Source organism: Mytilus galloprovincialis, chromosome 6 (assembly GCF_965363235.1).
Source record: "Mytilus galloprovincialis chromosome 6, xbMytGall1.hap1.1, whole genome shotgun sequence".
NCBI lineage: Eukaryota > Metazoa > Mollusca > Bivalvia > Mytilida > Mytilidae > Mytilus > Mytilus galloprovincialis.
The window spans coordinates 79,983,259-80,040,752 of record NC_134843.1 but is presented as its reverse complement, the minus strand read 5'-3'; the positions used below and the strand labels follow the sequence as shown (position 1 = coordinate 80,040,752).

Sequence of the window (57,494 nt, the reverse complement as noted above, 5' to 3'; positions counted from 1 at the left end):
ATTTAAAGTTAAAATAAAACTTATTTCAGTAAAAGAATTATGAAGCGAAATTAAAGAATTGAAATGATACCCTGTATTCCAAATATTTTTACTTTAAACTGATTTCTTAATAATTGTAATAAAAATGGTGAAAAAAATTGCATTTGATTACAAAATGAAAAAATTCTCAAAAGATCACAATGCAAAGTTACAGTTTCGATTTTTGTCTTCATCTGCGAATACTAAAACATTTTTTTTTTATATTCGTCTGATATGATATTTTTAGGCATCAGCTTACATCGAATATTCCTCTCAGCTATCATTTAGTTACAATTCGTTCATAAAAGGTTAATTGATTATGCAAAATATTCAAAAGAAAATGATTATTGTGATTTTGATTCGTATATGAAATAATCAAATTATCCTAGATTTTTTTTTAAATATTTCGATAAACTTCTTAAAAAAATACTATTATGAAGAAAATATAATATTTATCTAAAAGCCATGAAGTTAAAAAGTAATAAAGGTCTTACTTACTTTTGGATATCAATCTGTCGACTGTGATGGGATTATTATAATTGTTGAAATATATACGAGAAATATAAGAGCTTTATCCAATAGAATTTAAGCATCCTATGGCTTAGGGCATATCACGATTTTTATTATTAAGTATATGCAAAATAACAAGCCTTAAAAAGAAGAAGAGTGCTTAAATGAATTGATATACATAAATTATAAATATCCATTGAATGAAGCGTAACAAAAAATTAATTATTTTTTATGTGTTGAAATTCACGATTTTATTTTTGAAATTGCACATGACCGTGTCTTTCTATGGCATTGCTTGCAGGTGTAATCTGATATAGTAATATTGTTAAATAGATTATATGAAGGACAACTAACGTCAATACGATGTCAGATTAGCTGTTTATGAACTCTGATTGCTTTAGATATTTGTGAACATTTCACTTCTTATGTTCCCAATTTTTTAACAGATAAGTGCGTCTTGTTCTGGTGTTATTGTGCGTTCTTTTATTAAACCACAATTACAGTCTATTTTCTCCCGAATAAGACCTATGGAATTGGAGTTATCATCGGCTTTATACTTACACGAGCAAAACGACGTTTTTTCGCAAAAAACGGAGATTACTCCCAATTCATTGTTCGGGGCTGAGGGTCCTGTTTATCAATCGTTTGTATTTAGCTTTTTGTATTATTAATTTGTTTTCTTTTCGTGAATTTTCTATTTTTCGACTTGCTATAATCATCTTAATAATGTGTTATTGAATTCTTTTATTTGTTTTTGTGAATAATACTTTTACTGTTCACTCCTTTTGGTATCCATATCATGTGGCTCGGTACTTATACATCCCTTCATTCTGTTATTATATTATGGTTAATTTTTGTATTCTTGTTTTTCATGTTTGGAAATGTGGTTTGTTTATATGCCTTTTTGTTTTTCTTTTAACATATTTGTTTATTTTTATTGAGATTTAGATTTTAACACAATTTTAACCTGTGTACCCTTATTTTTTGACATGTTTATATTTTTTTTATTTGTTCAGACATCGTTGTAATTGAATTGTATGCGACTGTCACACAAATGGTGAAGTTGAAATCATCCCTTCATAAATTTTACGGACGCCATCACGAGTTGGTTGACCGTTATTGAATAACCGTTTCACAAATGATATCGGTTATGTTCCTTATGTCGTAACTACAATCCCCTTCCCTTTCAAGAATGTGACCTACCGAATTAGACTATTTACAGGAATGATTTGTTATCTCATCAGCAACACGACGGGTGCCACATGTGGAGCAGGATCTGCTTACCCTTCCGGAGCACCTGAGATCACACCTAGTTTTTGGTGGGGTTCGTGTTGTTTATTCTTTAATTTTCTATGTTGTGTCATGCGTACTATTGTTTGTCTGTTTGTCTTTTTCATTTTTAGCCATGGCGTTGTCAGTTTATTTACGATTTATGAGTTTGACTGTCCCTTTGGTGTCTTTCGTCCCTCTTTCACACAGGTGAAATGTGTGGCTAGCTATAAAACCAGGTTTGATCCACCAGTTAATACCTAAGAAAATGTCTGTACCAAGTCAGAAATATGAGAGTTGTTATACATATGTTTGAAGGTTTTGAGCTTTTGATTAATCCAATTTGAATAAGAAATTTCCGTTTTGAATTTTCCTCGTAGTTTTTTTTTTTTTTTTTTTTTTTTTTGTTATTTTACATTTTTGGAATTTCATTTTGGTAGTATACAGGTTTAATGGTCATGATAAACAGGTGATGGTCTAAAATCCAAGGACTTAGTTGAAAGACTTCACTTTGAATGATCTAAAAATCTAAATCTCCTGATTGCTCTAATTCATCATCCTGACTGTACAGTTATACTTTTTTTTATCGTTGCGAAAATGCACCTACAGAAAAGAGCAGACAAACAAAAAGACCTTACGTAAAGAATAACCTAAGCCTAATAGAGATACATAACTTAATTTCGTTTATTACGAATCGCCATGATTCTATAAATATTTGACAGTATTTCAGTGTCACCTAGAATATTTTATTGCGATTTAATTATCTGCCAAAATTAGAACCGCCTAAAATGTTTCGTTTACATTGTTGTCCTAAAGATTTGACAACCGCAAAAAATAAATCCGTTATACGATATTTTTGATGCTACATTACTTAGTTTTCTCGTAAAATTATATTCTAAATAAAGGAGAATCTTAGATATCTGTCATGCAAAAAAAATCCGTTAAGAATATTTACACTGATTCAAACAAAAGGTACACTAAAAAAGACATGACTTTTAGATCGATAACATATTTGTTGAGCTTTATCGGTTGATATTTCAACAGCCTTTTGTATTCTTATGTGCACAAATACTGTCACATACTGAACGACCGTTGAAGTCATGTGAGGTATAACTCCCGCACAACTTTCTCAGTAACAAAACGAAAAAAGCATTCGCAAAGTTCATTAATTTCATTTTAAGATATATGTGACCAGCCACGACATATCCAGGCTTATGGAGGTAGAACGTCATTGTGAGAAAAACGCCGTTAACTATATGTGACTAGCCACTTCTAGACTAAGGAGGGTACATTGTCTAAAATTTGCTTTTTGTATAATTATCTAGAATATTCCGAAACAAAACTCTCTGTCATGTTATTATGACATATTATATATATATGACACCCAGTGACAAAAATGACTACACAAATATTTTAATGTACCGCTTTATAAATCATGAATCAATGAATCAACGAAATATAACTATTAAATAATTAAAATTGCCTTAAAACATTAAAAATTTCAAATATGACACAAGACAACGACTGACCAGATCTTTACTTGGAACGAGTATTTTTCACATACAGGGGACTAAAACAAAAGGCAACAGTTATTTATCGATGTTCAAATTTAATTTCATGATTATGTGTTTATAATTCGACCTCATGGAATCGATATTCATGTGAACAAAAATTAAGGAAAATTTAAAGGCGAATTTATGGTTTGAAAAAAGGGGGGGGCATATTATTTTTTTAAATTGGTCTAAAATTTTTACCTTAAACAATTGGCATTTAAAATTCACGATTTTATACCCTCTTTTATTTCACCAACCCTGGTTATGACCCTTGAATGTGATTATAAGTCCTGAATTTTTTTATTTTTTTTTAGATATTCAGTTCATTTATTCCAACCTTTCCAATTACACACATGAGATTTTTTGTATGTTCAACAGTTGATGACTTTACAGAGTTGGTCTAATTAGAATTCACTCTAATTATTGATCTAACTTCCTTTTCTAAGCAAACCACCTACAACCTCCTATGAAAATAACCTAAATTTTAATTATTTGCTTTATTTCAACTATGGTCAAGTATCTTTAATTCAAAATCTGTTGACTTGCATGGTATTTGCTGGAAGTTTCTGAATCAGTTTTGTTGCGAAATTTTACACTATTGTTCGTTCAAGACCAGTAGGGTTAAGCTTTATAACAAATTACCCCTCGTCTCACACATTAGTTAAGTGCCTGTCCCAAGTCGGGAGCATATGATTCAATGGTAGTCATTTGGTTGGGTTGTTGTCTCTTTTACATGTACCCCATTTTCATTCTCAATTTTATTTTTATTGGTTCCTGTTTGTCAAAATTATTTCTTAGTTTGTGGTTTAAGCCTAAATCGTGCATGGGTTTTCTAATCTATTTGTTTTAAATATGTGTTCATGCTGCTGGCTTTTATCATTGTTGACAGCTTGCTATAGAGTATGGGGATTGCTCAAGGGAGAAGGTTGTAAAAAGACCAATAGTAGATACATCATTTTTTGTACTTTGTGTATATTTGTCTCATTGGCAATTATACCACAACTCCTTATTTGAGTTCATCTGACACAAAAAAACTATCATTTTCCTAAATCTTCTCTCATTTTATAATTGAAATATACCCATGGAAGAAATATACCTTAAAATTAAACTGCATTAATGTATCTATTGTATTAGTATGAAGGTGGGTACGAGGGTCCTGATCCCGAGTCCCGGGCTTAAAAACAAGGCATACTGAGGTCCCAAATTTAAATTAATTTAAATCCGGACATCCCGAAATTCGAAAAAAGAATTCCCGGATCCTGAAATGGTCAATCCCGGAATCATGAGCTTAAATAGTTATCAAAAGTACCAGGATTATAATTTTATACGCCAGACGCGCGTTTCGTCCACACAAGACCCACCAGTGACGCTCAAATCAAAATAGTTAAAAAGCCAAACAAATACAAAGTTGAAGAGCATTGAGGACCCAAAATTCCAAAAAGTTTTGCCAAATACGGCTAAGGTAATCTACTCCTGGGGTAAGAAAATCCTTAGTTTTTTGAAAAATTCAAAAGTTTTGTAAACAGAAAATTTATAAAAATCATATAATTGATATTCATGTCAACACCGAAGTGCTGACTACTGGGCTGGTGATACCCTCGGGGACGAAACGTCCACCAGCAGTGGCATCGACCTAGTGGTGTAAATAGTTATCAAAAGTACCAGGATAATAATTTTATACGCCAGACGCGCGTTTCGTCCACACAAGACCCACCAGTGACGCTCAAATCAAAATAGTTTAAAAGCCAACACACCCGATCCAGGAGTGACGATAAGGGCCCTATCCACCCTCTATAAACAATTGTTTTCTTATTTTCCCCTATCAGGGACGGTTTTGAATACAAATAGTGTTGGGTAAAATTTGTTCCAATATCATACATGCTTTTCTATACATGTGATGTCCCTTATTTGTGATTAAAATATGTTGCGAAGAATACAAACTTTTCATTGCAGCTGTATCCCTTTTCATCAATGCTAAAAGAGGGACGAAAGATACCAAAGGGACAGTCAAACTCATAAATCTGTTGTGTCGTGTGTGCTGTTGTTTGTTTTTCTTTTTCATTTTTAGCCATGGCGTTGTCAGTTTGTTTTAGATTTATGAGTTTGACTGTCCCTTTGGTATCTTTCGTCCCTCTTTTTTTCACCATTTGGAACTCTTGGTTTAATAGCTTCTTTGTGAGCAGCAACCCTCTATCAAGAAAAGTCATGATAGGAAATGCAAGCACGGGAATATCGTATCAATTGGGAGATATATACCCCGTATGCAGGTGCTGCTGGAATGTTGCTACTTAGAAATGGAAAGTTCACAATTGGAAAGCTGAAATCATCCCTTTTGTCGTAAAGTTTTGTTTTCAACCGACCCTCATTGTCAATTTCTAGATGTAAGTCAAGATATGCTAATTTGGAAGAACATTGATCAATTTGCCGGGAAAAGGTGATGCAGAGATTAATCGCTAAATAAATTGCAAACATGAAGAGATTTTCAAACATTTATGGAGTCCCTTAAGTGCCATGTAAATAAAATAGATATTGTCATTTGCCGGAAATTTAATGTCATGCGGATCAGTTTGAAAAATCGTGCGCACAATTTATGCTTGTGCACAACTTGAAATAAAATGATTCGCCTTAGCGCAGCCTAATACGAAAAATTTGAAATGGGCAAAACCCCGCTATCATGTTTAAACACGTCACATTGTGTATGTAGGTGCCTGGAGACCATTAGTTTTCTCTTTTGAATTGTTTTACATTGTCATTTTGTGGCCTTTTATAGCTGACTATACGGTATGGGCATTGTTCATTGTCGAAGGCCGTACAGTGACCTATAGGTTTTAATTTCTGTGCCATTTTGGTCTCTTCTGGAGAGTTGTCTCATTGGCAATCTGAAAAATATACAACAACAAATATGCAATATTACAATGACAAACAGGACAGAACGGAATAATAGTACATCCAATTGCTATGTTCTTTTGTAAATACATTAGAGTACAACTGACTTATTTTATCATGTTAACGTAAACAAAAACATACTAATGCTGAAATTCAAACATGTTTCTTTTGTACAAGTTTCAACTATTTTTATTTTAGTCACGAAATCCATTTGTCAAATTGATGAAAATTTGATAAAAGCGTTATCTGTCTCAAAAATAAAAATTCCTTGACATCATTATTGACTTTAGTATCCTTTTTTATTTGATCTTACCACATCTTATTATTTTAGTATGTAAATGTTAAATCGCATGGATACCAATGGCTCCGAATCTCAATAAAAAGTTATTAAAGGTAACAGGATTATAATTTAGTACGTTAGACGCGCGTTTCGTCTACATAAGACTCATCAGTAACACTCATATTTATAAAGCTAAACATGTACAAAGTTGAAGAGCATTGAGGATCCAAAATTCCAAAATAGTTGTGCCAAAAACGCATGACCCACCATTCATTTTGATAAATGTTTCTTTCAACAAAATCGGGTGTATGTCTTAAAATAACAAAACTTGTCTTCGGTTCATTGACTAAAGGGGTTTCTGTGGTCGAGTAGTCTAAGAAGTTGAACTACTTTATTTCTAGCCTTTTTCGTCCATGTGACAACACACTGAAACAAAAACATATGTTGGTTCAATCCAAAATTGTTCCATGTATACAAAGATACGAAGATGTTGCACGATTGCCAAATAGACAAAATTCCACCAGAGACCATATAACGCAGACATTAACAACTAAACCATGTCTCAATGAGGACTTCTTCAATGAGCAAAGCCTATATTGAAATCACAAATGTAAAACATTTCAAACGAGCTTACTGCCTCAGTATGTGTGTGTGCGGTAAAGGGTGAGGGTAAAACCGCCATAGAAGTGTTTATTTTTAGATGCAAATGAGCCATTATTGATATTTTGTTCAACCGACGTATTATAAAAAGTAAAATCATAAAAATACTGAACTCCGAGGAAAATTCATAAAGGAAAGTCCCTAATCAAATGGCAAAATCGAAAGCTCAAACATATCATACGAACGGATAACAACTATCATATCCCATACTTGGTACATGCATTTTCTTATGTACCAAATGGTTGATTGAACCTGGTTTTATAGCTAGCTAAACCTCTCACTTGTATGACAGTCGCATCAAATTACCTTTTTCAAGCTTATTTTCACCATCGTATTGTTTTCTTCTTTTCACATGGGAACTGTAAAGTTCGAATGGGAACTATAAAATTCCCGTGGGAAAAGTACTTTTATCGGTGGGAACATTTTTCCAGGGGAACTTCTAATATGTCCATGGGAAATGTACTTTCAATCAGCTGTGGTGACAACAGTAACATGTTTGGACACATGGGGGAAAATTATTTTTTTTGTGTGATCAATTACTTGGCCTAAAAATATTTGTGTTATCTTGTAAATCGACAAAGTCAGATTTGCCAATTCTGGAATGGCAAATTTGTCCCGCACTGTGTTAATTTATGACATGAATATAAAAGGCATTTTACCGGTCAGTTCGATATCTAGAAGTGATGTTTGCTCCATAGAATCTGTCATCAATGTATAGGGTTTATAATCGCTACCTGAGTTACAACAAACAATACGTTAGATGCTGAATAAGGCGTGTCCTTCTTTCCCATGAAAAGTTAAGTTAACGTTGGCGAGATAACACTTCATAGAACCATTTATTTCCACCGAAATGTTGATAAAAACCAATCAATCACAGCCTCCTGACCTTAATTTAGCCATTTGTTTAGCCATATATTTTAAGTAGGAGAATCCAATTTAAGAATTGTTGCCAGCATTGACCAGGGTTTCAGATAGATTATTTTCATGGTAGGTTGTCAAATAAAATTAAGAGCATTTTGGTGTATTTCAACAATGTGCAAATATGCGTAAAGATATCTATGCAGTTTCAAATACAAATTCAATCGTTGACAAATATTGTGAGTCACGGTATTTACGTTGGTGCTACAAGACCGATATATCACACACCCTATCACACATCAATACGAAGACGATCAACGTATAACCAATTTGTTGGAAAAAACAGAAGGATTAGATTATTATATTCTGTGTCGACTATAGAAATTTAAGCTCATGTACTATCATAGATGCGGATCCTTAGTCGATGACTTTGTGGAGGTTTCTTCCAGGAAGAAGGCATCTTCAGCTCAGTAGTTAGCATGTCTATACTGACATGAGTTATTTTTTATTTTGTCATAATTTTAAATTAACTATTAACTATAGTTGTTAATGTCTGTGTCATTTTGGTCTCTTGTGGACAGTTGTCTCATTGGCAATCATACCACATCTTTTTTTATATTAACAAAACTTAATTTTTTTCTGAAATACTATGGATATTTTACCCAAGGAAAAGATAACCTTAGCTGTTGATGACAAAACCTTTCGAAATGTTGGGTCCTGCGTGCTCTTCTACTTCATAGTTCATTTTGCCTTTTTAACTTTTTTAATTTGAGCTTCATTGATGACTTTTTCGTAGACTTAAGATAGTTCAGGGGTATAGAAAAAAATGACAGATTTTTCTTTATACTTTTCCAAAATGAAGATTTTACTATGCTTGTTTAAAAGTATGGTTCACCGCGCTATTTTTCAAGGTACGAGTCGTTCAAAATTGTTAACATTTGCTTAGATTTTCCATGAAAAAAAACACATTTTTGTGCATAAAAAGAAATCTATGAGACTGAATTTTGAAATAAAGTATGAGAAGATAGGTTTTATAATATTTTTTAATAAAATGAGACAATCCGTTGTTTTACAAAGAGGCAGTCGTCGGAACGACTGTTAAAGAGCGTTAGCACACCAATGAAGGTTACAAAAAACCTGCAACCGCAGGCAGTTCGAAGTTACTTTGTAGCTGTTTCCTCTTCAATTACGACGCCAGTACTTTTCGCAACCAGCGTGGTACACATCAGAGTGGCGTCGTCAGTAGGAGCTGGCATCTTTCGTCAGCCGACGTATGGTTTATTTGATTCTTCAAGGAGACAAAATATGACACAAAGACCCCCACAATCATGTAAATAACCTCAGATATGGTGGATCATCACCGTGTTAAAAGGACTGTCCGATTATGGTATCAAGCACCGAATTGTCAACTTTTAGAATACAATATAAATGCTATGGATTTTCTATAAAATTTCCACATGATTAGTATTGAAACAAATAAAGAAACAATTACAAGAATTATCAAGGTATAAATTCTAAAAATATAATTGCATACAATTAACCCTAAACTAGTACATAAAAGATCGTCATATAACACTCTTATATTAAGGGTATGGGAGGGCGGGTTAATACTTTTCTCTTAAATCTATCGAAATCGTTGATCGACGCTTCAACTCGAAAATAGATACATCTTATATATAAAAGAACTAAGTGTTTACCGTGTAAAAACCAATCTTGAAGTGAAAATTGCAGGTATGTAATTTAACATAAATTACATTTATGTTTCAGAATTATCCCTAATTTTTATTGGATAACAACGCTTGTGCGTCATACTAAAATTCACCTTCATATCCAAATGAAGTTTAAAATTCATGATGACACGTGCTAAAACCAAAAAGTGCAGAGGTTATTTAAAAATATAAATGATACAAATCAATTTTTCATTATCATAGCACAAACAAATGTAATTATAAGCATTGAACGCTTCTTAAAGGAATTTCATAGGGTTGTAAAAGCGTTGACTGTGCTCACATTTTTAAAATGAAGCGTTTGCGCGCTTCATACAAAATGTACTTCGGTCAACGCTTTTACATCCCACAATAAATTTACAAAAAGAAACATTCAATTCTTAAATGTATCAAAGAAACACAAAAAAAATCACACGGACAAATTAAAGCAAATATGAAAGATAATACAAACAACACACTGACGGGATGCATAAGTACAGAGCCACATCTAATGGATATCACCAAAAACAGACCAAATAGTAAAAGTAATATTAATAAAGACAAATAAAAAGACCGTATAACATCATAGATAGATATACTTTTTAAGAAGATGTGGTATGAGTGCCAATGAGACAACTCTCCATCCAAGTCATAATTTTTAAGAGAAGACCATTATAGGTCAAAGTACGATCTTCAACACGGATCCTTAGCTCACACCGAACAGAAAGCTATAAAGAGTGCGAAAAACTACTAGTGTAAAACCATTCAAACGAGAAAACCAATCTATATAAAAACGCGAAACAATAAACACTTATGAACCACATCAACAAACGACAACCACTGAACATCAGGGTCGTGACATAGAACAGGTGCAAACAAATGCAGCGGGTTGAAACGTTTAAGGTGGCTGGGGCGTCCTAATCAAAATTGATAGAACTTTTTGATAACTTGTCAAAATGAAGTTTATATCATGCTTTTTCAAAACTGTATTAAAGTGAATGGGTCACCGGACTTTTTTTCACGCTACAGGTTGTGCAAAATTATCAGATATTGTATAGATTATACATGGAAAATCAAATTTTGTGTGATAAAAAGAAAACGTACTATTAGAACTTTAAGATAAAATGTGAGAAGATTGCTCTTATAACATGCATTCAGATAAGAAAAAGAAAAAATGGGGTCACCGAATTTGTTTTCTTGCTACATATAAAAAATAGGTAAATTCCTAACACTTTTTATTATAAAAATTTCTTTATCTAAGTTATCTGCCCTTATTTGGCAAAGTTGAAAAAATATAATCAACCACAAGCAATGTGTTTTTGAGAAATTACAACTGTAATTATGATAAATCACACAATTTTCTATATTTATATTAAAAGTCTTTTACATAAATTACATACAACTCTCAAAATTTGCACATTTCATCAAATATCTATCCCAAAGTTATCTGCTTTTTCAAAATCCAAGATGGAGGAAGACACCCCAGCCACCCTAAATAGGTTCCCACCTCCACCATTACCAGAGAAGCAAGGTTCAATGTTGTGTTGCTCCTATCAAAAAGTTAAAAATAGCCAAATAAAATACAATATAGACCTTACAGTATTTGTTTGCTTTAATAATTACAAACGTTTAATTTAATTGGTTTTCCAAAACTTCAAGTCGCCATAGTACCATTACTTAAGTGAAACAATTAACGTAAATGTATGAAAGTGAGGCAGAAGATGTTTCATCAGTTTTTTGGTTTCTTACATCCCTTGCTTGCAAAACATTTTTATGGTAAGATATATTTACACAATAATAGAAAAAAAGCGGATTGCTTATGGAAAGTACACTATAGCCAGAAATTAGTAGTACTTTTGCTACTTATTATTCATAATGTGTAAATAAGGATTGTACCACGTGATACTAGTTTGAACTGGACTGGCTTGATATCATTAAAATCTTTAAAACACGGAAATTATAAGTTGACCGTCACAGAGTCCTTGTTTATGATCAAACTCCGAGGCAGTTCCAGTTTCGATCAGCTTATGGGTCCGCATACTACTCTACACTAATTGATGGAGTAAGGAAAATAGTTTCGGAACGGAAACGATCACTGTACTCAGATATTTCCGTAAAGTTGTCAGGCGGTCAAAATCAAAATAATGAACGCGAAGTAAGTGAATTTTTCATGTTTTCGTGAGTTTATTCTTCTTGAAATAGGGGCATTTTAACTTTACGTGGGAGCCTAAAGTTTAATAACTACGCATACAAGGTTTGGGCTTGCTTGTTCTCTGAACATTTCAAGTTTTATCCCGGCAACCTGTTTTTGTAATGACCTTGTTAGCCAATTTTCAACAACGACAGTCATTATGTTTCGTTTAAATGGTGTAGATTGTTGTGCAAATTTATTTTCTGTCCCGGCAACCTGTCTATCACTTAAATTAATGTTAAAACAGACATTTTTTTCAAAATTCCCTATCATTTTATTATAATTCCCGTGACCAGTATTAGATTTATTTAGTATAATATTCAAATAAGCAAAGTGGCGTTGATTTCTGGACTATGATATTTTTATATGTTAAACTCGAATCTTTTTGGCTTTTTCTATCTTGTATATCAGTTTTATGTGCCTCAATAAACAAGGATGAATAATTAATTTAAAGAAAAAAATTTGATTCAATCACGCCTCATCAAGGTACATTTACAAAGTACGAATAGGATGCTGGTATGCTCAGTGGTTATGACATTTTTCAATAACAGTCAAAATTTCTAAACCTTCATCGTGGTCACTTTTCTACTTTGCAGAATCTACCATTCGAAGCGCTTTTCTATGTCTACCTTCTACAAAGACTACTATTATAAAGCCGATGAAATTGTTGAATTGCTATATGACCAAAAAGGGTCGATATACATGTAAGGTGGACTTTGCACTAGGAAGTTGAAACCTTGGTTTCTTTATAATAACAAAATTTAAAAAAAGACAGAAAGTTTTAGAAATGTTTGGTATATATATCAGTACCGAAGTTCTGACTACTGAGCAGATGATACCGTAAATATGTTTTCGTCCAGATTATGCAGGTGATATTTGTAACTGAATTGCATGCATTATAACGTGTCCCTTAAGTTCAGTGTGTGCCTAGCGCAATCAAAACAATACAAGACAGTAAAAAACAGGTTATTACATTAGATATGTATATGTTTGTTCTCAAAATCGCCTGATTTCGCTCTCTAAAATTAACGAATTTTTGTTTTACCCAAAAACAAATATGTGTACGTACTAAGTAGCTATATTAACTACCGTTAGGTGAAAAAAGGTAGATAACTCTGCTTGAATAAATTCTTCACTTCCGGTGGTCAAAACCTGTAAGTCCAGTCAACTTTTATTCTGTTCAATTTCGGTCATACAACAGACACATAGAGGTTAAATTCCCACTGGTCTAAAAAGGTAGGGATATAAGCTATATCTACATGTATGCATGATGGCTGTAATTGCAATTTATGTGTTGAAACTGGCCTCACAACTTTGTCACTCCGGGTAGTCGGTGTTTGATTTTGTTATCAAATTAAGATTTCTTTTAAGAAGAAGGTCAAATTTAGCCCCATTTGCCCTCAACTATCTCGTTTATAGTACAAAAGATATTGTGCTCTACTTTTGTACAATTTAAGCCTGCTATATCTGGCCAAAAGCTGAGTTTAAAATTGAAGTGGTCAAATTTCATTTTTTTAATGGCTACCTTTGTATAGTCCTTTTCAAAGTATGATAAAATACTTGTCAAGAATATTAATTTGTATGTTAAATAGAACATTGCATTAACATTAACAGCTATATTTATGACCATGGTGATTCTGTAATTCATAATAATAAGTTTAAAAAAAGGGGGGAACATTCTACACGTTCGCACCTCGCACGTTCGCACCCAAGGTCCGTTCGCACTCTACAAGTTTGCCCCCAATTTTAATTCAAATTCCAGTTGAACAATTAGAAAATCATGATTGTTGTTTTAAATTACTTTGGTGTAAATACTGAATGTATTTATAGCTTGGTATGAGTAAAACATTGAAGATTTTAAATGAAAAACATAAAAGATAATTGTTTTTAATAGCTTGGTTCTCTTGATCTGAAACCATGAAACAATAAAATATAGCAATATACGAATTATAACCAAAACATGATAAAATTTATTCAACACACAAAAAAAAAAACGTAGTCAGAATCTCACTTTATTTTGAAACAAGCCAGTCAGTGTTCAGTTATAGCAATACACCAACCAAAACATGATTAAGAGTTATTCAACACAAAATAAAACTTTGACAGAATCCCACTCATGACTTTTTTTAGAAAGGATTATTTTTATTTTTTTTTACCAATACACTTTCCGAAACATGATTAAGATTTATTCAACACAAAAAAAATGCTGTCTCACTTTATTTTGAGACAATGACAACAATATACTTATAAGAATACACTTGCCAAAACTTGATTACAAAGTTATTAAACACAAAACCAATTAAAATTGGGCGCGAACATGTAGGGTGCGAAAGTGAAAGGGGGCGAACATGAATGGGTGCGAACGTGAATGGGCGCGAACGGACCCGGATTCAACATTCTACATCAAACATTATTCAACAGTTTTTTTGCTAAACTAATTTTTGGTATGCATGCAAGTCAACCATGATGCTATAGCGTGCATACTGTTTTCATTGCAGTCACACAGCTACTTCTTGTTTACTGATACTGAGCGCAGTCGACATACACCTTCGAATTTCCTAGAAGTCTAGATCTCCATCTAGTTCACCCAAATGATGGATTTAATTTTTACTATCAAAAATGGTCAGGAGCAATATAATGTTGGTGTTGAATGGATTCATTTCAAATTTGAGTCTAGTGTTTTAACGGTTTGTGATTTTAATAGCTTGATAAGTATAAAATTCTTTCTTGTAGATATATATTGAACTGCTGTTTACCACAATATACAGAAATCAACCACTTAATGCTTTTGGTGAAGAAATAAATTGAAATAATAAGGTAAGATAGAGCTTGAAATATTAAGGCAATATAAAACAGGGTTCTCGCTAAGGATTTTTGAAGGCGAGTCCAGGGACTCGTCATTTTTAGCCATGATGAGTCCAACAGAAAGAAGAAAATAGTTTATTGCAATATATTGTAATATTTTAGTCTCCATCAAATGATGATATTTGTGTTTAACTGTTTTCAGTTTATACAAAATATTTCAATCTTGATGCATCTGTGGACTCACCAGTTTTGAAAATGGTGAGTCCAGACAGATTTTGATGAGTCCAGGACTCATGGAGTCGCCTTATTGAGAACCCTGAATTAAAAGCTTGTAATTTTTGGTAATCTTTGAAAAGTCATATTAAAAATTGAAAACGTAATTTAAACAGAATTTTGACTATCAAAAAGGGCAAGGAGCAATATTGGTGTTGAATCTATTCATTTCAAATTTGTTTAACGGTGCATGATTTAGATTGACAAGTATAAATTTTTTTCTTGTAGATATATATTGTACTGCTATATTTTGTATTTACTTAAGAATTGAATGCTTCTTTTTGTAAATTTATTGGGGTGTAAAAGCGTTGACCGAAGTACATTTTGTATGAAGCGCGGAAGCGCTTCATTCTAAAAATGTACGCACGGTCAACGCTTTTACAACCCTATAAAGTTACAAAAAGAAGCATTCAATACTTATAATTACATTTTTTAGCTATGATCATGAAAACACGAATTTGATATATTTTATTATTTAATTCACCTGTGCACTTTATTGTTGGAGCACGTGTTATCATGAGTGAAAAGTTGCATTGAGCAATGCAACTGCCTACGGAATAACACGTGATGTGCAGTTAGCCAATCAGAATAAAATATTATAATGAAACATACATCTAATGTAATTATAACTATATACAGAATTCAACCACTTGATAGTAATTTTGGTGAACAGATTAATTGAAATAATAAGTAAGATACCGCTTGAAATATTAAGGTAATACATGTAATATAACGCTTTTTAATTTATTTTTTTTTTAATTTTTTGAAAGGTCATATTAAAAGTTGAAATTGTATGTTAAATTCATTTAATGTATGTTTTCAGGGAAATAAGAATGACATCAAGAACTATACTTTTGAAATCTCTGGAAAATAAGCAAGATATCATAAAGCTGCATGCCCCAGAGTTTTATATCATAAATAAAAATTTAGATCTATATCAGAATTGAAAGAAGATTTTCAAGGAAAGCTTTTAACATTTAAAGGTATTGGCTATTATTTGAATTGTATTGTAGAATAAACTCATTCAAATACATGAAAAAGAAGGTATATGAGAAGATGTAAAACATCTCATACATACTCTAGGCATACATGATTATGGCTTAAGTAAAGGTTATAAAGTTATCATTCATTATATTGACAATGACTTAATGATTGACTTAGTTGTTGCCATATATTACTAGATTTCATTAAACTTATACTATCTTTTAAGTTTGAGTTTTGCAAGTGTCGTAATTAATGATTATTGTTTACATTTCAGATTGAACCAAGCTATAATTAAGAAAAAGACTTTAACAAGGGAGATAACAGTGAGAACATTTTATTATTATCTGCCCTTTATTTATTTTCCAATTAAAAAATATGAGTTATCCTTCTTTGAAATTATGTCTAGCTATGTACATTGATTTAAATAAAATATTTTTAGCCTTCATCCAACAAACCTATCAAATTTGGTGTTATATTTCTTTAGCAATGAGGTTGCACTTCCTGCTTTTTCAAGGAACAACATTTTTTTTGGAATTTTAATTTTTACTTAATATAGCTACACTAAGGAATATTTGTTGGTAGGAAAAGCGAGATAACTCGACATCGTAACACAGAAACATTACTCGTTTGTATTTGGTAGCCTGTGTAAACGTAAGAAAGGGATATCACAGACATTTGGTACAAAAATAGCATGACTAGACTTTGAACTCTTATTTTGACTAGAATATGACAACATTTATTTTATTGTGATTGATGTGAATGGTATCTTGTGATGAGAATGGCGGTCTACCTAAAATTATTAAGATATTTATATCCATAAATGATGTAATTTTCTATTAATTACCAACCGGACTGTGATTTGCTTCCAATAATAATGATGAAGTGGCCTTTTGGAACCAAATACATTGATATGTAAATTCAATATTACCGTGACACACTTTATATTAGTATGGGCAATATATCTTCGGACATTAATTCTGTAAATAGACTTGTAAACTATATTCGCCAGAGTCTAATTTAATACGATACGATACTGCACGTTATGTATTATCACAGTACATTGTCTTGATTGATTTTACTGAAGAGTATTAAATCGCTAGTAAATTCATCTTCTTTTACAGTATTAGAAAGATGTGGTATGATTGCCAATGAGACAACTCTTCACAAGAGACCAAATGACACAGAAATTAACAACTATAGGTAGGGTATGTGTACAAGTTTACTTTCAAATTGCACATGATTGTATTTAACAATATATACATAAAAAAATCTTATCGAGTACAGCTGCCAATATTACAGAAGCTAAATTTAAGCTAACAGACTTTAATTACAAGTAATCTGTTTGGGTTTTTTCGCCTATGCAGAGTTAATTTTCTTCGAAAAAACGAAATGTTTTTGATATTTAAAAAACAACAACAATATAATAGCGCCACGTACACGTTTATAAATATGCCTGTCAGGAAGCTTTTAACCTCGTCAGTGGTTGTAGATGCACATCTTAGGGTTTTTGTCTGACCATTGGTTATCAAAGTTATATCAAATCACATATAAGTGTGTAATCATTTTATAAAAACACATTGGTTTGGACAACAAAGGGTAATTTCACTCACATGAATTTCATCCAGTGCCAAACAAAGATATACAAATAAAAAGGTTCGTGTAATTAATTTCGTGATTGCCATCATAATTTTGTTGACTTCTATTGAACATCTGTGTGACAATCAATTAAATTAAAATCAATTTTACAGCCACATGGACGATGGACCTCCTTTTGATGCTTATATGGACCGCGGCTTGTTCCTTCCATAACAGGAGAAACATGGCCGTTGGTATTACTTGAGTGGAAACACTCACCCTTCCGGACCAACTTTGTTAGATTGCAGTTTAAAATTAAGTTCCCTTGCTTAACGTGTTTGCCTTCCCGTCGGAAAGTTTTAACGTTGATGCTTCAGTATATGTAATTGCCACATTTCGATCAGAAGATTTTTGCTTCATCAAATCAAAATGAATTCCTTTCGAACGAATTTTATATTCAAAATAATGATTTCATGTTGTGTTCTATGCTCATTTTAACATGGTCATTAAACAAAAAAAAACATTATATATTCACCTCTCTACATGTAACGCTGGTAATACCGATGAATTTTGGATGCATAGACGACTTTCGCATTCGTGTGTTTTCCAATCTCCTCCCGTGATAACTTAAGGCAACCTAGAAAAGGTAGGATCAACTTCCTCTGAAGTTATATCACAATAGGCCATTTTCAAAAAGTCTTTCGATCTTCCTTTCTTCATATATGATTTAGAGTAGACCATTGGGTATCCTGTTTGAATTGTTTCAAACTCGTCATTGTTGGGGCTTTAAAGCTTGCTATTCGATGTGAGCCAAGGCTTCGCGTTGAATGCCGTACTTTGGACTTTTCACAAATTGTGACTTGGTTGGAGAGTTGTCTTATTGTCAAGCATACCACATCTTTTTGTTTCTTTTTTAATTCAGAGTATCAGGATAGACATATATTTTTTACTTCAGGTTCCAACAATATCATGGCTTATATCTACACAGATGACCATGCTATAAATGCATGAAAATAGCACAAACCGCAATTTTGACAAGTATATGCAAGTTGTGAGCATGAAACCAAACACTATTATGAAAGATAATGTTTTTCGAATACATATTCTTTCATTTGGGTTAATCACGATGCAAAATTGTATTCACATATTTTAATTGTAGGTTGCTTATTGTCCAGTGTCAAATATTTCATGCATGGTCGGGATCATAACAAATCAAAAATTAATACAACAGGTAGGATCTATAGTATACACGAAACGGGCTGAATGTCGGGTAAATTTCGACTGCCACTGGAAAAAACGGGTGAATTGGATAGGGACAGAATTATGTTTGGCCACAGACCACCTACGGACCCCCCCCCCAAAAAAAAAAAAAAAAAAAAAAAAAAAACCACCACCCACCCAAAGAGTTATTGCGATGGTTCTTGACGTGCAGAGAGCATGGTACTCTCACAAAGCGAGGCATCTGATTTAACGCCCCCATACTGCTCACGTGTTTTGCGTACTTGTACATCCTTCTCAGGCAAACAGACGCCTAACTTTGACAAGGGTTTTACTGCAGGTCGGTAGAAATCTGTTGTCCTGTACATGTAGTGAACGCATTTTCATTCCTCAGACAGCCACCGTTTGGGGTGTTTAGATATGCTAATTGACCTCTTAGAAATACAAATACAGGAGAAATTGGCCTTTCCCTCTTTTTTTTAAATCTGTATTGATAATGAAATCAAGTTGTCTGATAACGGTTCGTGTACTTTTAAGTAATTTCATGTAGCAACATTGTAAAGTGCATACAAAATTAAATATGGGAATGCACTGTAGTAGTTGCTTTCGTCTAAGTAGTATAAAAATTGTAAGATTCCGACAATATTTACTCCCATCAATTCCATAATATCACTCAGACTCGTGATTTAATAACTAAGTCGCTGTTTGTGGTAGAAAGTGTACTTTCATAATGTCAAGAAGTTAAAAAATATTTTATTGGAAATACACTTAAAAACATTTACACTCAATGTTAAAACATAAATGTCACAGACAATTAAAACTTGACAAAATACGTCATGTGAGTATGACATGTATGATACACAGACAAATACTTCTTTTGACATTAGATTAAAAGCAGGATTAAACTTTTTTAGCAGTATATAATTTCGATGTCTCAAGTATAATATATAATGTAATATAAAAATAACATTTACAAATATGCAAACAAATGGTTTTAGGTCTAAAAAGGGCATATCTAACTAAATTTGTGATTAATTTGATTTTGTCACTCTTAATGAAAGAAACTATAGCCTATTTGTTAATTGGTTAATTTGAATTTGATAATCTTTCACGTCTGTTTTGTCGTCTCTCGTGTCTCTTATTTTTCCATTCCTTCCTTTTGTGGTTCTTTGATTTCCTTTTATCTTGTCTTTTCTGTTTCCATCTCATGAGTTTCTCGTGAAGTTCACATGAATAAGCGATAGATTCTGGTTGACATGTCGCCGGATCTCCTCCAGTAACTGTGAATGTTTTGGTTACCATATTTGTTTCCTTGTTGCATTCACTTACAGATACATCGAATCTGCAGCCCACTGTAAATAAACAACAGACCAATAAAGATCTTTCCAGGTAATATACGAGTATGTTCTTCAATGCCGGTAAACATTATTTGATAGTGCGAGTGTATAGTGCATCTATTGAATGTAACCACTTTGTAGTTACTCGTAAATGAAACACATGTGTGTTGGTTGGTATTGGGTGAACAATAATAATAATAATAACTATAATAATAAACAATAAACAAGGGTTTCAGTATTAAAAGATATTCAATCTTAAAATCGGTTTAAGCATTTTGTTTTTAATTTTGTTTTTATTGAAAAGTTAATACTATATTGGTTATTTATGAGTTAGCGCTTAAGCTTTGTGCTTGATAACTGTGACAGTTTCTATTAAAGACACGAACTTTACATATTTTTTTCTGAAACCATTAAAAGAAATACAACTCTTACTGCAATTTTATTTCCATTGCGAACATAGTTATGTTTCCGTTATAAAGCAAAACTATTCGTTCGTCTATATTTTACAGAGTAACGATACATTTATATTTCGGGAAATGGAACTTTCCATAGTGCTTGAGGACAGGATCCTGTTATGAGCCCCCATAGTCCCTCCCCCTTATTATCATAAATCTCAGATTTTTTAATATATATCACTTATTTGTACCATATGTATACTAATATACCATATTTTTACTTTAAATGTGCATGTTTACTATCAACGTGAATCTCGAGTATAGAGCGAAGCGAAAGGTTGTCAACTTCGTTTCATGAAATTGGGGCAACGGTCAAGAAAAAAATGTTTAAAAATGTAATAAAATTTCACTTACCGGTTAAATCAACGAGTCCATGCTCTTCCCAGATGATTTTCCTTATTGAATTTGGATATCCCGATAGTATAGGGTTATTGCATGAATATTGGGGAATATTGTCCCGAGTAGAATTTTATATTGCACGAGTTTGCGAGTGCAATATATGTTCTACGAGGGACAATATTCACCAATATTCATGCAATAACCCTTTTATTGTAAAGCAATATAATATTTGAAGGTAAAAATTGGTTTAAACTAAGATTTTGTCGTTGATGACGTCATGAATTTTGAAGATTTATTGCACTAGTGCAATATTGGGATTTATTGCACGCTAACTTTTGGTTACTTTCTGTGAGAAATATTATATTGCTATGCAATAAAATATAATACCGTTTTAACACTTTTATTTCATTTTTCCGCAAGTGATGTTGCTTTGTTTTCTCCATGCAACTTCGATCAACGGAAGTAACAATACAACGACATCTGTGTGGTCTTCAGCTCAAGAAGGATAACTCGACATGTAACCGCGGGAAATTAGATGAGTTCCGGGGTATAGCAGGGAAAGTACACATACGAGAATTTCGAATGTATACATTTCGAAAATCTCTTACTTTTTCTACCCCGGAACTCATCTAATTTCCCGCGGTTACATGTTGAGTTATCCTTCTTTGAGCTGAAGACCACACAGATGTCGTTGTATTGTTACTTCCGTTGATCGAAGTTGCATGGAGAAAACAAAGCAACATCACTTGCGGAAAAAATGAAATAAAAGTGTTAAAACGGTATTATATTATATCGGGATATCCAAATTCAATAAGGAAAATCATCTGGGAAGAGCATGGACATTTAACCGGTAAGTGAAATTTTATTACATTTTTAAACATTTTTTCCTGACCGTTGCCCCAATTTCATGAAACGAGAGATTCACGTTGATAGTAAACATGCACACTTAAAGTAAAAATATGGTATATTAGTATATATATGGTACAAATAAGTGATATATATTAAAAAAAATCTGAGATTTATGATAATAAGGGGGAGGGACTATGGGGGCTCATAATAGGATCCTGTCCTCAAGCACCTATTGAACTTTCAATACTATAGTACGAAGAACTGTTGTCAATCTGCTGGAATATGTCAAAGCATCAGACGAAAGCCATAAAACATGGTTTAGAATAGAAACAGAGGAATCCAAATTGCACTGAATTGTCTGCATTACCAAGGAGATTACTACTCATATATTGTTAGCTTAGAATAAACACAGCTTTCTAAAATATGTTAAACAACAAAAATACCTGAACGGATAGCGTTTACTATGCTATAATAATTCCAAACTTTCTTTTGGCTTTTATGTTATCTTTTCTTTCATATGTTGTAAAATTAATGCGATAAAAATGTGTTCACTTACTTCCGAATTTCTCCTTCAAGCCTTTCTTGTGTTTCTTCAGTCTGTTTTTATGTTCCCTGTGTTCGGCAAACTTTGCTTTTCGTTCAAACTTCTTTGCTTTCCATGCTTTGATTTGTTCAAGATGTTCACACGGGATGGACTTTGTTTGTGTAGGGACACAGTCTGAAGGTGACCCCTGTTTCAGGTTCAAGGTCATAGATACAGTGTTTGACGTTAAATCACAGTCTCCCCATTTTCCACGCTCGTATCGGCATCCTACATAATAAATAACAAAATAAAGAAATGTATAATTTCCAAGGAAACAACTTTCCACCAAAGTTCAAATGAAGTGGATGTTATCAATTATAGGCAACCGTACGGTCTTCAACCATGAGAAAAACCCATACCGAATTGTCGACAATAAAGGTCTCTTCAGTGATGCTCGAGTCAAAATATTTGAAAATCCAAAGCTTATTAAAAAGATGAAGAGCTATAACCCAAAGTCCGGCAAAGAATCAGATCATTGCAAAAGGAAGAATTATAGAACTTTTTTTTAATGTATGCTTTTAAATTCGCCCATGGCAAAAACCACTATTTATTTTTCTCATCGCACAATGTATATTAAAATAAGAAGATGTGGTAATATTGCCAACGATACAACTCTCAATCAAAGATCAAATGATAAGTCACCACACGGCCTTCAACAATGAACAAAATAGATACTATTTAGTCGGCTTTATAAGACCCCGATATGAAAAAATACGTTACAATTCAATACACTGTACCAGTAAATAAGAAAGAGGAAATAATATCAAATGTACTCTAACCCCGCCACATTTTTGCGCTTGTTCTCAGTCAGGAGCCTATGACTTTTGTTAGTCTTGTATGATTTTTAATTTTAGTTTTTTTTTTAAATATTTCGGAGTTTAGAATGACGTTCATTATCACTGTTAGAATTTTTGTTTAGGTGTCAGCTATAGCACGCCACCGGTTGCGGGATTTTATTGCTGCATTGAAGATCCATTGGTGGATTCGGATGTTGTCTGCTCTTTGGTTGGGTTGTTGTCTCTTTGACATATTCGCCGTTTCTATTCTCAATTTTATCAGTTTCAACCAATGTATGTATGAAAGCATGAAATCTGGAAATTAATGTAGAGTGTGTGATAATTTGTTAACCTACTCATCTTGTCTTTGCCCCTTCTATGTCTTTTTGCGGAGGCAAGCGCTAGGAAGAGAAAACATAACACAGCAATCTGTAGCTTCATCCTGCAAGTAATAAAATAATTTTGTTAATAAAATTATAAACACCAAACACAATTAGCACTGAACTCAGATGGTAAAATTATAGTCAATACTACCATGGTTAGTTTTCTCGTTTGGATTGTTTTACATTAGTTATTTCGGGGCTTTTAAAAAGCTGACTATGCTGTAGGGTTTTTTTGTCATTGTTGGAGGATAACGGTGACCTATAGTAAACTACTATGTCATCTGGTCTCATGTTGAGAGTTTTCTCATCTTATTATTTTATATTCAACATGTTATAATGTATTTACACCGTACATATTAATTGATGTTGGTTAAGGTCAGTTTGAAGAAACAACAATCCTGTTAAAAATAATGAGTGCCTGAGCCAATATCACCATACTCAGTCACTCCTTACGTTATTCTCGTATCACGAATTTGAGGGATAAATATGAAGAAAAAAGTTTCGAATATGTGTCAGAAGAATCAACTTACTTGAAGCGTCAAAGCGTCAAAGTGTTAGAACGATAAACAGATTAACAGGTTTTTAAACATTGACATCGTAAAATATTAGTCACTCGACACAAAGTGAAGTTGTTTTAGCCCATTCGCTGCTCTCATTCACCAAAAAGGTTCATCTGGTGGCTTTCTAGATAGAAATGCACAGAATACACGATAATTAGATATTTAAAAGTAAATTTTAGAAAGAAGCGATAATCTATACATGACGTTGCATCTTGATGTGCAATTGTTTAACAAAAGAATTTTTCATAATTATCCAACTTTGAATAATTTATTCAAAGGACATCATGAAGATCCATGAAAGGTCAGAAATGGGTATACTCGTTTACTTTGGTGAAAAAGTTTTTATCATTTTTATATTATTGCATACGAGTAATTTGATTGAATTAGATTGACCAACAAACAGATTTTTATCTTAGTTTATTTATATATTTCGCAAATTAGTATGACGTCCATTGCCACTGAACTAGTACATATCTTTGTTGAGGGGGCAGCTGAAGCTCGCCTCCAGGCGAGGGATTTTTTCTCGCTGTGTTGAAGACGCATTGGTGGCCTTAGTCTGATTTCTGCCGTTCGGTCGGGTTGTTTCCTCTTTAACACATTCCACGTTTCCATTCTCAATTTTATTTGAATTGGGTTACCCTTTGAAAGGAGATAGCTTCATAGTTTTTAGTACGTCAAGATCTTTTTCTTCAAAATTAAATCATTAAAATCAAATGTGTATGTTATATTACTTGGTTTGCAGTGTAATCTAGTATTTATTTTAGATTTTATGCTTTTAATAGTACTAGCAGTTAAAAATCTATATATATATATATATATTGAAGGTTGAATCCTATTTCAAACACGCTAGAGGGATGAAATGACCGTGATAGCAACAGGTCAGATGTTCTGTAGTAAACAACATCATTAAAATGTGAATATGGTCAGGGTCATTTATTTGTAGTTGACTGAATGGTAACTGGTAGTGACCATTAATTAAAATTACTATTGTTGTCATAGTCATAAAATGTACTACTCTTTGTATAGGCTTCATTGTTAAATTCATGTTTATTGAAGTAACTGAATGGAAAACTTTATCATTCATTGATAATAAATTCTAGCAAGAAAAGTCAGAGCTCGTAAAATAATAAGATATGAGAAAAGATGGGACAGATTCACAGATGAAAATTTTATCATTGAAATTTTTTAAAACCTAAACGGACTATAATAACAAGGTACATGGTAAACAGCCAAAAAGTCCCAAAATGTGTGAAAGTTCTACTTTTCAGTGAGTGTGTAGATATATAAAAGTCGACTGAAAATTAAAATAATGAAAAATATGCATACTTAAGTTTATTTATATAATGGTAAACTTTGTTATTGACTGATAATATCTCGAGGATAAAAGAGGGACGAAAGATACCAGAGGGACGAAATATACCAGAGGGACAGTCAAATTCATAAATCGAAAATAAACTGACAACGTCATGGCTAAAAATAAAAAGGACAAACAGACAAACAAAAGTACACATGACACAACATAGAAAACTAAAGAATAAACAACACGAACCCCTCCAAAAACTAGGGGTGATCGCAGGTGCTCCGGAATGGTAAGCAGAATCTGCTCCACATGTGGCACCCGTCGTGTTGCTTATGGGATAACAAATCCGGTAAATAGTCTAATTTGGTAGGTCACATTTATGAAAGAGATAATAATATAATATATATAATAAATTCCTGCAAGATATGTCAGGGTTGGCATAATTATATTAGAAAATGGTAGAAAAATTCAAATAACCAATAGATAATTTGGATAATTTAATTAGATTGCTAATGTAAATAAGAAGTGTAACCAAGAGACAACAACCCGACTAAAGCGCAGATAATAGCTTCAAGGCCATCAATATTTGTTTATGGAACCCTAACGGACATAAACAAGTTCCATGCACACAGACAATAACAAGTTCCATGCACACGGACAATAACAAGTTCCATGCACATGGACAAAGGTCACACTATTCTATTGTGAAAGCTTGACCTTCCAAGGAGTGTGTATGTAATATATTAAATAAGTCAACAAATTGTACAAAATAAAACAAATACAAAGACTCTAATCTTCTTATCGACTTAAATTAATCTTGTACCATTGTTTTGCACTTAATTTTTAAACGATTTTCGATTATATAATTTTCCCTTATCATAACCTAGTCAGGTGACTAAGAATAAACCTGATTATTTTCAGAATATGATGTAATATATTTGTTTATCTGTCAAGATTTAGGGCCAGTCACTGCCGGTATTTGAAAGTTTAATCGGAAATATTTATATTGATATATATGAACAACTGTTTACACATGGTCAAATAAAGTTCCAAATAATCACCTGTGTACAAACATGTATCCTTGTGCAGGTTTTAAACTTGTAGGACTTCTCTTATATAGATTCAATAGACTGAAAGGATTCCCGTTTGCATATATACACCAGTGCATGTGGTCGTTTATAAAGTTAAACCATTATTATGTCATACTTGTATGCAATATGGCAATAAAGAGACTAATTTAGGCGAAACAATAGAGTTTATCAAGACATATAGTATATGTGATATTTGCTGTACTTTAAGAGCATTTGTCTTTCTGAATTTGTCTTTATTTTGATTTCTTGATTTAGCACTTAACATTTACAAAGTTTTTTTTGTAGATAACTGATAAAATATGGAGCAGGGGGGTTATACGAAAAACACATAATATGTACACCTCCTTGTACAGAGGAAATTAACTTTTAAGTGTTAAAAATACAGAGCGATGGCCTTACAATTAACTAGCTGTTAAAAATAGCTGTTAAAAATACAGCTAGAGAGAGGGATTGCCTTGACCCTCATGTCATCATAATTGTTAAGTTCATAAACAAGTCTAACTAACGATCATGTATATTATAAAACGCTGAAATAGGTAAATAATTCAGGATTCATAGTACATGACAAGGTTTCAAGAAATGTTGATTAAATATATGATAAGGTTGATGACTATACCTAGAATAAGTATCTGAAATGTTTAGTATTTGTTATAATAATTATAGATGCTATTTAAAATAAATGTATCAGATTTTTTACTAATCTGTCATGTTTACTTTCCATGAAATAGCGACTGTTTATATTTGTTAAAATAAGATATGAATGAGTATGATTTTTTTTGTAATGTTCAAAATATAAGAATAGGTAGGGGAAGTGCCCCCCCCCCTTTTTTTCCCTTTAGTAATTAATGTACAAATTGAAATGACTTCTTCGTTATTGTTTTAATCAAATTACAACCAGTTTAAACGGACTTTATTTTGACTCGACAAGGAAGATTTTTTGTAAGATAGGTTAGATCAAATATAAAATCTCTTTCCTTCTACCTACCTTGAAGTTGACTATGAATGTACATATACCTAATTGTTACTTGAAATTTTAATGCTGTATCGTAACTCAACTTTCTTAAAGAAATTAAAATTAAAAGAATTTAAGACAAAGACAACATTGATAAAAAAGTATTTGTAAGAATTTGTATATATATGAATAAATAAATTCAACACCACCCTGTAAGATAAGAAACTTACCCGTCGCTTCGTCTGTAATATCGGGTTAGTACCGTACCCTTTGACTTCTATCGAGGTTTTAACTATGACGTGATCCGTGGTGTTTATTTTCGTCAAAAGCGCATGATTCAAACCAAACAAAAGGTATTTACCTGGGTATTCATAAATTGATCGAAAGATTATCTGGCCAAGAGATTTACTTTTAAAGGAATACGAGTCAGATATATCCATTTGCATAACACGAATATTCTCATATACGACACATTAAATTGCAGTTACTTATGATACAGTTACATAGTAAATCGAGGATTAAAACGTTTCCATTTTTTTTTTCAGCAACATTACGTTTTCACTTGCAAGTGTCACTTGTGCTTGTAACAAGACATCGGTTGGTTTCTCTGAACATTTAACTTCAAAGGGGGGTTATGATTTTTTGTCGGAGTCAGATTTTTTTTAAATTTTGTCGACGCTATCAATCAAATAATGTTTTTAAAAAAGCGGAATAATGAAAATCTGGATTCAGATTTTTTATTTTGTCATCAGCTTGACCACAATATTTCTATTCATCAAATATGGGATCAGAATAACAAAACAAAATGTGCAAAAAAACATACGCAACCCCCATTCTAAAGTTAAAATGTCGATCCCTAGCTGGAGCCAGCCTCCGCTCGAAGACCCGTCGGTAGCCTTGTTTGCTATTTGGTCAGGTTGTAGTCTCATTGACACATCTCTCGTTTTCATTCTCTATTCTAATCCATACCTTTTTTTTACACAAACGGAGACAGAAAAAACGTCTCCTGTAATTTCCGTTAAACCATTAACCATTTCGCGAATTGTACAACACGATATCAGGCTTGAATGTGAGGATGTGATATTAGATGATTATTCTTTTACTTAACCTTCACATAATTTAATAAACCACTTCTCTGATATTTCTTCGTCAGTTTGCGTGGAATCAAAATAGTAGATATGGTTTACATTCGTCATTTCGGGTCTTTTTATAGCTGATTAAGTGATATGGGCTTTGCTCATTGTTGAAGTCCAATAATTGTTAATTTCTGTGTCATTTGGTCACTCATGAAGAGTTGTCTCATTGCCAATCCTACAAAATCTTCTTTTTTATATTGTCCGGTTATTTTGTATTTCGGCCGTAGTTTGAAACAACAAGCCACTATATCTATCTAAATATGTTAGGTCAACACAATGAATATCTTGTCTGTGAATTATACAATGTTTCTCTTAAAAATATGATATTAGACCGCAATGAGACTACCTTTGATTGTAATGCAACTAAAACTAAAATTGAAAAACGATATATTTTATATAGGTAAAGTTCTTGCATCTATCAGTAGCAAGGACTATACGGTTGTTATCATATGCTTGCTTTTTTTTAAAGGTTTACGGCAATGGTTTTGTTAATCCCTTAGCAACCTTTTATTTCCAGCCGTGAAGATAAAATCAAATATAGCAGTTGCAAGTTTGTTATTATGTGTTTTACTTTTACTACCTTTTGCAAAAAAAGGGGGATACTGTTACAAGATTGAGACTTTAAAAATTCCATAGATATCTTTTCATTTTTAAATTTAATTGGAACTGTCAACATATATTTGTTCCGCCTAACAGAAGTTCCAATGGAAACTTTATTATAAACATTGTCATATTATCTATTCCTGTTGGAACAAATATTCTATACCATTTATTTCGTTAGGAACATATACTGTAATATTTATTCCTGTGAAATGATATTCCAGAATATTTTTTTTCCTTTTGGATCTTATATTATGAATGAACTACTGATACATGGTTTATTTCGGAGTGAGTCTGTGTGTATGTTAGAGAATTGCAATCTATTTGTGAATGTTTTCTAAGTTATTTAAGTGTTGTCCATGGCCACCATGTCGGACATTAAACATAACGATTTATCAACAATGTTAATAAAAGGTAATGGGGTGAATAAATTGACCGTAACAGCCTCTGGTGTTTTCTTCACAATTCTACACAAATAAAAATTAAATGACAGAGTAGTTTATCTTGATCATTGGGTACAGAAAGGGACGGTATAATAAAATAGTATGACCCATCTCTTGTATAGAATTGATTTTGTATAACAATGTGTATACCATTGTATTATTATAGGCCCAATTTGTATCTTTTTAACAATTGACAAAGCAATCTTACAAAAAATATCAGAGTTTGTATTAATGTATCAATTCAAAGAAAAAGAAAAGATACAGAATTACCTATTATATATAGTATCACTTATATGATTTTTTTTTTGATTTTTTTTTTTCTTATATGAAACTCGAATTGGTAATATATGTCATTTGAGGGTTTATCAAAATCAAACGGACGTATAGCAAGCCAATGAACAATCAATGATTGATGGCTATTTATAGTTTAAATTCGTCATATTCTTTTTGTATTCATCAAACGCGCTGAATTCTAATTTAAGTAAAACAATTGGATTGATTCTCATTTCTTATTGTGAAGTTTCCGTTTCTTTGAAGCAATATACCACCGTGATCTGTTTATGGCGTATTGATGCCCAATATGAAGGCCAATTTGCAAGGCTTGCGTATTCGGTCACGATTTCCTTGATAGAGGGTTGCTGCTTAAATGGAAGCTATTGAAACAAAGTGTTTCTTATGGTAAAGGTAAACTATTTAAGTCCACGCCCACCGTATTGTCACGTTTGAAACACTATTACACTATAATACATCGGGTACAATTTAAGCTAAGGAAGAAAGATAGTTTGAGTATCCCGTAGAGATCCTTGGTTGGTTATCTACATGTCAAGTATTCAACCTGCTACGACTTCCCATTTTTACTGACATTAGCGTTCATCACGAAAGAATAAAACCAGGTGCTCCGCAGGGCGCAGCTTTATACGACCGCAGAGGTCGAACCCTGAACAGTTGGGGCAAGTATGGACAAAACATTCAAGCGTGATACAGCTCTGAATTTGGATTGTGATCAAATTTTTGACATTACATGGGATTTTTTTACACAAAACAAATGTCAAGATTTTACAAATCAATTAAAGATTTCTTCTTCAAACTTTTTAAATCTAAAATTAAATAGTTGACACAGCATAGGTTTCTGACACAGAATGAATGTGGTCTAATGAACTTAAAAGTTTTTTTTTTGCCTTTGAGCAATTCACTATGCTGTTGAATATTAATCCTCTCAAAAAAATGTTTGAAGAAATTTTCTTTTTATTTATGAAATCTGAAATGAGAAAAATTTAACCCCCCCCCCCTTTTTTTTCACATCCCCGTTTCCCTTTTTCCAAAACTGATATCAATTCAAATTTCTAATGGAGTTTGCAACAATAACTATTCTTTTAAAATATACATCATAAAATATTAAAATGTAAAATAAAGTGCTTGTTATCACTGAATGGTAAAGATTGGTTGGTAGTAAAAGTGAATATACATTGTTTATTGTATAAAACAATAAAAAAAAACTCCATCAGTAACATTTTATATTGGTAAATTTCCAATGAAGTTATTTACATAAAGTTATTGGCAAATAAAAATAGAAAATGACATCATAGTCATATCTGGCAAATGTCCAACATACATTATCTAAAAACATTTTAGATAAGATAAGGAAAAAAAGCTTCATCAGCAACATTTTATATTGGCAAATTTCCAGTGAAGTTATTACATAAAGTTATTGGCAAATAAAAATAGAAAATGACATCATAGTCATGTCTGGCAAATTTCCAACATATATTATCAACTACTATTCTATACAAAGAAAGATAACTCCAATTGAAAATTAATTGCTATTGCACAATATTGTGCAATTAGATATTTCTTGCTATTGTGCAATACTGTGCAATTGAAAATTTCTTGCTATTGCACAATACTTGATATGGAATCCTGATTTGGACCAACTTGAAAACTGGGCCCATAATCAAAAATCAAAGTACATATTTAGATAAAGCATATCAAATAAGCCCAAGAATTTAATTTTTGTTAAAATCAAACTTAGTTTAATTTTGGACCCTTTGGACCTTAATGTAGACCAATTTGAAAACTGGACCAAAAATTAAGAATCTACATACACAGTTAGATTTGGCATATCAAAGAACCCATTTATTCAATTTTTGATGAAATCAAACAAAGTTTAATTTTGGACCCCCATTTGGACCAACTTGAAAACTAGGCCAATAATTAAAAATCCAAGTACATTTTTAAATTCAGCTTATCAAAGAACCCCAATTATTAATTTTTTGATGAAATCACACAAAGTTCAATTTTGGACCCTTTGGGCCCCTTATTCATAGACTGTTAGGACCAAAACTCCCAAAATCAAACCCAACCTTCCTTTTATGGTCATAAACCTTGTGTTTAAATTTCATATATTTCTATTTACTTATACTAAAGTTATGGTGCAAAAACCAAAAATAATGCTTAATTGGGCCCCTTTTTGGCCCATTATTCATAAACTGTTGTGACCTCAACTCCAAAAATCAATCCCAACCTTCCTTTTGTGGTCATAAACCTTGTGTTAAAATTTCATTGATTTCTATTTACTTATACTAAAGTTATTGTGCGAAAACCAAGAATAATGCTTATTTGGGCCCTTTTTTGGCCATTAATTCCTAAACTGTTGGAACCAAAACTCCCAAAATCAATCCCAACCTTCCTTTTGTGGTCATAAACCTTGTGTCAAAATTTCATAGATTTCTATTCACTTAAACTAAAGTTATAGTGCGAAAACCAAGAAAATGCTTATTTGGGCCCTTTTTGGCCCCTAATTTCTAAAATATTGGGACCAAAACTCCCAAAATCAATCCGAACCTTCCTTTTGTGGTCATAAACCTTGTGTTAAAATTTCATTGATTTCTATTCACTTTTACTAAAGTTAGAGTGCGAAAACTAAAAGTATTCGGACGACGACGACGACGACGACGCCAACGTGATAGCAATATACGACCAAAAAATTAAAATTTTTGCGGTCGTATAAAAAAACGATCATCGCAGTATAATAGTTGTTCTATCATGTCTTTTACACCTTTTTTTTTTTTTGCGTACATTTAGTTAGTTTTCTGATCGAGACTAAATTGAATAGGTGTGTGATCATAAGAAACTAGTTTAGTCCGCCTAATATGTCTGTACCTGGCCGAGTCAAAAATTTCACATCATTTGATGTATCATGGCATTTCTTAATATGATCGTCACTCAAAGAATCAGGTTCTGATGACAGATAATGTTACTAGAGATAAAGGATACTGCAGATACAGTTAAGTTGGCCTCATATCTTGACTTACATCTAGAAATTGACAATGATGGTCGGTTGAAAACAAAACTTTACGACAAAAGAGATGATTTCAGCTTTCCAATTGTGAACTTTCCATTTCTAAGTAACAACATTCCAGCAGCACCTGCATACGTGGTATATATCTCCCAATTGATACGATATTCCTGTGCTTGCATTTCCTATCATGATTTTCTTGATAGAGGATTGCTGCTCACAAGGAAGCTATTAAACCAAGAGTTCCAAATGGTGAAGTTAAAATCATCCCTTTGTAAATTTTACGGACGCCATCACGAGTTGGTTGACCGTAATGGAATAACCGTTTCACAAATGATATCGGATATGTTCCTTACGTCGTAACTACAATCCCCTTCCCTTTCATGAATGTGACCTACCGAATTAGACTATTTACCCGGATTTGTTATCACATAAGCAACACGACGGGTGCCACATGTGGAGCAGGATCTGCTTACTCTTCCGGAGCACCTGAGATCACCCCTAGTTTTTGGTGGGGTTCGTGTTGTTTATTCTTTAGTTTTCTATGTTGTGTCATGTGTACTATTATTTGTCTGTTTGTCTTTTCATTTTTAGCCATGGCGTTGTCAGTTTATTTTCGAGTTATGAGTTTGACTGTTCCTTTGGTATCTTTCGTCCCTCTTTTTTAAGTCTCTGTCTAATACATTCACATTTTTCGTTCGACTCGTGCTGATTAAGTGCTTGTTTTGCTGTATTTTTGAAGACTTAATTTAGATTGTGACTTTACATTTGTATAGTTTTCTTTGTCCTATGGGTTGCGTATTATTCACATTTCTGTCTTTGTTACTATAGTATCCAGAAAAAAAAATCATTTGTGTACGAGAAAAAAAAATTGGGAATCAACCAACCAAAGTTGGTAATAGACATGACAAAAAGATGTGATAAAACGTAGAAAATGATAACATTAAACAGTTAAGGTGGTTCTACTTAGGTCCTCCTTGATTTGATGTTCAGCATTTGCTTTTCTGCGATTTGTTTGTATTATATTGTGCACCTGATAAAAACATGTAATATTATCAACAAACTATACTCAGCAACACAATTGTAACTATTGTAATTCAGTTATCTTATTCTATCTTTGTCAGGTTGCTCCATTACCTGAAAACATGATAATGAAAAAAATTAAAATTACAGTGGTTTAGCCAATTAAATTAAGTGTCTATATCTTAAATAAATGAAATAAGTAGATACAAGGCGGCACAAATTAAATGTTCAGAAATGAATTGACGACGTCATTGTTATAATTCCTACTGTGAAACGAAATGCTGTATTATAAGGAATCAAAATGAAGAAACTAAGGTCGATAAAATCATTACATGTACAGCCTAATAAATACAAAATCTTAATAGTATTTTCTTTAATTGGTTTATTAACATAAAGTACTTGTGTTTAAAAATCTCCTTTTTGGTTGTGAGTTGTTTAATCTTTTGAATACAATTTTATCAGATCAGAGTAGTTAAAAATGTGAGTAATCCGTCCTTTTATCACATTTAATCACTGCTTCAGAACACATTAAAGTCCCAATAACCGTACATCAAAGTACATAAACTGGTTTGAATGCTTTCTGTTTAACTTTTTTCCAGATTGTGTACTTTGTATTATTTCAAACGTCATAGCTTTCTGCAGAAGTTTGTTCAATGTGTCTAATCGTGATATCATCGACATGTGAAGCTTTCATGAGTGAAGGATCATTTTGAACTGGACCACTAACATCAAAATTTATCAATTTTAACAGAGTTCTGTCATTTACTTCACCCAGCAGAAAAAAAAAGAATTGTTAACACACCAAAGCTTTGCTGATGGCATGCCCGTTTAAAGGAAATTGCATAAGAAATGCATGAATTCTAATTGATAGTGTTGTTGATCAACAGAAAATAAAACATCTGAAGAATGGACCCTTGTGTCAGTACTGGTATATATGAGAGATTAAATTACTTACATGACCTGCTTTGGCAAACATATCCATATTTATCTGTAGCTGGATAATCAAACCAACCAGAACTCCAACCCCATGCTACAACGTCAGATCTGTCTGGAGATCCCTTTGCTGTGCCATAAGTTGACGCCCAGTTTGAAAATGTAAGGGTAGTATTATCGATAGTCCATCTAAATTGTCCTTCATTTGTCATGTCTGTTAGTCCAATCCAGTAATATGATTGAGCTGTAAATAAATTTCAGTTGAAAACGGTTTACATAACAGTCATTACTTTGTTACAGCTCAAGATAAAGCCGACAAGGAAGGCATAACTCGAGTAACCTAAACTGTATTTTTTTAAAAGCTAAGTTAGACACTGTATATGCGGTGTTGTCGCAATATCAAAGTAGCAGTTTGCCGAATCCTGAGTGAAACATACACATTTACGGGGCTAAATTTAAGAAGACAAATAAGCTTAGGTTTTGGCTTTCTCTTTTTTTTTTCGACATGCGCACCCGATAATGTATCTTTTTTGGAAAAACATTTCATGCGCACTAAAATAGGTATCTTATGTTTATAAGAATTTTAGTCTAAATATATAAAGTGTATATTGATTTTCATCTTCTTTTTATTTCATATCGATCTTCTTTTTTCTAATCACTTTTCGTTTAATTTTTATAACTTTTAAGAAGTTAATTAAAACAAATATTTATATAATTTCCGTTTTACCTGTTGGTTTTTTCGTCATCAGCCATTCATCCAAGGTATTGTTGTACATCTTTGCTAAATGACTTCCTCTTTGTTTGCAATCATCCTGTCGAAGAAAATACCGGAATCAACTTTCTGTTATGCTTAAAGACAAATTATTTCTAGAGGAATGACATAGAGTAAACAATGTTTATTGATTAACGCACATTCCGTTTGCAAATCAAGCAGTTTCTTTTCATATATTTTCGCGGAATATCTTTTTCGCCAGAGCTTTCATTGGGTGTATATAACGAATTTGTATCGGTGCGATACTTTGTGAAACTGTAGAAGTATTTTTCCTGTTTTTTTTTTTTTATAAAATTCCGACTCAGGAGAAGGACTTAATGTTCAAAACCATTACAAGGTATATAATCCTAGACAAAGTCATAAATTTAGCGAATGAATGCAAAAGAATTTTCAAACCTTAAGCAGGCATACGCCTCCTTCGTTATGGAGCTATACAAAAAATGCAGAGTAACAGAGATTTTAAAAAAGCAGGGTACAATTTTTATTTCTTTTTCACGGGAAATACTATTTAATCTGGACATTCCTTTGTCAAACGGTAACGGCAGTCAGTATAAGAGATGCTTTAGATTCAGAGTTAAAATTTCTTTCGCATTGTGATATGATTCTCAGAACAGCAATTAGTCATGATTGGGAGATGATATTAGAATGGTTCTGAATGAGACTCGTCGTAAAAGTTGAACTTACCATATATAACACTAGTGCCATGGATTCCACTAATAATGAAGGGTCTTCTCACACTTATTGAGTATCCAAGGCCATCACAGGTTTTGGCAGGGTTCGTGTTGTTCTGGTTTTTATTTTTCTATGTAGTATTATATGAACTTACGAATATCAATCAAATATCTACTAAACTTACGTTTGCCGTAAACCAGTCTACTCCATTGGTTCCAAAGAAATAACAGTCATTGCCAAATATCAACCATCCGGTTCCTGCAATAAAGAAACGAGAATCTTGTTGACGCTCACAAGACTAAAATCAGATGCCTTCATTTGAATTTTAGTGTAAAAATATGTTCTGACGTTCTGACAAATAGCAATGCGACTGGGAGGATTTGGGTATATAAAAGGCCAGACAAAATTGTAAAAATTAGAAAAATGTTATGATTAGGGATAATAAAGAACATTAGCAACTATACAAATCCTTGATTCAAATAATATCCAACCTACTACAAGGTAGTATTCACGTAAAAGAACTACGGTTATATATATTGTTTATTATATTTGAATAACCTTCTCGAATCTGTATCCTCTCTATATTACAAATGGGTTTTTTTTATACAAAAGAATCAATATTTGGAACCACTTAAAAAACTTGGAATCATTATCAAGGATAAAAAATGAATAGATCGGTCGTCTATAAGTTCAACTTAACATCTTTCTAAACTTTTTACTTCAATTCTTGTTACACTAAAAGATGGCCTTCAAAATATAGTGATGAACAAGTAAAATCACAAAAATAGAGAACCCCGAGGAAAATTCAAAACTGAAAGTGCCTAACAAAAAGCCAAATCAAAAGCTCAAACGATTGAATAGCTGTCATATTACTGGCTTGATACAGGTGAGGTATTTCCACAAGTGGTGTCAATCAAATATGAATTCAAAAAAAATTGTAATGTACTTTTACAAAGTCTTTAATCATAATCATTTCCAATTTTGCAATAATATCAAAACTGTAATGACTGTACAATATAAAATATCTTTTGGATATACATGTATAATGAAACAAAAACTAAGACATCTTAGATGCATTAAAACGACAGAAGAACCATAAAAAGGCACAATTCCTTTCCAGGGAATTTCAAAAGGTTGATTGTGATATAGAAATATGTTCATTCATTGACTTCTCAAGTGTTGCATTTTAACCATACCTATACATAAAGAGTACAATAACAAAAATACGGACATCTGAGGAAAATTAAAAATCGAAAGTGCGTAATCAAATGGTAAAGTTCAGTATCTGATTATAGGGGTAAATTCAGTAAATAAATATACGTCAGCAGGGACCGCCCATTTAGGGGAGAGCTTTCTGTATAACACTGAAGTCATATGCTCTTCTGATTGGTAGATAATGTTTGTAATAAATATTTTTTGGCAGATGGATCAAAACTAGAGTTGAAAAAAATAAAAAATAAATGCTGAATGTACTAATATTTTTTACTACAGGGTTGAAAAGTAATGGGGGTCAGTATAGGAATTCAGTGCGAATCTTCATTGTTTGTAAACAAGGCCATGTGAATGCCCAAAAATGCCGCATGACCCTATGTTTTTATTAGTGCAAAAGATAGGGCTACATTTGTACTTTCATGAATGTTATATGAAAGTTTCCAATTTCTAAAGGTAAATCAGGTATAAATTTAATTCCATACATAGATTAGCATTAAAGTCAATGGGAGATTTTTTACTGAATTTACCCCTATAGGAAAATATGCACTCTTTCACTGTACTTGTCCAAGGCCACACAATAATCCACAAACTCATTTCCTGTAAATTTTAATGTAATGGAAGGATTTTGGAACCATTTGAAGTTGTTTTTTACATAAATTTCTATCTTAGCCGCGGCTATTCATGATGCACTGAGTGTACTGTGAGAGGAAGCATGGGGTATATGTTAAAAATCAGTTTTTGTGTGCAGATTGAAAGAAACAATAGAAATGACACTTTAGAGTTATGATATCAATGAAAGGCACAAATATCCTCCCCATTTACATCACATTTTGCACATATTTCTCCTCATAATATATATAAAATCATATAAAAAAATGGATTACCTCCCTTTGACATAGTTATTTTTTTTAGCTGTGTTCCCCATGTTAAGTTGTAGAACAAGTGGTAAATAAGCACTTTTCTAGTATTTTAACACTCAAATAATCTGACCGCATGAAGATATTCATTTATTTTCACATAACGCATTGCGATTCTTTATTTAAAAACTATACTAGACAACTTTTCATGATTACATGTCCTTCATCTAGGAAACTAGTGTTGAAATGTTTGTAATTGGATTTTTTTGTTAAATAATTGCTTTTAAATATTCTAAATTGTTACTTTAATCTTCCAAATGCAAAGTTTGGTTATATTTAGACTTATTTATTCATATTTGGCACTTTTTTCTACTTCAGTTTTGGCTGTCTAGTTTTGGCGAAGAATCCATCCTGATGTTGGGGTAACAGGAATTTCTGCAGAGTGATTGTCAATGACATTTTGTGAACTTGTTTTATTTGGTATCAAACTGCTTAAAAAAGCCTTTAAAAAGTCCTTTTGTGCTCTTTTCAGGGTATTTAATCAAAAACTTCCATATAAGGAAAAATTTAACTAAGAGTACACCAAGTCTTTAGTTTCTAGGTGTACTTGCAATACTGGTCAAAGCAAACACAGAAAACAATTCATATTTATTAAACATAGTATTTTACACCATTCTTTTAAAAACAGTCAATGTGCAACTTTATATACCAAATATACATTGGCCGCAGTATGGGTTGTAGTATAAATTTTGCTCTATCTTTACAAACTCAGCATTTATGAATGTTGTATTGAAACTGGAACTTGAAAATTGGATACCTTACATGTTTATTACAAAAAAAGTGGGAAAAGAAGTAAAAAAGTCCCTTATAAGTGCAGGTTATATAAACACGCAACCACGTTCATGTATAGGTTGGTTGATACGCTCGCTGCACGTTTAAGAAACATTGTAACAACTCTCTGAGGGGTCATCTAAAATGTGACATGTAGCAATAAAAATGTCTGCCTTATCCAACATACAATGTAGCCATATTTCCAATGACAATCCAAATTCCCTGCCATTGCTCTAAGTCGACCAACATGTACTATCCAGAACCTATATATTATACTGATTGAAATTGTAAATGTGTTCTTATACTGGATATGTATATTATACTGTAGATTTTGGTTTTCGTGGTTTCTTCGACATTTACTTTTGGTGTTTTGTGCAAGTCTGCAAAAAAAACTTATGGAAAATTTGTTATTCAAATTTAAACATTTAAATTTGTGGCTCTCCTGTACTCAATAAAATTAATAATAATGTATCCATGTAGTATTTGCCATGGTAAGCAAGAAACAATGAATCATTTCTTGAACGGACAAATTGAAATAGAAATGTCTTTTTAAAAGCTAAAAAAAATAAATAAGGAAAACCAAATATCCGTGAATTCAATAAAATTCTTATTTTGGTATATTATTTTGTATATATCTAATTTCAAATAGCCTAACATGATGAAATCAATACCTCAATATTGCTGTGAACTGTTTTTGAAATTTTCACCTGTTCATGTCTGTTTGTTTTGTCAACACATCGTTTTCAATATAATGGAATGTGTTACGACTGACATACAAGTGAGAAGTTGAACTAGCTATAAACACAAGTTTAATCAACCATTTTCTACATAAGAAAATGCCTGTACCAAGTCAGAAATATAATAGTTGTCCATTCTTTTGATGGGTTTTTAGATTTTGACCATTTGATAAGGGATTTTCAATTTGAATTTCCCCGGAGTTCACTTTATTTTGCGATTTTATGAAATATGATTAAGACAATAGAATAGAATCTTGGTGGAGGATATCCAAATTTGTGCTTCGAGATTTATAAAGTTTTATTTTCATTCACTTATAGAAAATGAAAAAAATGTGTTCTATATAAACTTTCATGTAGAGATCCTAAACATAGTATCGAAATGGAAGTTAAAATATAAATATAAAAAAAAATAATAGATGTTTGATTAGATCAACAAACAAATCAGTATATGTATCAGTACTAATTATTTACTACATACTGTCAGTCGTGGCGATGGTGTCTAGATTTTTTCTCTGACCTGAAAAGAATATGATTTTAGTAAAGCCACTGCTTAATAGAGGAATTACGAACATCAATATTGTATTGTTTTGAAAAGCTCACTGGACCGATAATTGTAACCCAAAGCATCCATAATCATTTTGTGTGTACAAAATATTGTTTTGTACGATTATATTCAAGTTGTCAGCTCTTTGACATACATTGTAACATCATTGACCAAGGTTATACAAATTTAAATCAATATATATAAAGCAACTAATCAGGAACTGTCTGAAAAATGCTAAATGAAATTTTGTTGAAATAAATCTAATTTTAACATCTCAATTCATTTCTGCATTTGACCAAATATGCAACATACAAAAATCTCTTTGGCAAATATATCCATATTTGTACGAAGGGGGATAATCGAACCATCCATCTTTCCATCCCCATGCTACTACGTCATCAGTCTCTGATACTTTGCCATATCCAGAGGCCCATTGTGTGTAACTGGCAACAGTATTGTCGATGTTCCACGTAAAGTTCCCTTCATTCTCTATATCCGTTAAACCTATCCAGTAATAACTTTGTGCTAAACGAAAAATAACAAGATATTGTCCAGTAACACATACAACGTATCTTTTTGTTGATTTTTTTTGTTTTTTGCAATAGTTGAAACATTGTCGTGTAAGATACCTCGGATTTTGCACTGTACTTGTATAATACATGTATATTATCGGTCGTGCTGCTAGAATACATTTTATCACACTATGAAATCCACATGATCTTTCTTAATCTTTGTTAATTAGTTGGATGAATACATACAAAAAATCACTTTCTTGCGGTTTCTCATGCTTTATGTAATTTGTATTGCTTGTTCACTTTTTCTTTTTTTTCTTTTAGAGTGTGTAACTCATCTATTGAACCTTGGTTTGGTGAAGTACATGAACATTCAAATAAGTCACTTGGACCTGCGCAAAAAAATGCTGCGGTAAGAGTAAGACATCAAATTCAGAATGACAAGGGAGAAAATGTCAAAGAGACAACAAACCCACCAAAGAGCAAATAAAAGCCGAATGCAATCTATGGGTCTCCATTGCAGAGAGAAAATCCCACACCCAGATTTGGGCCTCATGGGGTCCTTAATTAAAATAAGTACAAGTTCAGTTAAAAAGGACTTTTGTAATCTTCTTGTATCTATTCATATTAACTCCAAAACATATAAATGAACTGAAATTAAAAAAGCATACAGTCAAGTCTAACAAAGGCAAGACTCTCCTGACTTGGGACCGGTGCAAAAATGCGGCGGGGTTAAACATGCTTTGTGAGATCTCATCCCTCCACCTATACCTCTAGCTAATGTAAATTAATAAACACACAGTATACACACAGTTAAACACAGTTTAAAAGAAACCTGAGTGCGATTTCAGAAAAGATAACAAAAGAAACTCAGCAAAATGGCAATGATACATAAACAACGGACTACTAGCAGTTACTGGCATACATGACACCGGTCCCAGATCTCTTTAAACTGATTGAAAAACTCCATCATATGAAAATCAAACATAATCCCTCCCATTATGGGTTTAGAATCATACCATCAAAAATATATATGAGAAGAACTTATATACCTATATGGAGTTATTTTCTTTCAGAACGATAGGTCATTCTTTTTCAGAATCAACCCGGACGATACCATTTTTCGGTTGGTCTTTCATTTGATCAATCCTGACACCCCTCGGTGTGTTCTACGACAACAAAAACCTTAAAATATGCATTATCTATAACATAACCGGTATCATGACAACAACTGATTTTACATTAAATTAGTTTATTTTCGATGCAAAGACCCTATGGGTTTATTTGACTGGGATGGATGTATAAATTTTTAACGGCGAAGAAATATTCAAATGTTTAACTACATGTATAATAGTATACAACAATAGATGAGGAAATCAGAACAGGTTCATGAATATGTGACGGTATAATCCTAGTAAACTATTCTTTTTGTTTTGTTTAAATTTAAAACAAGGAAAAGTGTTGTCAGTCAATGGAGAATTATTGTTTTTCTTTAACACGTACTTTACATAAAAAAGCTTCACTTATTTGCGTCTTTTTTGTCAATTTTTTATCAAGCGTTTTTTTTTCTTGTATTTATTGTCGTGTGAAACGAACGTATAATACCTATTTGGTCTTCACATTGTCTTATATTTTGCACTACGATTTGTTTTGTAAAACATCTTAAGATCACCTAAGAACAATTGCTTTTTGATAAGTCTTTGCAAAAAGAATATTCCACCTATAACGGTCGACAAATAAAGATCGAGATCGGTATATTAGCTACTATACAGAAAGTCAACTGGTGCAACATGGTCTTTAATAGACATATCTGTCTAATGTTACTAGTTTTGTTTAAATTTTAGTATCGGAAACAATTATCTTAATTAGGTGAGGTTTTGGAATTTGTGTCAAATGTTCGGACTCCTTGGTGTTTTTCCATACAAAACAATGTAAAATAGTTTGCCCCATAACACCCACTTTTTTTTCATATAAGACTTAATAGCTCATGAAAGGTCATCTACCAAAATTTTAGAAGATTCTTGATTTTCTTTCTTTTGTTTTGAGACCCAAATAATACCAATGCAAATATAAGGTAAAAGTACGAGTCAGCCTTTTCCCGCCATATTTTAAATCTCAAATATCTCGAACAGGAGGTCCATGACCTATTAATATTTTTAGCTTATCTTTATCCTTAATTGATGCTCTACCAGCTTATAGTATCAATTTTAATTTCTTAATTTCTTAATTGTTACCTACCCTCACCTAAGTACATCCTTAATACATAGATTTGTGAAAAAACAGTCATTGATGGCCAGGACTTTCAACCGTCATTTTTTTTATGAAGGGGAGAACACTCTTATATTACGACGTCGAGATAGAAAGAATGACGCAACCTAATACACAACAATATGTTTCCATCAACTAACAAAAGAGTGCACCCGTTATATAATTACACCCATACAATCAATCAATACCTGATGGCCGCTTTGTCCATAGCCAATTATCAATCCATTTGTTTTCAATCTTTACTAAATGACTTTCCATTCCCATGCAAGCTGCCTAAATAAAGAAATTCAGATGCTCTGAATAATTTGTTAATTTGAAGAACAATGATTTACTTACGAGAAATAGCAAAAATGATACGTGCTCTTGTTCGTTATTTTGAATGGAATCACAAATTGAATGTAGATTTTTAATTTACTAACGTGTTATTTATAATCATAAAATGTGCAAGGCAGATACTGAAAGGTTTCTTTTCTGCAATTGATAAAACCTTTCGAAATGTGTATAATCTCTTTAAATAACCACTGACGTAGACATCTTATTTGAAATCACCGTCTACGAACTTTGCAACATAAAAGATTTTATGAGCTCCTTGTCGTTTTATAAAAAAAAATGTACGCATAAACGAATAAAACGATATATCGAAAATTTGAAGTTGTTCACATCAATGGAATTTGGTAAATAATAGTCTCTTTTGACAATCACCCGACATCGTCTTACCTTAATAATAATAATAAATTGTTGTTTGCATTATTTTTGCATGTGTAACAAGACTGATTCATTGGGTTTCGTGGTAAAGACGGCATAAACATTTGATATAATATGAAAGGTATAAAATTCAAACATAAATGTTAAGCCACATTGTAAAACCTACAAAGTACGTCAATTTTAGTTATATTGTAATTGTTCGTGTTTTTTTCTTATAAGTAGCAGATATTTCATTGGCCTTCCTTTAATTCTAATCATTTGTGTACTTACATCCGCGTCAAACCATGTTGCTCCGTTTAGCCCAAAGAAATAACATTGGTCTCCGTATTGTAACCATCCTGAAGTATTCAAAATATATTTCTTGAATTCATGATTGATGCAGTCAGACCACATTTCGACAAAATAGTTATCAGAGGTACCAGGATTATAATTTAGTACGCCAGACGCGCGTTTCGTCTACACAAGACTCATCAGTGACGCTCAAATCAAAATATTTATAAAGCCAAACAAGTACAAAGTTGAAGAGCATTAAGGATCCAAAATTCAAAAAAGTTGTGCCAAATACGGCTAAGGTAATCTATGCCTGGGATAAGAAAATCATATATCATTATCGATAAAAATGCCAAACAATTTTGGAATCCGAAAACATAAAGGGTAAAATTTCAAAAATACCAAATATCGTATAAAGAATCCATGTAGATGATAATAAATTCAAAACCGAATTTGCCCTTTATTCAAACTGTAACACATCTGAAATATGGTGTCGTAGTACCGTGTTCCCCTCCATTGTAGGTTTTCAAGGGCTAGAAACTTGGTCGAGTCAAGTTAAAAACTTGAATTTGACATTAGTGCTTCTCCGCTAAACATCCGGTAATAATAGCAAAGACTGGTCGACTCGGATTCAAAATAACGACGTGCCCTGGTTACATGTCGTCCAGCAAACTATTACTTTCTGAACTGACAAGTTAAAATTCAACACAATACAAAGCAAGTTTATCATTCATATCGCATTGACAAATAAGCGATCTAAACATGCATTTAATTCTCCTCTGGACATCTAAACTTTCATACATCATCATAAACTTTAACATTACAGGTATTGTCATTTTCAGCTCTGTATTACTGCGATGAAGTTAAACATTACGCGGGTAATTTGGTGTTATTCAGTGTGCACCACAATTTTTGTGTTATTTCTTCATATATAGACAAAAAAAGGTACAGATCAAATATGCCACAAATGATAACTATAACTGGCTTTGCCATTTTCTTCGTTGGACCCTTGCTATCTAGTACTGATTTTGGAATCCTGTAATGGGTATTTACAATTCATTTGGTTGTTTTATTTTTATTTTTTATTTTTTCTTGTGTCTGGTTTATTACCACAGGAAAAGATTGTCTAGCCACATGTGCACGACTTTAAGAAATTTCGGTTTTCAATGCAATTCGGTCATTGCTGAGTCGTACATGTATATAGACGAAACAATTGTCAAGTGCTAGATTTAAAGATTTATGTCTAAAATGAGTTGTTTTGTGTGGCCTTGGAATATATTAACTAAACTTTGGTATTCCACCTTTATACTTGTGTAATGTCAATTTTCGTAAACATTTTTTGTAGATTCACTACTTATAATCAGTGATTATAAGAGAGAGTTCCGAATGAAAATGATGCTAATAACTTATTGTGTAGAAATTTTGTTGAAATATTTCTAATTTGTACATCGTATTCATCGTATTCAACGTATTCAACGTATTCAACGTATCGTATTTGTAGTAGAAAACGTATCCGTATTGAGGAATGTAATATGGAACATATTATAATGTGTTGAACTTTATTAGATATATCGATGCTTCACTGTGCTCACTGGATTTAATAAAGATTAATAAACTTTCTATGGAATACGCATTTGCATTTATTTCCACACTCTAAGTTTCTAGCCAACATATTATTTACAAATTAGAAATTTATCAATCTAATTAAAAACCGATCTCTCATCGCTCCTGTTTCTGATATGTCGCGTGGGAGATCTAACGAAACCGGCTTTGAGGTCACATGTGAGTGAACTAAAAGGTTATGAATTTATAATGATATGCAAATGAGTTGACGACCTATTAATAAGCCAATCAAAAAAGTTTATGAAATATTTTGACTGACGATTTCGTCGTAAATAAAATGATTTACATCCCTTTACCTTACGTTAAACTTACAAGATCGTGGAAGACTCAATTTCATTGGTCGAAAAAGACACACCTACAAGGTCACTCACATGTGACCTCAAAACGGGTTTCGTTAGATCTCCCACGCGACATATCAGAAACAGGAGCGATGAGAGATCGGTTTTTAATTAGATTGGAAATTTATTAGTCTAAGATGGATGACAAACAAGATATTGTGGATGAAAAACGCGAGAGAACACATACTGACAAGAGACTAGAATATACATTGACTTTGAAACAGACTGAAAGATCAAGATTGGTTAAGGTTTTAACTGTTACAAGTAATGATTTTCAAACTTTGATGCAGCGTTTAACAGACCCAAATGAAGTAAAATCTACATAATCTAAGTGGTTGTCAGAATATGAGGTCCTATTAAATATTTATGATCAAGATCAAAAGCTTATTGAAAACCCTAGTGGAAACAACTTGACGATGCATGGTTTCAAGAAAGACATGACAAATTTATTTCTTCGAAACAATCTGCACAGCATTGGTTTTCTGTAAACAGTCAGAAGCCAGTTCGAACCGTTATATTTCATAGGAGTTCTAGATCCGTGAGTTCTAGAAGTTGTTCCGTTTCTAGTCAAATATCGATGGCAAAACTTAAAGAAGAGTAGCGGAAGGCTGAACTTTTAGCGCGTGAAAAGACTGTTGATGAAAAGTAAGTTATCGAAGACGAAAAACTAGAACGTTACATGTTAGAGGATCAGCAACTTAAGGAAACTATGTGTAAACAGAGCGATAAAGTTGACAATTTTAATTTACGAAAAGATACTGAAAATTCGCTATTGAACCCTACCGTTCATGTATTCATACCGGAAGTACAGAAGGAACAGTTACTGCTTGAAACTAAAAGAACAAGCATGACATTTTAACGTGAACAAGATGACGATAAACCCCCTCCTGTTGAAGCCAAACACAATATTATTGATTGCAATGCTTAATATTCAATTGCTCATGAGCTTAATAAGCCCAAAACTGATATACAGAAATTTGATGGCGGCCCTATGAACTATAAGGGATGTATCAGACAGTTTAATGCACATGTAGAGACGAACACGGGTTCTTTCGAAGAACGAATTAACTTCTTGCTACAATTCACATTCGGTGAACCGCATAGAATAGTTCTGGGTTTCTTGCAAATTGGACGCAAAAATAGGATATGAAGCTGCTTTGAGCGAATTCAAAGACATGTATGTTGATTCCGACAATATAGCTCATTCGTATGTACAGCGTGCAATGAACTGGCCTGTAATAAAGGCAGTTAAACCGACGACCCTTGATGGCATTTCTATTTTCTTACAAGAGTGCACGAACGCCGTAAATTATGTTGATGAAGCGAAAGTTTTAGAGTATTCAGAAAACTTTTGAAACAGAAACTTCTATTTTATATGCAAGCAATGTGGAGGAATATAGTATACGAGACAAAAAGTCGCAAAAATACCGTTACATTCAGTCATTTAGTAGAATTTGTGAAAAAGGAAGCTCAGAAAACAAACGATCCTGTTTACGACAAAGACGTTCTAAACACACAATCAGCAAAAAATATGAAAAGATCACAAGACAATAACATAAAGTTTATATCTGTTGGACCTTACACGGCCGTTACGATGGTAACTTCCGAATCAGAGGCAAGTAAATATAGCGTAGGTCAGCAAAATGAAACATAGTCAGCTCGATACATAAATGCATTTTCTAAGCCATGTATCTTTTGTGAAAACGCAACTGATTGGCTGGATAAGTGTGATAAAGTGGTAGATTTCCTAAATCGAAAAGTCTCTGTTAGTCATGTTTGAAGTACGGACAACTGTTCAGTATGTCGACAGGAAAATCCGTCTATATTTCATGTTAAACCTCGAGATCAAAATAAAACTAGTCAGCAGTCAGTAAGTGATCAGTGTCCGAAAGTTAAGAACTCTACTAGTTGAGACGTATGCTTGATACAGGCAGTACTGCAACGTTTTGCACTGAAAACATTTTTCGTAGCCTTAATACAGAAGGTAAGAAAACCGACCTCAGTATGGTTACTATGGGACAAAGTGCCGTCCATGATTGCTATGTGGTCACAGTTTCTGAAATCAGCAACTTGTGTGGTATAATATAGTTGGTCTACCACAGGTATTTTCGCAGGAAGCTCTACCAGTTACTAGTAATTACATAGTTTTTATTGCGGATATTCAGAAGTGCTCACACTTACGAACTATACCATTACAAAGGATTGACAGTGATCACATTAGTTTGTTAATCGGAATCAATGTACCAAAAGCTATCGAACCATGGCATGTTATTCCAAGTATAGAAAATGGTCCATTTGCTGTAGAAACTTTGCTAGGTTGGGTAATCAATGGCCCTTTAAACGTATCTTCTAATGATAAGCCATGCAAGGTCGCTTCTTGTAACCGTATCGACCCTACAAGTGTATGACTAGAAGATCAAATTAGGAACCAGTTCAATTGTGATTTCAATAAGAACACAATCGACGATGTTGTTGCTCCTTTGAAGGAGGATCGCAGATTTCTATAACTCGTTTCGAAGTCAATTATGTTAAATGACGGACATTATGTCGTAAACTTACCGTTCAAATCAAAGGATAACAAAATGCCGAATAACAGGCGACAAGCAGAACAGAGATTAACGCTATCCTTGCTTGATGTTTCTTAAGAGTCAAAACATCCCGTGATTAGTACGTTACCATTTATACTAGTAAACAAGGTTATTGGCGATGATTTCGCTACAGAAGTTTCCATTGAGGACTTAGCGAAGAAAGACAATGACGTGTGGTTTTTGCCACATCATGGAGTTTTCCATCCTAGAAAGAAGAAAATAGGAGTCGTGTTTGATTGTATGTTAAATTCCAAGGTCCGTCCCTGAACGAGCGATAACTCCAGAGTCCTAATCTGACAAATACTCTAATTGGAACTTTGTTAAGGTTAAGACAAGATGAAATCGCAATAATAAGCAACATAGACAGTATGTTTCACCAGGTGCGCTTACCGTCTGAAGATGCGAATTGTCTTCGATTTTTGTGGTGGCAAGGTGGAGATTCTCGAAAGAAACCAACAGAATATCAAATGAATGTTCATCTATTTGGCGCGACATCTTCGCCTAGCTGCGTGAATTTTGCACTAAGAAAAACTACCAAAGATGAAAAGGACAGTTTAATGACGAAGAAATGAACACAGTGCTACGCAATGTTTACGTCGATGATTGTCTCAAGTCTACAAGAAACGTTAGTGAAGCGGTGTGCTTAGTTCAAGATCTAAAGTCTCTTTTAAATGGTGGTGTATTTAGGATCGCGAAATGGATAGGTAATAACAGAGAGTTGATGCGATCAATACCAACTTCGGATATGGCGATTGGTATCAAAGACTTAGACTTGGATCAAGATATACCCCATCGATAGGGCATTGGGCATTAAATGGTGCGCTGAAACAGATACTTTTCGTTTCAAAATTTTAGTAAAGGAACAGCCTAAAACTAGAAGGGGCATTTTGTCGATGGTTAGTAGCGTTTACGACCCCTCATGATTTCTTGCGCCATGCGTTCTTCGCGCTCAGATGATACTGCAAGAGTCGTGTAGGCTTCGCCTGGATTGGGATGATCCAATTCCACCGAAATTGGAATCTTTGTTTTCTTTATGGTTCCAAGATTTACATGAACTCTCAGATTTCAAAGTAGATATGTGCTTAAGGCCGGAGAAATATAGAGAAATAAAGTCTGCTCAGTTACATCATTTCTCAGACACAGGCGCAAGCGGTTATGGTACTGTGACATATCTTCGTTTAGAAAATACCTTCGGTGCAATTCATTGTTCATTTGTGACGGGAAAAGCACTGAAGACGATAACAGTCAAGGGGTCTTACTTCTTCTGAAATGAAAACACTTAATTGGATCGTTTCACCTGACTTTCTATAGAAAGATGAGGACTTCTGGCCTAAGCCATCGTCAAAAAATGACGAAACAATATGTGCAGACGACCCTGAAGTTATACAAGCAGCTGTGTGAACAATCATTAAAACTGAAATTTCAGATGACAATTCTTTGGGAGTCGAGAAGCTTATTGCGTAATACTCATCTTGGATGTCGTTAAAGCGAAGTGTAGCATGGATATTTGAAAAAGACGCAGAACATTCAATTCTAGTTGATGTGCAGAGACAAGAATTCACTGATGAGATTAACACTTTTTCGAGTATCCAAACAGTCAAGAATACAAGCTATATCCGGACACTCGACTCAGTTTTAGATGGCGTATTTTTACGTGTAGGAGGACGTTAAATAGAGTAAAAAATACCGGAAAACTGTAAACATCCGATTATTTTACCACAACGACACCGAGTTTCTGAATTGACTCTTAGACAAATACACATCGGTTAACAACACAGTGGTAGAAATCATTTGCTAGCTCACCTTCGTGAAACTTATTCGTTGATAAATGCACCTTCAGCTGTGAAAAAATTGATATCAAAATGTGTTTCTGTGTCGTCGCGTAAGTGACCCCTTAGGTGAGATAGAATCGACCCTCAATAGTAAACCGATTACGATGAATTCAGATGACCTCAGTGATTTAGTAGCGCGGACGCCAAATCATATGTTGCTTATGAAACGCAAACCAAACTTACCTCCAGGACTATTCAGTAAAACAGACAATTATTGTCGTCGAACATGGAGACTATTCAGTACATTGCAAATCTATTTTAGAGTCGTTGGGTCCGTGAGTACCTTCCCATGTTAAAAGAACGTCTGAGATGGCATAAACAGAGGAGAAATATATTAGTTTGGGATATTGTGATTGTGGTTGACTCCAATGCTCCGAGAAATTCATGGCCAATTGGGCGGATTTCTGAAATAATTTCAGACCGCAACAGACTCGTGCGTCAGGTAAAAGTAAAAATCGGAAATAATGTGCTTACACGTCCTGTAGGTAAGTTGTGTACCCTTTTCGAACTTGATAAAACATTTATCTTGTCAATCTAATATTAGTCAAAGAACCTTTGTAAGTTGAAGATAGTGAACTCAAAAGCTATGAACATTATTGTTACACTGTTTTGCTTTATTTTGTTGAGCTGCATATTGTTTTGATTACTTTCTTTTTGTATAACTGTTGCACACTGGCTATACAATTAGGAAGCTGGAATGTTATGTCAATTTTCGTAAACATTTTTTGTCGATTCATTACCATGTACAGTGATTATTAGAAAGTTCCGAATGACGTATTCGTATTGAGGAATGTAATATGGAACATATTATAATGTGTTGAACTTTATTAGATATATCGATGCTTCACTGTGCTCACTGGATTTAATAAAGGTCAATAAAAATAAATGGAATACGCAATTGCATTTATTTCCACACCCTATATTTCTAGCCAACACAACTTGTTTAAATGACATAAATAATTTTTAGAATTGATTAAAACTCAAAAGTAAGAGAGCAAAAGTGCATTTTTTCCTATATACTCTGTATGTGATAACATTACCTGTATCAGTTTCACTGCAAAAGATGCATATAACAACCAGTAATATCTCGTCGGTGATGATCGAGGATAACATTTTTAAAAATTCAAACCTAATTCAAATGTTAAAGAGTTTATGAAACAAAACGGATTAAAGATGCAGCTAACATGAACAAGGACTCAGAGGTATGCATGAGGGATATACATTACAATGTTTTTAAACCTGTATAACAGCAAATTTATATAAAACAATGTTCGTATTTTCAAGGCAATACCGCATGCAAATTTAATGTACAGAACAAGTAATGTCCATTCTGTGGTTATCGAGACTAACATGTTTAAAGTCTAAAATCTATTATAATTATATATTTTTAACCACGGTCTTGCCTATTCGTTGGTTGAGAGGTTTAGCTTGATATAAAACCAGGTTTAATCCACAATTTTCTATACAAGGAAATGTCTCAGGAATACGTCAGTCGTTTACCATTCGTAACATTGTTTTTGAGCTTTTAATTTTTCAATTTCCTAAAGAACTTTCCCCAGAGTTCGGTAAAATGTTTTACTTCTTATTCAACAAACATTAAAATCACTATTTAACAAATAATCATTAATTGAACTCCCTCATTTTTCAGGGTTTTTTTTTTGTTTTTTTTTTTTTTGTAAGGAATAATATGAAATTCCCGTGATGTTTTACAGTTTTGAGTTATCCGCGGCCCCTTGGTGGACGAATTTTCAAAGGGTTTTGAATAGGGAAAACTTATTGTCATTATATCACACTGTTTTACATAGGATCATGGAATTGTTGTTAAATAAACATAGAGAGATGTCTGTTCCAGAGTTTAAGGAATTTGATACTTACACAAAATTTGAATGCGTACTGAACTATATTGCCAACAGGGTTTTCAAATAATATAAACATACAGCTAAATCAACTATACTGTGTCACCAATGCAATATTTTTAGGTATTTGGTTTACGAAATTAATACGTAAATTGCAGATTTCAATATACATAAAATATAAGTAGGCTTTAGAATTGAACAAAAATACACGATGTTACTCACCGTCGTCAGCTGTAAGTCTAGTTTTCATGTATAATGCATCAGCACTTAGGACAAAAACTACAGCAATTAGTGTAAACATATCGACCAAATACTAATAGAGTGTACACCAAATAGTATCAACTGTGTGTAGTCACATGTACATGTAAATCTTATCTTAGATTGTAATCCATTAGATCCCTGACAATTTTGTACAAAAAAAAGTTTTATAATATATAAAAATAATATGATGTGATATAATTGCCAATGAAACAAATATCAACCAAAGATCAAATGACGAAGAGGTCAGCAAATATATGCAACCATACGGCCTTGTAAAATAAGAACATGGCCGACATGCTACAACCAATTAACAGCACGTTTCCAAAACTGACAAATAAGACGTATTAAGAGGTTATGTCCAACATTTAAATTTTATCATTCTAACAAGTGTTGTGGTATCTATAAAGAGTTAAACTTTAATTTGGTGTTAATCGTAACTTTACCAAAAAAAAACACCTCCCATTAGCAAAATTGATCGGAATTCCCGATTGTCCCACTTTTTAAAATTGTAGTTCTGATTGTCCCACATGAAAAGTTCTGTTTTTTCACATTATTTTATGAAGTAAAATGTTATTAGATAAACAAGGTAACTGTTGTTTGTTTTGCTAAATAAACGAGAAAAAAATATTGCACATTAAATGTTAATTTTTAAAAAAAGTATGAAAAATATGTTTATTAAATCATTAGATTTATGAAATATATCAACACTATTACGTAATTTATAAAACAAATGTCAATACCGTAATTTTGTTTAAATTTTCTTGATAGAGTTTTAAATAGATATAGAAATAATGCATGCAATTTAAAAAAAAAGGTATTAATTCATTTACATTCTACACTCTACACGAACTTGTTGATGGCGAGATGTTTCATCTAGTCTTTGCAATTTAACTTGGGAAGTCAGGGGACATTAATATGACAGTCTCGTAACTATTCAAGACTGCTAACACCAAATGTCAAATACATCTGAGCCCAACAACTTTCTTCATTGACAACAAAGCTGTTAGAATTCTGCCAGATAATCCATTCTAAGAATCACTATTAAAGGTTGATTTTTCCAATATTCCCAGTGTATATGCAATAAAGTGCAGTCAACAGGACTCGTCACCAACTATAAAGAATAACCAGACTTCCATAAAAACAAGAAGAAGATATGGTTTAATTGCCAATGAGACAACTCTTAAAAAAAGACCAAATGCCACAGAATCTGAGAGAACTCGCAGTTACTGACATGTATTTCAAAGTCAATAAAAACTAAATAAACAAATCGTGCATCTAAGACGAAAATTGTATGACTTCATATTATATTCCGGATCCATGGTTGATTCATTTCAACATACTATGTTCAAAGTGAAATATGTAAATATTGTTATTTTTCATGACTTTTTTCATCATATTTTATAACTTACATTGATTAGTTACCTGTTATTTACTGCTACACACTATAAAATTAATCACTATCAAAACAATTACCAATTGTCCCACATGTAAACTTCCCAATTGTCCCACAAACATATTCCCGATTGTCCCACAAAATTTCATTACTTTTTTACATGTAATTTCAAAAAGTGGGACAATCGGGAAGATACCAATTGAACTTGCTCCATTCTGTGTATTTGTTCTTTTACAGGTTGGTGTGTTTATCTTCAAACTTTTCTTTATATTTGTATTGTTATACACTTCCTTATCTGCAAATAGAAAACACTTTATCAAATATTCTTTAATTGATTTTTTTTTATTTCAATCACGTAGTGTTCCGTCGCAGACAAGGATAACCATAATATATTGTTTGCATGTTTATCCTATTAATAAACATCTCTTTATAAATGATTATTTTGGTCAAAAGGGTCAGGAAGAAAATATATTTTACAAATGCTTTAAAACGAGAAATTTGGCTAACACTAGTAAAATATCCAAATGTTTCCGAGAAGAAAATATTTTACAAATGCTTCAAAAGGACAATTTGGCTAAAGATTGAAAATATCATAATATTGAGGCTTGAAACATTTAAAACGAACAACAGAAAACAAAAGCTAATTAAAATTGTATATCTAACATTGTAAAAAAAAATATATCAATGATGGTATATTCTGTCTCTTATCTTGACTTACATCTAGAAATAGACAATAAGGGTCGGTTCAAAACAAAAAATAACGGCAATAGGGATGATTTATCTATCATATGGTGAACTTTCCCATTCTATATAGCTATATCCCAGCAGCATCTACATATGACGTCGACTCTTCTGATAATAGGTTGTTGCCGGATTCAGTTTACTTTACTGTGGGTGAACATGATTTTATTATTTTGACCATTGGTTTTTAAATGGCGCTCAGTAACTGTGAGTACATAATATCTTTGGACAGTTTTGTTTATAACTTTATTGTTTGTTTTTTGTTGTTTGTTGATTTGATTTTGTACCAATGTGACAAGTCAATCCATATTCATCTTATTTTTTCTATTTTTTATGGGAATTTACGTTTTCTATGTAAATCGGAAAAGTTAATAAGTCAGGGATTTAATTTTTGTTACCACACAAAACCGATAAAACTTTTAATCCACAACTTTCATAGATACACATTTGGTTTGTTTTGGAAGTTTTTACTGTAATACTATTTGAAGGTCTGTGCATTTAGAAACGAACCGTGTTACTATTGACTGCGTGAAAAATTGTCATCTGTGTAAGGAAATGCCTGTACCAAGTCAGACATGTGACATCTATATAGTGAAACTTGAAGTTAAAGGATAATGGTGGCTAGTTTTTTTTTATTCATAAAAAGTTTTTATATGAAGTCAGCCTAATTCGAATACTAGTTAAGGAACAAGATGAGCAGAGTTGGTTTACATAGGCATACTGATGGTTTAGTGTGTTGAAAAAACATTTCCTCCAAGCGTAACAAATATTTTGTCACACAAGACTTCAATCATCTTGTAAATATTAGTTTCAGAGAATTTTTTGTTTGAATCAGAGTGATCCCTAGACAAGAAACTTTTTAATATGGCAAACATGACGAAATCTTAATTTGTCTTCTGGTTTGAAATAAGCATATTTTTTTAAAGGGTAGAAAAGTCAACAATCTACATTAACCATTCTTTTTAATATGGCAAACATGACGAAATCTTAATTTGTCTTCTGGTTTGAACTAAGCATATTTTTTTAAAGGGCAGAAAAGTCAACATATATGAATTGAAGAGACTTCAAAAGTTGCGAAAGATATCAGAGGAACTGCCAAAATCATAAATCAATAACAAACTGACAACGTCAGGGCTAAAAATTAAAAATACAAACAGACAAATATTAGTACACAAGAAACAACATAGAAAACTAAAGACTGAACAATGTGAACCCATTAAAAATTTGGGGTGATCTCAGGTTCTCTTGAAGGGTAAGTAGATCCTGCTCCACATGTGACACCCGTCGTTTGCTCATGTTATTACACACCCGGTAAATAGTCTTAAATTTCAGTATCCATAACTGATTGAAAAAAGTAAAATGACAAAAATACAGAACTCCGAGGAAAATTCAAAACGGAAAGTCCCTAATCATGTCGCAAAATCAAAGGATAAAACTCATCAAACGAATTGACAACAACTGTTATATTCATGACTTGGTACAGTCATTTTCTTACGTAGAAAATTGTGGATTGAACCTGGTTTTATAGCGCTAAAACTCACACTTGTATGTCAGTCGCATCAAATTCCATTGTATTGAAAACGATGCGTGAGCAAGACAGACATATAGGTAAAATTGTCAAAATAGTGGTACAGCAGTCATCACAGTGTCACAGTCTCAATCAAAACAAAAACAAACAAATATTTTTATAAAACAAAGACGCTCAAACAAGCATACATCAAATTTAATAACCACGTTCATAACTTACTTATTTTTTGTATTTTATTTATGAATGTTAAAATCAGCTAATAAAGGATTGGAATATTTTAAGTCCTGTGACCGAATGGCTAGATTGACATCAACTCTGGTTTAGAATCGCGCGTTTGACGTCAGAATGAAAACGTCACACAGGTAGAGATATAAAACAATTTTGACGTTCAAAGTATGCAAAAGTTATAATTGAACAATAAAATAATGACGGGGTGTTTAAAGTACAGAGCCACGTCATATGGATCAAAGAAACACAAAAAGTAACACAGACAAATCACACTTGTCTAGCAAAAATGAAAGGTGGTACAAACAACACATTCACGGGATTCATAAGTACTAAGCCACGTCAAATGAATATTATCAAAAACAGACTAAACGGTAAAATTAATATTAATAAAGACAAATAAAATAACAATATTACACTTTATTAAGATGATAAACAACGTCAGTATTCAGAATCTATACACCAAGACCATCATGTATTCATGTGAAGTTGTTACGGAATATTTATCAACAAGGTCTTGGTACAGTCCGATGCACTTTTTTGTGTCTAAGTCATAATTTGTTTTCTGTTTTCTTAGTTTTTCGACACTATCAAACCAATTATATGTTTTCCCAAATTTTAGCACTCTAAGATATGGGGAAATCTGAATTCAGACATTTTTAGTAAAGCTAATCTGCTTGACCACAATATTTTTTGTTCTCGTCAAATTGGGAAAATATCATAACCCAATTAAAGTTAAATGCTCGTTCCCTTATACTCAAAGTTAAAACGAAGAGCTTGTGTGTTTTGGAAACTGTCTCTCTGGGGGATAGGAATGTGTCTGTTGAATTGAGGTACTCTGGTGCACCTCACGCCTAAATCTACCCTTAAGCTTATAGATCCACTTAT

At 32.7% G+C, this 57,494-nt stretch overlaps 2 protein-coding genes across 2 annotated transcripts; both read right to left on the bottom strand.

The window, feature by feature from the left end:
• Positions 1-19,519: 19,519 nt before the first annotated feature.
• On the bottom strand, positions 19,520-27,793 carry LOC143080457 (uncharacterized). The gene is made up of 4 exons (XM_076256310.1): positions 27,642-27,793; positions 23,482-23,567; positions 22,323-22,577; positions 19,520-20,138 (listed from the first exon to the last, which is right to left on the bottom strand). The coding sequence occupies exons 2-4, from the start codon at positions 23,564-23,566 to the stop codon at positions 19,873-19,875; spliced, it is 606 nt and encodes a 201-aa protein (XP_076112425.1). The 5' UTR covers position 23,567; positions 27,642-27,793; the 3' UTR covers positions 19,520-19,872.
• A 6,168-nt stretch (positions 27,794-33,961) lies between these two features.
• On the bottom strand, positions 33,962-52,780 carry LOC143078344 (macrophage mannose receptor 1-like). Its single transcript, XM_076253231.1, has 9 exons — positions 52,681-52,780; positions 44,222-44,289; positions 43,435-43,519; positions 40,779-40,991; positions 40,401-40,439; positions 36,470-36,543; positions 35,569-35,653; positions 34,864-35,085; positions 33,962-34,022 (listed from the first exon to the last, which is right to left on the bottom strand). Exons 1-9 carry the CDS (start codon positions 52,757-52,759, stop codon positions 34,006-34,008), a joined length of 882 nt encoding a protein of 293 aa, XP_076109346.1. The 5' UTR covers positions 52,760-52,780; the 3' UTR covers positions 33,962-34,005.
• Positions 52,781-57,494: the final 4,714 nt, after the last annotated feature.

Coding starts and splice junctions, on each gene's coding strand:
- LOC143080457 (XM_076256310.1), bottom strand. CDS start 23,566: ATGAAGCTACAGATTGCTGTGTTATGTTTTCTCTTCCTAGCGCTTGCC. Junction 22,578..23,481: donor AAGGGGCAAAGACAAGATGA/GTAGGTTAACAA, acceptor TTTATTATGTAG/GATGCCGATACGAGCGTGGA. Junction 20,139..22,322: donor CTTGAAGGAGAAATTCGGAA/GTAAGTGAACAC, acceptor GTTTATTTACAG/TGGGCTGCAGATTCGATGTA.
- LOC143078344 (XM_076253231.1), bottom strand. CDS start 52,759: ATGTTTACACTAATTGCTGTAGTTTTTGTCCTAAGTGCTGATGCATTA. Junction 44,290..52,680: donor TAGACTTACAGCTGACGACG/GTGAGTAACATC, acceptor TGAATACTTCAG/GATGGTTACAATACGGAGAC. Junction 43,520..44,221: donor CAACATGGTTTGACGCGGAT/GTAAGTACACAA, acceptor TTCTTTATTTAG/GCAGCTTGCATGGGAATGGA.